The following is a 71126-nucleotide window of genomic DNA, read 5'->3' on the forward strand; positions in this document are numbered from 1 at the left end:
TAATACATATCAGTATATATTGATATACACATCAATATATAATGCAATATATATCACTGAAGAGAACACATTGATTAAAGAAATACAAAAATTTGGCATCATTTCCAAACTTAAATAGTAAAAATAAAAACTACAAAAAGGAGCTGCATACCCTAATGTATCATGTGAAACAACAAGCAGTATATTCAAAAATGTAAATTTACATCCAATTTTTCTGGTCTTGTCATGTCACATTAGACCCATTTACAATGGCAAAATCCAGAACATACCGCTGTGAAGACCGCAAATGTGCTCAAACCTGGGTTTGCGCAAATCTACGGCAGACCCAGTCACACCTTCCGTGAGAGATTCCAGCTTTGATGTGAAAACAACAGCAAAGCCATCTGCCAGGTTATAAACCAGGGTTACAAATTATATTGCTCACAATGACAGTAATTTTGGACCTCAAAGAACAGCGTGGCAGAAATTTTAAGACAAGCTCCCCCTCCATTCAAGTGAAACAGGATTATTGGAAAAATAGGCAGGTATGCAACTTGGAACAGAAGCTGCTTTTGACCGATGCACCAGGAGTGACAGAGCCAGTGAAGAACAGAACTACCAGGCACCGCGATGTCAGAGTGCCTGTCAGAGAACCCCCAAATCCCCCAAAAGAAGCAAGACTTGTGCATTATCTCGTGCCAATGTTCACTTCACCCTCTGCCTGCAAGACCATCTGAAAAACCCTTAACCATTTCTAGCAGGTTGAAATGCATTCTATATAGCAGGCATGACAAAAAGCTTTCTTGACTCTTGATGCAAGCAGAAGTTTTAACCCATTAAGGGCACATTAGAGTTCAGCATCAGATTTACAGGACACTTGTGAGCCAATACAACAGACTGCCTTAGTGCTGGGAGATGGATGTCCTCAGTGGGTTGTGCTAACATTCACCATATTAGTATCAAATGCTCCAAATGCACCAGTACTAAGGGTTTCAGTCAAGGACTCCTCTTACCAATTATTCCTGTAAAACACCTGCTTCCATTAAAGAACCATGGGTTCAAATTCACATAACCATGGAAACTTTACGCAGTCCTAAAGCAAAAAGAAACTTACTGAGGAACAAAACAAAGCAAAGTGTACCTTACTTCACTTAAATTGTATGTTTATTTTTGTCAAGACTGAAAAAAAAAAAATCCTGAAGGCTGCACTGCTCAAATCCAAATTAAGCCCAAGACTTCAGCAGCATTTCCATTGCAATCAATGAAGTGCATTTCCTAGTTTGTAAGAGCAGTGCTTCTGCAAATAGATTAAAGCATGTTTGGCTGGTAAGCCTCCCCAAACCATCTGAATTTGCAAGCCACACATTACAAGCTAGCACTCTAGGTAAGTGCCTTCTCATTCTTTTGAAGAGAATGAATGGCTCCAATTTCCTTACATTTCTTCTTCTGCAGTCTACGCTGAGAATGCCATGTAAATGGGTCACGTTGCTGCAAAATGCAGCAATTGATTTCTCCAATCAAAGTAAAAAGAAACAAACCAGTAGGATCTTACTTCTATTACTTTTTGAAGGAAGAGGTTTACAGCAGTTAATGTATCATGAAGGTTAAAAAAATCATTTTCATAAAATACAAGAGCAACCAATTTCACCATTGAGTAAAAGTAAAAACCGGGATTCATTTTAAATTAGTCCAAAGTGGCATATAGGAACTTAGTAGTTTGCTGCTGTACTGACACTATGACAAATCAAAGTGTAGGGTTTTGCTTTTTTAAATCCAATGCTTGTGGATCAAGTTCTGGAAATGTTCCAATTCTAAGGCAGGGATCTGTTGTGTTTTCCACCATGAGTTTGCTCCTTGGGTTGGATGCTGGAGGGGCGAGGCACGTTTTGCCGGACCCAGGTCGACTACCTAGTAGTCATCAAGGTCAAAAAATTCATCGTCTCCTCCTTGGTATTCCATTCCCTGGAAGTCCACTCGGTACCGCAAGATACCTGGTAAAAACAACACGCTTTAGCTTCTTCAAAATTCAAAGAGCTAGAAAGGCATTTTAAACAGTTTACTAAGCCCTGTCTACTGTAAGTCAAGAGTTTCTCAATTAAATCTTCAGAAACTGACTTAACACTTGTATTGCAAGTTAGGCTCAAACTGATGATCGACAGCAGACATGCAGCTAGAGTGAAAACACCACATCCATGTCACAAGCCTAATGTCATTTATTGCCAAAAAGAAGAAATACCTACCTGCCCAGCATAGGCCAGCTTTCTTCTGGAAAAGCTGAGCCTATTCTAGGAGGACTGTATCTCCGAAAAAAACACCAGTAACAGATCATTTGTCCTAATATAACTGCTCAGAAAAAGGCCTATCAGTTAAATGCAGAAGGCAGCTGGCACTGAAGTAACTTTTACAATGGAGTAAAAGCAGTAGGTAGTGGCTGTCTTCCTGGACTCTTCCCACCCCAAACACCAACTGGGGTTTCTGGGAAGCCTTTACCCAAGAAACATTTACTTAAGTGAAGGGTATTCAAGGAGTATTTCCTTTCAAGTCTACAGGGACTGGAGCATGGTAGCAAAGAGTATCCCTCCATGCAAAGAGGCTGGATCTGGGGGGACAGGAATGACTCCTGGAATTACAAACCCTGAAAGCTTAGAAACCTTTTGCTCCTTATGTAGCCAAACAATTCAAGCTTGCTTCTTTCTGATTGATGTTTTGTGGCCCCTAGAAATTCCCTTTTCAATACACTCATCTCTGTTTTACATCCATCAACCTAAACACAGCAAGTGGCAACAGCTGGCTTATCAGCAAATAAGCAAGAGCTTTGCCCTGGAATCCCTAATCTGCAGAGAATAAGGTGCACGGCAGGTGCTGTTGCTCTACTCTGCTAATGATTTTTGTCAGACTGAAGCACATAAGCTATCTGCACCTCTGCCAGACTTAGCTGAAAATGGTCAGTGAGCTCAAGGTAAGGACCGAAGGATTTCGGAAGCCTCATTTCTCCATGAGGTTGGGCTAAAAATAATTTTATTTTGAAAAGAAGCGGAAGACGGGGGAGCAAAGTACAGGGGATTTCCGGGACATGAATAACAGATACCCAACTGCTTCAGAAACCAGGGTGGTATTTGTCATACCCAACTTCTACACAGCAGGGCATGCTCTGCCACAAAACAACAACTGTGCAGAGACAGAGTGAAGCCATTCACAGCCCTTCTGAAGGACAAAGGGATCTGAGGAACACAGACAGAAAGTGACAGCTGCCTAACATGCAGCATCATCTTGCTGAATATGGAATGAATTCACCTGGAGATCCCTGATGAACATGGTAGGTTCTTGAACTGGTATTGTGACTAATAGGAGTAAGATTAATCCCACTTGTGTTGGCACCAGATTATCAAATCAACCGTTAAAAAATACAAACACATTAAACACATTTCTCTCTTGCAGTTTACCTCCAATTCCTCCAAATCCTTTCACAAATTGGGATCCTTCCTGTGATTTGTCTGTAACAATTTCCAATGTTGCTCCGAATTTCTTGTAGTTGTTTGCAAACCACTCCAGAAGGGGCATACTTTCTATCAGTTCATGTTCCTGGCCAGTCTACGTAAACATTTGAGGAGGGAAAAAAATAAAATAAAATAATAAAATAAAATGTTACAGTCACTGCATGTTAGGTTTTGAGAAAATTCATACCAAAAGTTATCTTTGGCTTAAACATCACCACTGTCTTTTCAGTCTTAAACACATAGACAACAACCTTCATGCTCCACAGGCTGGAGCAGCCCAACCACTTGCCAGGCTCCAGGTGGTAGTCATTCCTGACACATCTATATCAGACAACTGCTGGCACAAGCAGAAGGTTCTGGTGCTAAGAAATTAAATATTGACAGGCCTTGTTTCGGGTCTCCATACTACAGAAGTTATAGCAGAAGTTGGAGAGAAAATGCCTTGTTTATTCTACTGCTCAACTGTCACCTCATGCTACACCCTTGGTTTTCACTGTTTCTTTAGATTTGCTTTATACCCTGCAAACAGTCCATTGCCACTCATCTAACCAGGCACTGTTTACTCTAGGAAATACTGATCTATGCAAATACAGAGGCAAAAAGCATAGTTTTGTTAAGTAGAAGGTCAAGTGATTATTGGCACAGAAACACTACATTACTGCAGATAACACTGTAAACCTTCTGTGCACAGAAGGAATTAGCGGTTACCCCACCAGGAGGGAAAGCAGCTGGAAACAGCTACCCTGGTAGTCCTAATATGAGACAGATCACCACCCTTTTTGCACTTTTTTGCCCAGCTTACTCTGCAAAGTAATACAGATCCCCTCCCAGTCAGGGTTTTTTGACCTGCCCAGGCGAAAAACTCACAGACGGTGAGTGACAGATCCACATTTCAAATGTATCTAGAAGCAAACCCTCTCTTGCACTTACATCCATGTAATAGTTTCTAGCCTCACAGTTGCTTTGTATTGATCAAATCAGTACACAATAAGCAGGGAGTAATAATAGTTTGGGACCTTAGCCTGCAGGTTGTATGGTGGCTACCAAACTCTTCTAGCAGGTGGTTTGATGGTGGCCAAAGACCTTTTGCCTGTCACTTCAAATCATTTACATGACCTTGGAATTGGCAGTAAGAAAGACTGGAGAAAAGCAAGTCTAGAATCCAGGCGTTACTTTGCAGGTGAACAGGAGGAACCACAGGCTACTGTCTTGAAGTCTCATCTGAGTGCCAGAAAGATCATTGTGCTCACATGCTCGTGACAAACTAAGCTCAGATATTCAGAATGCTGCACCAGTACACTAAGAATAAATCTACAAGCCCCAAAGCTGAAATACCTCTTTATCTGTGAAGTGGGATTTGTCCTTCTCTTGCTCTGGTGTCAAATACAGGATCTTCTCCTCTGAGAAGGGAGGAAAAAAAAATTAGGTTGGATAAGACTATCGGATGCAGATTAAAGACAGAAAGAGACTGACAACAACCAGCAATTACAATGCAGAGGGTTTGGTCACTGACGCTGCCTTTCTTTCTAACCGAAGCTCTATGGGAAACCAAACAGGGCACACCAGTAGAGAATAACTGTAGTGCCAAATCCAAAAAAGGCAGAGATTGTGCTGTAGGCATATGGTTTGTCTCCAATCAGTAAGAATTGTGTTTCTGGCCACAAGGGCAACTCAGTCTCCCCTCTGTAATGCACTGGTATCACACAAACTTACACAACTGAAAGGCAGGTTTCATGCTAGCTCTGTGACAACTTGCCACCCCAGCACTGGAATTCTTTCTCCACAGTGGAAGCTTGCTAGTTTCTGACTTTCCCCCCAGAGTAGCTGGGAAGCTGCAAGTTAGTGACCTGCCTACACAACACCCCCTTGACTAAGTCCTTAAAAATCTGCTTAGGGAGTTTCTCCAGTGTAATCTTTCCAAGTGAGATGGCTTAGGTGTTAAACTCTCATGGACCTTTCAGTCTCACAGAAGCGCAACCTACCCTCCGTGCCTTGGCAGTGCAGAACGTATCTCATTATATCCAGGTTTTCATAGACTATCAGTATCTCTACTGCTCCCATTTCCAAAGCTTTTAGTGTATCTTCAACGCCAAAACAGTACTTTCCTGTGTCCTGGCTGATTTCGTCGAAGTATCGTCCTGCAGCCAGGATACAATGAAAAGAGATTGTCACGAACACTGATCATGCCACGTGGATTTTTAACAAGCCTGATTTGAATGCAAGATGCAAGAAGAAACTGGAAAAGGAGACTGCGATGCTGCTGAAGAAAGCAAGGGGTATGATAACAAGTCAAAGCATGTAATTTTCAACATTCATCGGCAGAAAGTTGGGAATTTAACCCCATTGAAAGGCTCACCTTAGCTATGAAACAATCAATTAGACTAACCCACCAGCAGGCAGCATTTAACTTCACTCTTTTCAGTGTATAAGGTAGCTACTGTTACTATTGCCCTCTTGTGCTTTCAGATTAGCAATGTGTGTCTGCTGACAGTCAAACAAAAGATCATTTCTACTGCCATCTTAAAACAAAATAAATCTTAACTCTCTTCTTGCTGAAGATGCAAACAATCTGAGGAGGCATTTTTTCCCCTCTCGCCCAAATGTTACCAGAATGCCTGAAACTAAGGTGATCTCTGATGAAAAGTTAAGCAGAGAAGATCCAAGAAGTCTGGGGGTGAGGAACCCACCACAAAAACCCCCACTCCTTAAAGTCTCATTGAAGTCCTGCAGCATTTGAGAAAGTGTCCAGGTAACAGAAAGAAGCACTACAAGTCATGTTCAGCTCAACTCAGAAAGCACTGCAGGGCTGAGGCAGCACACAAAGGCATTACCAGGAGGTCTTAAGCAAGATCAGCACATTCAGTCAAGCATACCTGGCTCAGGAAAAGGCTGAGCATGTAGTCACGTACCTATTAGTTTCTTCTCTTGAATGAATTTCACATTGGAGAGGACCTCAGTTGACAACTCAATTGCTTGATTGAATCCATTTTCTCCTCCATATGAAATGTCAACTAGTTTGAGCACTTTGGATTGCAACCGCTAAACAAGAAAAAAAAGAGACATGAAAAAGAGTCTGTTACACAGCACTGCCATAAGACTACTTCATAATGCCACAGGAATAAGTACCTGGCAAGAGTCATGGCATTAATCTATTTTGCTTCACTTGCAAGCAGAAGTTCTGAGTCAGAGGTACCTCTGAATGCTTAATATTGAAGCACAATTTTCAGTCAACAGTGCCACAGAGATTAGGTTTAGTGGAATTTAATTCCAATAAAGCTTCTACTTTAGATTTGGGAACACCGAGAACATGAACACCAGTTCCAAAATGGGGAGGACAGGTCTTATTAGCACTGTTACTAAGAAAAGGAGATCCTACCTCCTTGCAGGAGGTATTAGGAAAGGGAGACCTCTCTAGGATATATCAGTTTTTTAGTTTTGATCAAATCACTTAAGATGCCAAAGTTACATTCCTCCTGAGATGCATCTTAAACCAGAGCTACTACTAATATCACCATGTTACTACTGACAGCTTAAACATTTGGGCTTTGCTCAGAAAAGGCCACTCACCTGATCAAACATGTCAGATTGACTTAATTCAGTTTTGAAGTCAGCTGATCCAGCTAAAACGAGACCAGCCACGTTCACCTTGTCACCAGAAATGAACAGTTGCACAGCTGTCTCTGCTACCTTCCTTACATAGTTGTGTCGTTTCTCCATTCTCAAACGAGCAAAACGCAAGGCAGACTGACCTCCTCTACCTTTATGAAAGAACAGATGCGAGGTAGCAATTTAGAAGTCATTTCATTTCAGGAAGATTATTAGTATGTGGTCCCAACAGGGCCCTGAATAACTGAAGCCAAGGGCAGATGCAGCCTTCAGAATTAGTTTGCCACAAGCAGAGCCAGGGGCACTCATTGAAACAGCAAGTGAATAAAGAGAGTTCATTCACAGCAAGAGATTTTTCTCCATGTATCCCACAGAGGGCAATATGGGGGTTTCTGTTTGTTTTTTTGGGTTTTTTTCTTTTTATACAAACTTGCAACTATCTATAGAAATTTTGAACATCTGTACACATTTTTCTATGTCCTGTACCTTCATTAAAAGCCATTTCCTTTGTTACACTGCCTCATATACTTTTCTTGCCATTGCAATGCATTCCAGCAGTGTCTGCTGCAGAGACTTAACAGGGGAGACGCTTCTATTTCATTTTGTCCCATCCTAATCTACAGAGAGGGACGGTAACCCAGGAGTAGCTAACAGACAATTTGCTGAATTCATTGGTGGCTCACTACAATACAGCATCATGTAACAGAACTAGAATTTTGCTTGCTCCATTAGACTTCTGTGCTTCTTGCAAGGAACAGCTTCTTGCTTTTCGCTGTGGTTTGCATGCAACACCATCAGATGCAAACTTTAAAGATGCTACCAAGTAGTATTACTACTTGTGCTAGTAATATCTAGTTAAGACTGTCCCAAAACCAAGTAAACGGTCACATGTGCCAAAAAATAAGAAGAGCCACTTTAAGAAGATGAACTGCACATTACTGTGATTCATTAATTTTGACAGAAGGCTCAGACTAGAGGATTTGCTGTCAGATTTCAGAGGAGCAAAGAATTGACTAGAACTAAACATCTACAGACCAAGTTCCCTGCTTCTACCCTCGCATCCCATCCCATGATATTCTGCTGCAAACAGTCTAGAGATGGGCTGGTGCATTACCATGCTTCTTTGGAAGATCCACAGTGAATTTGTGCAGGACTTCTCTTGTGTTTCCTTGAAGAGTTCCAAAAAGTGCACCGCTACCATCTATTACAATAAAGCCAAACTTGCTGTCGTCGGAAAGTAGCGCTGTAAGAGCCTGGAACAGAAAATGATGCTGTCAGCAGTAAGCACCAGTTTATTAAGGACCCTGGTTCAGAAAGACTACCAGAAACAATATACCTCAATAAACTTTAGTTCCATAGGTGTCATTGCTATTTTTGCAAATACACTATAGGAAGAGCAGCAGATTCAAGAGTTGAGACTACCCCTGATTACTCTCTCACACAATGCTGCCAAGAGCACAAAGAAAACTAATGTTTAAGCTTGATAACTATTTTCACAGCATTACCAGTTCATCATATGACATCACAGGCAGGTCTAATAGTAAAACCCTCAAGATCTGCTCCAGAAAGTGTTAGTGAAACAGATCACACTTCTACAAGGCTGCATCACCTCTCTGGTCGGCAAAACTGGAAGAGTAATTTTCCCAGCATTCCAGCCAGGAAAGCAGAACTTGCTTAGTTCACCGGTCAGTCAGTTTTATACTACAAAGCCCCAATACAAACCAGCTTTCAACTTGCCAGCTACCACAAATACTGGTTTGCTCCACCTGCTTGCTGACTTCAAGTCCCAAAAGTAGAATGATGAACAGTGGCTATGACAAATTCAGCCTTACAAAGCAGAGTTAAGTAACAGCAGCCATAATTGTCCTGTGCATAACTGGCTATAGAGAAGACAGCAATAATATTTGCTGGATAATGAAGTTATCCTTCAATTTTCTTCCCTTTAGAAAGGGCAGCTAAATTCATCCTGTAAGGTCATTTAAGTTGACTAACAACTAAAGCAGTGCTTAGTATCAAGGTGTTTGAGTCATTTTTGTCCAATTTCCTGCCCAGTCCTGGTTCTGGTGGTGTGGGACACCCACAACTACCCAAACTCCACACTCCTTTTTCCAGAGAATGTGTCAGCTGCTGTTCCCTCAAGGGCAGCCTGAGCGGGTAGGCACATTCAGCACACACACACTTCACTTATACATGCCCAATAAACGTAATAGCAAGAATCCTCTTTCTGGCTGGCAAAAACACATCAGCAGGACGGAGAACTTGTCAAATTCCAGATTGTTTTAAGTCACCAGTTTAATACCAAAAGAATGATGGTGTTGGTTTACTGCACAGGACCTTTAACTCCCTGCACGCCTGCCAGCTTGATTATTGGGCTGAGTGGAAAGAATAAAAACCATCAGTCATCTTTATCCAAAATCCACACAACCAAGTCTACAGCTTTCAAGCTTAAAAGAAACTGACACTAAGGTTTAATGGAATCTACTGGCCAAAATAAATATTCTGTATTAATTCCTCAGCAGTGGGATGAATGAGAGGAGGAAGTGGCATATTACGTTGCAATCTATTTAACTGGGACAGAGCCAAGCAAATCGTGTGACTGGAATGAACGCTCCAGCCAAGGTATCAAAATAAGTCATTGTAAATCCTACCCTTCAGACACACATCAGGGTTCACATCCCTCTTGGGAAGTTACTTCAGTTTCACACAGGCAATAAAATATCTAGAGGAAATCTTATCAGATACTCTTGCCAGGCAGCAGATAACTACAGCTCTGATGTTCTTGGTTCCCTCTTATTTTAATAAAGTATCCAACGATCAGCGATTCCCTCAGTTTCCTCTTCATTCGTTTTATGTCAGCACTTCCACTGTTTGACCTACCAAGCACAAAAAAGGGACTACTGCTTTTATTCTGTTCCTTCAGCCTGGGCCGAGTTTCCTCTTTCCAGCTTCAGCCTAAAGGTGAAGACCACATCCTTTTTCTGCTCCTTGACACACCCTCACTTTCATAGGAAATCTGCTGATGTACTGAGCCAGATGCCCTAGCTGTTGAGTTCTAGTTGTATGTTGGGGGGAATCACTGGGTTAAAAGCACAGATCTACAACCAAATGAGACGGACAGATAAATCAAGACTTCAGTGCTAACATCATCTCGTTGCTCAACATAGTATACGGAAGGCTTTTACAGCTAGATTTGATTCTGCAGTGCAGACAATACCAAGTAAAATAATCACATACTCAAGAGACACAGGAGAGCAAACAGCCCATGGAGAAAGGTGCCGCTAGTAATCACATCATCATCAGCAGCAATTACCACAAATTCCTCTCAAGTTATTGCCACTCTCTTGCTGAGCAATGCTACACACCAGCAAGAGTGTATTTACAGCTGCCTCCTGGGAACAGCCCAGTGGGCAGCAGCTACTTTTTTTGTATTGAATCAGTGCCCTGAGGCAGTAGCTGCAGCCAAGACCAAATTAATCCCTTTCCTGATAGGGCAGAAGGCAACCCACCACCATCTACCCGTTGCCAACAACTGCGGGGACAAACATCTCCCTTGGCTTTGCACCTCTGGCTCTCTCCTGAATTCTCTTATTTACCTCTTGCTTTCAATTGCCTATGGAAGTGTGGGCTCAGCAGAACACAAGAGCTGTACCTGTGCGCAGTTTTGTTATTCCTGGTAGGTCAAAGATGTATTGGGATTTCATCCTTGATGGGGAGACAGAATAATAGGGATGTACCTCACCTGCACAACAAGCATACCCTTCCTTCCTGCACTACTCTTACCCTTTGAAACCCCATCATGGATCAGACCTCCAAAAACCCAAGCAAACAAGCAGAACTACATCACTGAAGGGCCTGTCAAGCCCATGTCACACAGATTTGATGACAGGCAATTAAGTCTCAGTCCACACATTTATCACGGTGAACGCCATAGACGTGAAAGGCAGCCAGTCATCTACTACAAATATTGAGACCTCTGCAAGGGCCAACAGAGCCAAAACAGACACAATAAACTGACTTCATGCAGTCGAGACTAGTGTAATCCACATTACTTTAAATATGCCTCAAACCATTCATTTAACTAAGATAGGTAGATGTTGGATAAAAATAATCCCACCTTACCCCAGACAGATTAGGCACATGCCAGTTCTCCATCACAGGTCTCAGTTAACACATCTGATATCAAGACTGGCAACACTAATATTATCTTGGCATTACTTTAAGGCCTGACTTGGAATAACATCTATGGGGCTCTAAGGTTAAGAAAAAAAACCTGCCTCCAGTTACAGAGAAAAGCTTATGTCTGTGGGTTACACAAACTCAGCAGTTACTAGCTGGGCCATAAAGTCAGCTGTAGGAGGAGCTGGACAATATCTCAACTCCTTTTAGGAAATATCACATATTTCTGAATACTAGCCAGTCACAAGCCATCCAGTGGCTTCACCAGCAGGATGTCTTAATTAAAGCCTGCTGTTCTACAAACTGTGGACCCAAGCACACCAAGGACTGTTCCAGTGAGTCTAGCAAAGCAGTCTGACTTTGACTACTGCAAGACCAGCAGGCAATAGGAGACTTCTTACCTCTGTGTGGAATTTGTTGTCACACAAATACAACGATGTATTGATTGGTTTGAAAGGTTCAAAGTCAATGTTGACTTTCTTCTCTTTTCCTTCTTCCGTCACAATTGTTCCACAGTAAACAACCAGACCATTTGGAGGTACTATAAAGGACACAATGCAATTTTAGATCACTAAGAAATATTGCAAGCTGTACCCATCAAAAGCTAACTACTAGGCCTTGAGATTTAAGGCAGAGTTGAAATTGAAGTTCCCAAATTTTTTACTTTCCATTTCCCCCACCTCATTCCCTCCCAGCTCTCTACAATGGAAAACAAACTAATTTAGCGCACCTATACTGAACGGCTTGGAGCAGGAAGCTAAAGGTAACACTGATGGAAAGACTTGCAAAAAAGCTGCAAGAACATGTACCTGTCTGTTAAACCCATGAGCTCACAAGCTCATAGAATCCAGAAAAAGGCTGAACATCCCCATGAAGCTTTCCTAGTTCTTATACAGCGATTTATAGACTGACCATCTCAACGAAGGCCACTTGCCAGTGTAAAGACAGTAATGACAAACTTTTCCAGTCCTCATTTTAGATGACCTGGGTGTATTTCCTATGGTAGCTGCACAGTGGCATGCATAAGGCATACTAAGTTTCTGCCTGATGGAAAATCACTAGTTTGATGCAGATGAACTATTGTGGAATAGCTCTTAAGGCTGGCCAAGTTTAGAAGAGTTAGCACTGCTAAGGACAGAATCATGAGCCCGCTTATTAAAGACAAGGACCATCTTATTATTCCAGTCCCAAGGTCTACCCCTGAAGTAGCCATCCATGGGTAACATACCTGGAATATCAGTGCAAAACAGCAGCACAGGCCAATAGATTTGATTAGCAGAAAACTGCATAATGCAGGAACTTAGGGCTGCTTCCAAGTAAGGGAAGTTTGCCAGCATCCATACAAGCTAGAAGTTACCTTTGTTATAGAGTTTCAGTCTTTGCTGTACAGATGTAATGGCTCCCAGTACTGAAAGGCGATTCACTCGAGACTTAATGTTGGAGGCGGTGCCAAACTCATCCGCTAACATTTTTGCCACTCGCGAAATCTGGTCTTTGGGGGGAATGATCAACGATATCATGCTGGTACCATTGCTGAGAAAGGAAAAAAGAGGGGTTGTGAGCAGCCACCAGCCAAAGCAACAAGTGTATTCATACCATATTCCATGCACACAGCTGTCTCTCCTCCCTCCCCCCCAAGGATGCTTCACTTCACTGTTATTGGTGTAATTCCCCTTCTGCTGGACAATAATGGGAGAGAAAAGAAAACAAAACATGCTCTTCAGAGGACTTGACTCCATAACCACACGTTCAGGTTAGCCACTACCAAGCAAGTCCTCCAAAAGCTAGCCATTTAACTCGGGATACTACTCTGGAAAGAGGAACATATATACAGGCTAAGGGCTGCAAGCTAATGGCATGTAAGCAGTCCCCAGCAGAGATTATTCAAAACAATGCAGCCACATACTTTAAGGACATTATTAAGCCCATTCCATTTGTTCTCAGACAGCTGGAACACTAGCCAGCACAAGTGCTGTTTTAACACTTTGTTCTCCTCAGATTAAGACAAAAAAGTCAACTGGAAGGATCCTTTTGTAGCAGCTAGTCTTTTCTACTTTCCCACTAGCACTCTGCTTTATAGAGAAGCTCACCAACTCTGCCAGCTGCTTTAAATAAAGCATGCTTAAGCACATGACTGCTAGTTCAGAAGCACCAAGCCCAGGCACAGAGTCAGGAGATAAGAACCCACAAATCACAGAACTGGCTTAAATTAAATGAAAAAAGTAAGTATGATATTCGTTTTTCCTATGGCTTTAGGGTGGGTCCTGCAGAGGTATTAATCCCCAAAGCAGCTTCATGGTTCAAATCCCTCCAAAGCCAAAACAAAAATCGGGGAAGTTCCTGTCTGCCTTCCAGCAGGTACCTCCCATTTGCCATTGAAGTATCCCAGATGTCTGAATTGCTGCTTCTGCATTGTCTCAAATTTAACCCAGACCTCATACTTCACATTAAAGTAATGGCATAAAAATCAAATACCTCATGGTGTCCTCTAGCCCTCTCAAGGGCAAACCAGCTAAGCTCTGAAAAAAACCTCTACTCCAGATTCTGAGTCAGAGAACCAAAGTGCTTTTCAGCCTTAAAAAAAAAAAAAAAAAAAAAAAAAAAGGTTTTTGCTCTTTCACATTTCTTATGGTAGGAGAAGCCTAACAGTACCTGCCTGCTGCTGTTTCAGATTGCCATGCACTAGTGTCCTGCCTGAAGTGTTTGGGCTACAGAGACAGCAGGGAAGCGCTTTAAAAAGCAGCACTTCATTAGCCTCTTTACAAGTTGTACAGCCCTCTTCCAAAGATCTTCAATTCAGGCCAAGTTGAAATGGATGCTGGTAGGTCAAATAAGTCCCTGACCTTAAAGACAACTAATTGGTTTTAATATCCAAGATCCCCATACACACTAATCAAGAAAGTCACAGAGACACTTGCACGCATTATTCCCAGAAGGAGCTTTGAGCCATGCTGACAGCTATCAGACTTCCAGGTCACACCAGCCAAGAATACTCCATATACCACTCAATTAAAGCCGTTAGCTACCCCAGTGAATGGCACAAGCCTTAGGGAAGATATAATGGCCTATCATTCCCAGCAGGCTCCTTTGAGTAAGAGGCTGATCAGAATGAAAGCAACTCTTCCCGAATTTTCTGAAAGTAGCACTCTTGAGGCAAGCTCACGCAGTTCATTTCTTCCTCTGAAAGAAGAGATTCTCAGACTTCCCAGAGATTAGAAAGCTCTGCACATCACAACTAAGTTGTTGCACAAACTAAGGGCATCCCGACATGGCAGGTGGGAGATGGGACCGTTATGCCCCTTGGGCACTCCATGGCTCTCCTGCTAGGAAGAGATTTCATGCAATTTTTCCTGTATTGAGGACAGAGGGGGAAGAGCAGACAGCAAGATAGGGGAGTGGGTGGAAATAGCAAAAAGGAAGACCAGATGTGCCCTCCCAAGACCAATTCTTCAGTAAAAAAAGCACTTCTAAAGCTACCTTCAGTTTTCAAATGCAAAACACCCCTCAAACCCCAGCCCCTGGCCTCATGTTATGTTCCACTGCCCCAGAAACACCGGCATTAGCAGAGCCGCTGGCCAGAGCGCAGCTCTGCGTACTGTGAGCTGGCTGCATCGTACCAAACCCACACCTTGAAGGGGCCACCGTAACTGGTGACTGTATTACACACAGCATCTTATCTATAAGGCAGTCACGTGTGTCAGTCAAATCACTGTTCCTTAGCAACACCCTGCCCAAAGCACCCTACCTGAGGTAATACAGTGGACTTCACAAGCCATCGTGATTTATTACTGCAAACAAATAAATGAAAAGGGTCTCTTCGATGATGTGTTCTCCCTCATTTACGTCTCAAACTAGTTTAACACAGCACAGTACTGTGCTTAGTCCAACCCTTCAGCAAATTCCACCCTGGATTTATATCCAAAAGCACCTTCCATCACCAACATCAAGTGCATTTCTTGGGTTTGACATGTTTCCGCCACTATTTACACAGCCAAAGCTATTTCAGGCACTAACCGACTCCTGCGGAATCCAGCAAAATAGGAGACACGCAGCTTGCCACGGGCAGCCAGAGCACCTCACGGCATCCCAGGCTGCTGGAGCCTGGAGCACACGAGTCAGCCGGCTTGTCACCCTGTGTCCCCGGGCACCCAGAACCCCAAGGGGGGGCAACCCCTGCCAGCATGCTGCTGCTGCCGCCTGCTGGGTACAGCTAATCCACCCAAGTAGTTCATTAGGCAGCCAGCTAATTGAAGGTAACAGCCAGCACCCCCTGCTCATCTCCCTCTTCCTTAAACAAGCACAGTTAGGGTCTCATCACTAAATTAGAGCATGCCCCAGAGAGGCTGAGACCAGCAAGACACCAGCTGAAGCAGATCTGCACACAAGTGACCAGGATGGCTGCAGAATTCCCTCACACACCACTAAGACCTTGTTATCCTACCACAGAAGAGCAGTTTTCCCCTCTCAAAGAAAGTTTGTACCTGTATGTGACCTTACCGCAGGATGGCAAGGTCTAAAAATACCTGTGGTTGCATCTGCTAAATTGACCACGATAAGACAAAATGTAGCTAAGAGTTTCTAAGAAAGCTGCTGTTCAAAAACACTCAGAAAAAAATAGGTTATTCTGCATAGTAATACAATTTCCAGGTTTCCTATGGGTCTTTGCAGCCACTGTGCCCAAACAGGACAACAGGTAGCTCTGCAAAATCGTACACCTCCTCCACCGCTGCTAGATGAACCGCGCACCAGATTCTTGAGTACATTTCCTCTGGGAAGGAGGTAGGGGAAATCATGCTGACTAGGACCTCCTGAAAGGGGCCTTTCCAAACAGCAGACCTCTAAAACCAACAGGCTCTGCTGCGCATGAAGCACATGGGACATTTGCTGCCTGGCAGGCTGCTGCCAACCACAAATCCCCTAGCGAGCACGCTGCCAGACAGAACTTCATTACAGAATTGTTACAGTGAACAATTAAGTAATCAATCTAGATTAAGGGCAGTGCTCACACTGGCTGCTCGGGATCGAACGTGCACTGAGCTGGTTCTTCCCTGTATTATCCCCAGAGCTCCTGCAGGAAGGATGGACCCGCAGCACTCCAGATTATATTCTGCTCAGCAGGATCCCGATGGCAAAATGCAGCATGGCTAAGAGGTTCCCCCCCCAGTTTTAGTGCACCCAAGACAAATTATACAAGATCAGCTGGAAGGTAATGCTTTCAGACTGAACTGAGCCAGGAAGTTTTAAGCAGCTAGACAGTTGCTGTCCCTATTCTGGGCTAAGGAGTGCCTGCACGGCAGCCAAATAGCTGCCATTGTAATGCAAGTATGTGAATCGAGACCCGAAATGCTTAGAGATGTTTGCTTTGTAAGAAACTGGCATTCCGGACCAGTGCCATCACACAAGGGACTGGAGAGGAGAAAACAATTAAGAGCATTAAGGGCACCTGTCTGCACACTACAAAGAAACAAGGGGGCAATTAAGTGCCAACCTCTGGAAAGGTAGAAACACTTCACTGTCTGGGTACTATGGTTACTACTCACACTACGCCAGCCCTGCCAGTAATTGGCAATTAGCTCAGATTTAGCATGGCCTGGAAGGTACCAGCATTAGGTATCTCTAGGATAGAAGATGATGATCAGGGCTCCAACTTTGCTCCTAAACCACTGCAGGTGGGCTCTGACCTTACTCCTACAACCTGCCAGAGCACTGTTTTGGGGAAAGAGGGAAGCAGAAACAAACACATTTTGCTCTCTCAAGACAGCAAGTTCTTTAGAAAACTGAGGCTTGTGGATAGGACAGCCTGTTCTATTATTAAAACTTCAGTGTTACTACAGTTTGAATTTCAGACAACTGTACCACAAAACAGCTTTCCCAGTCACAGAGGGGCCTAAAAGCAAATGTTAACAAGTTATCACAGCGAGTGGCAGTATGTGTGGTGCTGAATCATCGCTAACCTAGCCCCAAAAAGCTGAAGGGAAAAGTTTTGCCAATATTCCTGCAAGCAGGTACTACAGCATCCAAGCAGCTTGTTTTTCCTGCACTGCCTAAGAGGCATCATCCGACAGCATCTCACCGTGCCCGATGACAGCTGTGGTATTGCAGACCAGGAAGAGAACCGTTGAGTTCTTTCCAGAAGCAAGAGCAGGGATTTCACAGAAGACACTTAAACCAGCTGGATTGCTGTGCGAGTCCCAAGCCACGTTTGGCACCAGGAGCGGTGCCCACTGTGTACGCGTTTTATGGTTCAGCATGAGGAAGCCACCACAACAGAAGGCAAGTGCACAAAGCGAGCAGTGTATCACATTTGAAATAAGCTGCCAAGTATACCCCATGGACAGTTTTCATTACAGCTGGCAGTTGAGCCTCCTGTTCTGGGTGGCCATCTTCATCTACAGGGATTCGGTTTCTGCTCTTTCAAAGCCCATCAGAAGGACAGCCGAGCAGATCCTTAGACGTTCAGCTTTCAGCTGAAACTAGAAACTGGTCCAGTAGTTTTCTAAAAGACTCCTACCATCGTACACCACATTATGTCAGTAAAATGGCTACCTGCATGGCCACATACCACATGAAAACCAAACCAGCAAGCATTGACTGTAGCCACCCTTGACTTGGCAGACAAGAGCAATCCCAACCAGAAGTCTGAGGAGGAACAGTCACTCAACCTGTCTCCTGGAATTTGGGATATGCGCTGGCAAGAGAGAGCATTAATTTAACAGACTTGCTATATAAATAGCAGTTACTGGCCTATCCTGTGGTATCAGAGGAGACTTGACAAACAGCAGCTCAGCTGTAGTTGTTCCACAATGAAACATTTTACACTAATAGCACACTGTGTAATGTGGAGATACGGAGGCAAGGAAGGTCAGTCATTCTCTACGACTCAAAATGAGCTTATTCTTACAGGGCGCTATCTTCATGAGCACCTTGCTTTCCCCAGGAACCAAGGGCAGCAGGAGGCCTACGTGTGACTGCCAGAGACTGGCAGGACCGTGGAGCAAACAGCTTTCAGATAATCTGATCTTAACCACATACCACAGCTAGGAAGCTTTCTATGAAGTAACTGTTGCCACATACTGCTTCAAGCAATGTTACCTTCCCAGGGTAACATCTGTTGGTCTCCATCCAAGAGGACTGCGGAATACTGGGCATACATCACAGGTGCCGAGGAGCCCAAGCTGCCTGGACAACCAAGACTACTGAAGTTACGCTATGGGTAGACCAGCTCCATCACTGACACATCCACAGCCAGCTGCAAGATGGGTGCCAGCAATAACTACGTAATCCAAGGCAGAACTGCACCAGGCACATACCACAGGTCCAAGAGAAGAGAGCTACTTCTGAACAAATATCCACACAGCGCTGCAGGCGCAGGATACTTCAGCAAAGGACTAAGTTGAGAGCACAGTCCACACAAGCAGTGATGTAAGTAAAGAATATTTCAGGGTTTTTTTGATTCTGTATCTGAGCAGAGATGTTGAATGAAGTACTATAAAAAGTAAGTGTCCTTTGGTATAGGCAAGTACAAAATTGCTGGTTTGGGTTCTCTTGCAAAACACAGGCCATTAGACACTCCCTATTCATACAAGCCCTGCATGCAACAGTGTTGACCTTGCCGTGGGGAAGTTCTACGCGTTTGCTCTTACAACTTATGAATTATGGGTGTGAAGTACATAAACAGGTCATAGCTGTGCCCTTTAAAGAATTAATGTCTTTTAATAAGAGAAAGCCTCTATCAAATAGGAAGTGGCTCAAGTCCACTTGAGATGCCAAATCTAGAGAGACAACAGCAGATGCAAAAGCTTTTCCCGGAAATCCTGTCAGCCTGCTACAAAAGAGCAGAGACAAGAGTCTAGGATCCCTTCAGCGCTTTAGAGGTAAGGTCATCTGGAAGCTTACCCAAAGACTGCATAGCCTGTGAGAACATCGGTTGAACACTTTGCAACTGACACAGCCAACATGCCTCAATCTAATTGCTGCTTGAGAAGCAACAGCTTTTTGTGATGTCTCCATCAGAAATAGATGAAATCCCACTCCCTGTTCAGATGATGGGCTCAAAGCACAGCTGGAGCAGGAGGCAAATGCTGCATGGATACCTAAACAGAGCACACAACACTGGTCAGCTGACAATGGGACATACCATTAGCTCCTTTGAAGTTTAATATAAAGTTGAGCTGAAAGCCATGCTGTTGGCAGTACTTTTTACAGCATCATTTCAGCAAGAACCTCACAACCCCCACCTTGGAGGCATTCTGCATTTCGCCACAGCATACACCAGAACTCTGGATCATCTACTAAAAGGTGACATCAACACAAGTTGTTCCTCAAAGGTTTCCAGGTCATCCAAAGACAGGTACGAAGATATGGAAGAGACCAGTTCCCAAAGAAAAATAAGGCAGCAATGACCTCTCTGGGTCAAATGCCACCTCAGAAGCACAGAAAAAGCACAAGATGGGGGCAGGGTGGATACGAGGGGAGGATCGCAGAGCCAGGAGACAGAGTTACTCTTTCCTCAAGAGTACTTTTCAGATTATGCATTAACTGGAGAAAGCAAGCCCCCCTCCCCTGAGCTGAAGAAACACTCCAATAGCTAATTCCCCTGTCAGTCACTGAATTCCACCTCTACCCTGGACAAAGGAAAATCACTTAGCTGCACAGCATGAGACCATGCAGCTATTGCCACCGTGGCTCACACAATGCCAAGCTCTCAAGCTGTAGTTCTGTCCCAGAGCCCTAGACAGGAGTCTTGTATATCAGCTTCCTGTAATGCTGGCAGATGGGATAGAAAAATTACTGGTTACTTCGTGTAACGACAACCAGCTTGAACACGGGCATTAAGACTGTCCTGAAAAGGTATTCTGCCCTCTTACCCTAACCCACTGACCTTCTCAAAGAGGAAAAGCCCCCAGATTGCCAAGCAAGCTTACCAAGTGCAAGCTAGGGAGCTAAGCACTAAGCCAGAACCCACCCTGGAAAAAGAGAAGTGAGCCTGCTTTCCTCAGTGCCCCCCCCTGCTTCAGCAGCAAGGGATAGCTTCCCACAGGGAGGCAGCAAATGGCTGCTTCAGCAAAGCAGCAGAGGCAAGACTGGCTAGTGTCTCACCAAGGGTCAGGCAGGGTAGTGCTTTCCCCCCCTCAGCAGTCACTGGCCTGCTGCCAGGATCTGTCTCCTGAGCTCAGCATGCATCACTCCCCAGGGACAGAAAGGAGGTGAAAGAAGAATCAGGTCATAGACCTCTATTCCTCCACACAGCAGAGAATTTGGCCAGGTATCACGTGTCCAAAGGCTGCACAGGTAGCAGGTAACAGTCAGCCCTTGCCCATTGGTCCAGCATGTGCTACCTGCACAGAGGTCAACGTAAGCAGCTCCATCCTCCGAGCTTCCTCCCATCCCCAGCTGGAGCCAGGGAACCACCAGCACCCGGATCCCGAGTCAGTTCTGTAGCTCCAGGAGCAGGCTCTGACTTCATCCCATATTTCTGAAGAGCACTGAATCAGCACAAGTGGATACTGCACACCCCACAGGGAAGGTGAATCAATGCCACTCTGAAATCCTTGGATCAAAGGCAACGCATCACAAAACATAACTGCGTAGGCATGTTTTGAATAGGCCTTATTGGCTGCATCTGACCTCATGCAGAAAGCCCGGATGCCCAATTACTGGTAAGTGGAACAGACATTTCTGCACTTCAGACATTTGTGACTCACTGGGAGGCTCGGTTTTGCCACAGCTCCCCTACTCTCCCTCCTCCCTCTCCAATTATTAATGCTCCAAGTTTAAAAGACTTGTTGCATTACGCTAATGGGCCAGTTGGGTACAAGATGTACACCGAGGGACTGAAGCAACAAATCCAGATTTGCTTGTTAAGATGTTAATGCCTCAGAGCTACATGGGAATAGGGAGCTAACAGGGGGAAAAAGAAATCCAGTTGCCACAGAGCCAAAAAAGCCTGTCCTCTTTTGAGGTGCTCATTTCCATCTTTTACCACGTTGTTTGTCTCCAGCAGTCAGGGGCTCATTCATTAGCTCTATGTCAATGATGATCTGTGTATGAATCACACTGTTCACTAATGATTCACGCAGTTGTAAAAAAAGGGTATCAGGCTGCTGAACTACCAAGGGCTATAAAACACTGACTGGAGTTCTTGTCTGACACGTAACCGTTCTCCCAGATCAGGTCATTTTCTGCCACTTGCTAGCGCATACTCTCAAAACAGCACTTCCTAACTGTTGCTATAATTCAAAAGGAACAGGCAGAGCAGGCAAATGAGAAAGCCCAGGAAATGTTTTACAACAGTTAACACAGGCAACCAGCAGGACCCTTTGGACATTCTCCCCAGGTCCAGCTGCCTTCTCAGCTGCCCCGTCCCTGTGCCAGATTTCTCAGACCATCCACCCTCCACACCATCAAAACACAAGTTCTTAAGAGACACTGCCTTAGTCCCGAGAAGTCTGATCAGCCCTGCTCACATGAAATCCACATTCAGCTTCTAACGCCAGCACTTCTATGACCAGCAGCCTGAAGAGACTCAGTCAAAGCAGGAAAACAGCACGTAAGCAGCTGCAGTACGTCCTACGTGATTACCTGCCACAGAGCCCTCAGGTATCACTTCTGCCCTGGACTACTTCTATTCCAGCCTCTCTGCAAATGTCTCCTCCTCCTCACACTATCAGAAGCAAAAGGCAGTATTAATATTATAGCCTTTACCTCTGTAACAGAAACGTGACCTCCTTTAGAAACTACCCTTAAGACAAGCGGGCTGAGAAAGCACTACTTCGAGGAAGCAATTCAGCTTAGGTAAGAACTTGAATCATAACCTCTTCCCTAAATACGCCACACTTTAATGACAGATCATAAAGCCAAAGCAGAAAACTTCTTGTCAATGAAGATAAATTCCACGTGCCGCTCCCTACTCTTCCAGTCCTTGCCCCACTCATCTGTCTCACATTCTCCAGAAAGACAGCTGTTTACCCCAAGGCTGGCCCAGCCCTGATTCCAGCAGAAGCAAAAGACTTTTAGCAAAGGTAGGTCCACTGGAGACATCACCTTGCTGTGGAGAGATCCTCAAGGCTACGCCATGACTGGCACTAGCATGACATATCAGCACTGCAACGTAATTAACACAGCACAAGTTGGAAAGCTAAGTAGTACCTTGCCACAGCACTGCCCTTCACAGATCGACCAGCGCACCCAGGCCCAGTTCAAGGTCTCCATCATACTCCGCGTCCTAAGGTGAAAGCTTCAGCTCTGCAGAAACAGATCCTGTATCAACAGTTAAACTGTTTCCCAGAGCCCAGACCCAAGACACAGCCACGACAAACAGATCCCGATAAAAAAGGTAGGGAAGGAGATCTGCTGCCAGCCTGGGAGCAGAGGAGGGAGCCTCTGAACCAACACATCTCTGGCAGCACGGCCAGAAACTGGTCACAGTGATGAAAGACCACACCAAATCCCCCTCCTGATGTATGACATCACTTAAAGACAAGATAGTTATACTGGTACTTGCCTAGACATGGTGGTATTGTTGCAATCACATAAGATACAGTACACAGTGGTGTACTGTATCTTATATGCATATATGGTGCAGTAGAGAAATTCACACTGGAGTTAAGATTAAACTATTCTAGCACATTCAACTATTCAACAGTTATTCCAGCACAGTTGCAACTTTAGTGCAACGAAGCTGTACAGCACCTGCTATCAGCAGAACAAGCCATCTACAGTCAAGTGCTGCAGATGCTCCCAGGAGTGACTGAGCACTTGCACTGCCTAATTCCGAAGAGAAATACAGCTCACCGATGTGGCACAATATAACCCCAGCACCGCCAGTTTCCCAGCGCTTTATTCAAAAGAAATCAGGAACAAGGCAAACCCATACAGGACATCTACTTGCAACTGAGCCCAGTTATTCCCTAAATGCATCTCAGCAGCTAGCGCTGCTGCAGCATTCACAGCTGCAGTGTTAACTCACAAGAAAGCAGGCTTTTCTGTCACTTTTGGAAAGGCCCACCATGCTAAGAGGGGAACAGGTCAAGACTATCTTGCCCTCCAGAAGCACCAGGTTGTCCATACAGGTCTCAGCCTTGCCAGCTTCCCTGGTCACAAACGTAGCATCATCCCAGGACACACCAGAACAAGGCGCAGAGATGCACAGCCTACCACCCACCTTCTCCCAAGCAGCCTCCCGTCCCTGTCGCACAAAGCTGGGAAGCAGCAGCAGCTTGAGGCTAATTCCAAAGTTGGGCCCTTCCATCAGGACCAGCAAGGCTCCAGACGGACTGCAGGAGAACCCAGCTGCAAATGATGCTTTCTGCAACACAAGCTGGGCAAATAATTTATGTCTAAGCAACAGGTCAGCTTTTCCACCCTCAAGCCAAACTAGAATATGTTTAATTTTGCAGGAATTCCCACACATTTTCAGGTCTCTGCCCCTCCTGGTGACTTTTCATTTGTCTCACATTTGGTTTCTCCCATACAGCAGATGGAAGTCTCAACTCGACAGAATCCAGACCCCAGCAGGAAAGAGCATCACTTTGCTTTCCCATGGCTCTGGAGATACAAAGACTTCCCCTTCTCTGGCCATTTCTCCATTCTCCTACACTTCTTCCAGTTATAACCAGAATAAGTTGCTCGTTCAGACTTAGTTTCTGCATTTGCTCAGAAGCCTGCATATGCCTCCACCTTCCAAAATACTTAAGCTGGAGAAACGTTTTTCAACACAGTCTGTCAACCTTAGTTGTGCTTGCAGACAGAGCCTTCAGAGACACCATTCTCTTTGCCTCCTCTTTCTCTGTTTCAGTGAAATAACTCATAAGGGCTGCTGATCTGAACAGAAGTCTAGCCCTGCCTTTAAGTTCAAGGCAGGAGAGATGTCAAGGGAGCAGGTTCCTAAAGGTTTTACCATTATAATGCAGCTCCACACCCTGCTTCAGCACCTGCTGCACTTTCACTTGGGGTCAGAAAGTCCATCTGGGCAGCAGAGGTGTTAGTAAACTGTTTCTGAGCAGAGACGTTTGCAGGAAGGAAGCAAGCAAGCCCTCATTTCTAAGACTTTGAGAAGTTTTCCAAACATGATTCAGATGTGACATCTCAGGCCTAAGCCTGCAAGGAGACTGCTAGTTGTGGCTGATACTTGATTTTGCCAAGAATTTACAGCTTAGATTAGCAGAAAAAACCGACCATAGCCCTGCTAACTATTCAGAACTGCAAAGACCAAAGGAACAAAGAGTGATTGTCAGTTTAACACTGACACTGGAAAACTGCATCAAGCAACAGCAGAAAAGCCCCGAGAGAGAGTGCATAAAGGAAAAACATTGTGGCTAATACCGCTTCTACTTGAGCTGCTGCAACATCCACATGCAAAGACAGGGCTGCAACTTCTGGGGGGGGACACAGTCTTTCACCAAGACTCTGTTTTATAAAAACTAACTGTGGACTGAAAGAGATGCTTGATCAAAGTCTGAGCACTGCACGCTATCAGACATGAATGACAAGGCTAGACTTCTCACAAGGGCTTAACTTGCTTATCACCAGCCTTTTAGCCTCGTCTTCTTCTGGCTAGAAAGGTTAATTGCCTGTAGCGCAGAACTCGGGCCCCATGTGCTCTCACTCATACATACTCTGCAGATACCAGCTACTCCACCTTCCCTTCTCACCAAATCAGAAAAATCAACTCATTAACTTTGTACAGTATCAGACAGTTTGCAACTCAACTTCGGAAGAGCTAGGAGGAGATAACAGGCACTTCTGTTTTAGGAAGCAAGATACAGAGATAAAAGCTCCTTCTGCTCCCTGCCAGCAGAGATAGGGTTTGAGGGTTTTAAAAATTATTTTTCATTGTTCATTTGCCAGATTCTTGCTATCCAGAGATCAGCGAGAAAGCCAGCTTTCCTAAGCAGGACTGGAAAAATAACACAGGACATTCTTGCTAGGATGTTACCTTAAAGTTTGAGAAGCAGTCTTACTCCTCGCTGGCCTCCAGCTGATCAGCTTCTGGTACAGCTGAAGCTCTCATCTTCTCCCTTAGTTTTCTGACCAAATACTGCCACTTACCTCATCTATCCCAGACACGATAAAAACATTGCCTTGTTCTTATGCTCACTTAACATTTTGATAACATTCTTCAGATTTCACTGAGATTTCACCAAAATACCTGAATAACAGCAGAGGTGCCCCAACCGCCACATGCAAATTGAACATCTAGCTCCAGCTTCCTCCATTTCCCATCCCTTTGATCCACTGCAGGAACAACCAGCACATGAAACTGGGACACTGCTGCTGGGTCACTATTAGGAGCACATGAGTAAGGGAAGGTGGAGACGCCAAGGAGTCCCTGGCCCTCCACATCACCCTATTTAAAGGCTTTGCCCCCTAATCCACCCCAGAACAGGTCTTCCTACTTCGCAGGAAGAGGAAGCGACTCTCCCAAAGGCCGGAAAAGCCTGTTTCACTGCCTCACACCTCTTGTGCCGGGGAGCCTAATGCTTCTGGTGGCAAAAGTTGCAGCATCTCTTCCCCTTACTGGGCCCGAGCAGACTAGGATAATTTTAGCTAGGACTCCCTGGAAGCACGACACACATTTACACATAACCAGCATAACCTTGCTTATAGCAAGGATTGCTAGCATCAGCAGCCTTCGTCAGGTGGCGGTTTAGCAGCTAGCACACATATCAAATTAAGGAACAGCAGTATCATGACATCTAGGAGATATGCTGGATCCAGAGGACTCAGCTAAACCTCCTACACGCATTTTATTGCGCTTGCAGCATCTTTGCCACGAAGTAGAGATGTGCCAGGTATCACTGATGGGGAAGAGGGAAGATACCCGGGCTGTGGCCCCAAGAAGCTGACACCCCTAACAGCCCCTAACTGCTCCAAGGTAGCCCTTCAGCCTCGCCTCTCCCAGGAGACCTCCAATACCAGTTTTAATCTTGTTCTCTGCAACATTCCTCTATTCCAAACAACACGAGCGCTGCCGCTCAAGGTAGACGTGCTTATGCTACCACATTTTGAATCAGGGGGAGCAAAAATGCTAACTGTACATTTCCAAAACACAGCCCAGCCTCCCTCAGCGCTGTTACAGGGACCGATAGCTGTTTTTTCACAAGCTGCAACGGATGCCCGTAGCTCCCCAAGCCCTTTCAACTTCACGGCAGAAGTCATTTACACACTCCCGTGCTTGCTGGGACCTCCCCGCGAGTACAAGGCATGCTGTCAACACTGTGCGAAGACACAGCTGAATGATCAGCTTCAGCAGTCAAAGTTCACTCTGCTGCAGGGAGGGAAAACCCTGGTTCCCCACTCCCTTCTCCCACACCCCTATCCCTTGCACAGCTACATCACAAGTCGGATCATGAAAATCTAGGGAGACTGTGGCTTGGATTCTTCTCTCCCCTTTCCCCTCCTGCCTGGGTTAGTTTTCAGCCGAATGATTCTCCATGCCTACTCCACACGCCAGAACAAATGCCAGCACTAAGGAAAGAACAAAACAGCATCTTGGCTTACGCGAGCTGTCCAAAGGCAACCTGCCTTTTGGATGGCTGCAGTACGGTGCCAGCACTGCCCCAGCTAGATGAACACGGGTTCAGATGAGCCTATGGAAACCGGAGCCACAAGGCTGGCTAAGGAATCACCCTTCATTTTTATTTTATTGCGTCGCATACAGAGACACGCACTTTCTTTGCTATTTTACAGCTCTGGTACCTATAGTTCTTACAATTACTCAAGCCCAAGTGGCTTCCCGACCAATGCAAGAAGCCACTTCTGAGTTACCCATGGAAACAGGCGCCATGTCACCTTTGGCATGGGGCAAGCTATAAGAACATCCAGCCAATTTTACTTCTGGTGGGGAAAAAAGAAACTGAAGCACAAGAACGATTAAATTTAACACTACCCGAACTTTGGAAGAACGTGCTTTCAGGGAAATGGACCTAAGCACTTACACCAGAAGGTGAAAGGGGAAGAAAGACCCAATAAGCGTCAGTAAGAGAAGGAATAAAGTAACTGCTGCGCCCCTGCCCTTACCTTCCAGCCCTCCCCAAGCCGGCTGGTCCCCCGGGAGGAGCCCAGGCCTGCTCGGGGGGCAGAGGAGCCTTCTACTCCGGCTGGAATCCGCCCTTCCCCGCTGCCAGCTGGCATGGGGCGGCCGGGGGAGCACGGCCTCAGAGCTCGGCGGCCAGCACGGGCCCCGCGCGTCCCCTCTGCACCGCCGGGCGCAGCGGGGCCGGGACACCCACCTGTGACACCCCCGCAGGGAACTCGTCGGCTCGGGGCCGGGGAGGGCGGCGGAACAGCTGACGAGCCGCCACCAGGCCGAGGCCAGCGGGGAGCCCAGCGGCAGGCGCTGCCCTTTTCCCGTGCGGGAAATACGGTTACGCTTCCTTTCTGCCACTAAGCCTTCCCCGGTGTCCCCGGGGGGGGGCGCAGGCCCCCCCAGCCCCCCGCCTTCCCTCCCCGGCCCTATCTGCCGGACCCCAAGCAAATCTACTTTTCTCTCCAAGCCCGAGGCCCCGAGCGGTCGCAGGCACCCGGCCGCTTCACCACGCGGCGAGACAAAAGGGCACCGGGGGCCCGGGAAGGGGCCGCCGGGCCGGGGCCGCGCCTCGCCCTCCCCGCGGCGGCAGGGCCCGGGCCCCCTCGCTCCGCGGTTCCCGCTCCGGCCAGGACCGCCGCCCCCCGCCCCCACCCCCCGCCCCGGTAACGCTCCCGGGGCGGGCGACCCCCGCCGGCCACCGGCCCGCCCCGCGGCCGCCCTCCCGCCGCGGGCCGCCCCCCCCTCCCCGGGGCGGCGCAGGCCCCGCCGCTCACCCGCGGGCCGCCTCCAGGCTCTTGATGAGCTTCTTGATCTTCCAGATCTCCACGTTGCGGTCGGCAGCGCTGGGATCGTCCGCCATCTTCTCCCTCCTCCTCCTCCTCCTGCTGCGGCGGCGGCTGCGGCGGCCTGCGGCGGGCCGGCGGCACAGACACAGCGGTTAGACCCCGGCCCCGGCCCCGGCCCCGGCCCGGCCCGTCCCCGCCGCCCGCCGCGCCCTCACCTCAGGCCCGGTCCCCCCCGGCGGCGCGCGGCTGGCGGCGGCGCTGACGTCGGACACCGGCTGCTCGCGCTCCCCCTCTCCGCGCTGCATGTGTTGCAATCGGCTCACATGGGGCCTGTGACATCACTTCCGGGGGACCGGGGCGGGGGGCGACCGCCCGCCCCGCCCCGCGCGGGAGCGGGGCGCCACGCCATAGGCCGCCAGCCCTCCCGACCCCGCCCCTCCTCCCCCGCCCGCGGCGCTATTGGCCGTTGCTCCGCGCGGGGCCCTATGGGGCGCGTAGTCCGCGGCCCGCCCCGGCCCGGCCGCGGCGCTCGGAGGAGCCGGGGCGGGGCCCAACGGCGGCTCTCGCGAGAGCCGCGCGGCCGGCCGCCGGGCGCGCTTAAAGGGGCCGCGCCCGCCGGGCGGGAGGGGAGCGGAGCGGCGCGGCCGGGGGCAGGGTCCTGGCTGTGGCACCCCCGGGCCTGCCCCGCTGCCGCCCTGCCCGGGCCCTGCGCCTGGCTCCGGTGTCACCCACCCCCCGGGCGGCTTCACCCTCTGCTTTCCCCCCCCCCCGCCCCGGGCCATGTGCCTCCTGTTTTACACCCCCGGGACCCTCCGGGACCCCTTCCCCAGCCCGGCAGCCCACCCGGCCGGGGAGCAGAGCGTGTCCCCCTTCCCTGGGCCACCACCACCCGCCCCCCGCCCCCAGCAGCCGTTTTTGGGGGGCTGCGGCCACCCCCTCGCAACGGGTAAAACAAGTAAATGGCTCCAGTGCCGTTTCATCGCCGTGTTTCCAGCTGGTCCCGTTTCGGGCTGTCCCACAAGCAGAACCGGCGGGTCCTCCCTGGGCCGTGGCACTCGCAAACCCGCCGCCTGGCACCTTTGGGGCAAAAAAGGCAGGTTGTGGGTTTGCAAACCTGGACGCCGAGGCTGCGGATGGGGTTTTTCTCCCTCCCGCTGTGCCCTGTCCCTGCCCCACGGCACGGCCGAAGCCCGCAGCCCGGTCATCAACGTGTGGAGGAAGCCAAGCTAGGCAGGAGGCACGGGGAAAGGGGATGGGGGACGTGGAAGTGTTTTATGGAGCCACAGGCTTATCTCACATTTCTCCTTTCCCTGGAAATGTCACCTTTCCGCTGTCCTTATCGCTGCCGGGGACGGCTGAGGGCCGGGGCAACCGTGATGCCTGCAGAGTCTCGGCCGTGTGCTCAGGGTGCTGCTCTGAAGGTGACAACGAAACGGTCAATGTCCACAGAAGGGCAGCGAGACTGGCCAGAGGTTTAGGAGGGGCTGGGGAAATGGTGCCCCGAGAGCCCAGGGTGGGGGTGGCAGTGGCCAGCTGGGGGAACTGTGCCCCCGCAGCCCCATCCTGCACGGTGTCTGTCTGAGCACACGTCCAAGAGCCGCATCTAAACGCATCCACAGCCTCGGCGTCCAGGTTTGCAAACCCACAACCTGCCTTTTTTGCCCCAAAGGTGCCAGGCAGCGGGTTTGCGAGTGCCACGGCCCAGGGAGCACCTGCCGGTTCTGCTTCTGGGACAGCCTGAAAAGGGACCAGCTGGAAACACGGTGATGAAACGACACTGAAGCCATTTACTTGTTTCTTTTATTTGGTGGTAGCAGGGAGGCTGCTCCCCTGCTACCCACCCCCCCCCCCCCTCCAGAGGTCATGCTCTCCTGGTGAGGCTGAGCAGGCACCAACAGCTGGATGCTGGGGGGTTTGTGGCCATGGTGTCTCTCCAGCCCCCATGTGCCTCCCTGGGACATCCCAGCTCTGGTGTTTGCATCAGCCTGGTCACCACCCTTGCCCTGCCCGGGGGCAGCCTGGCCTCTGTGCTGTGCTGCACCATGCCGTGGGGGGATCGTGCTCTTAGGATGGCAAGCGCTGCCATAGCCCGAGCCCACTGCAGCCTCCTCTTCCTCCTGCACTGCTGCCTCTTGGCTCCTGGGCCCAGTGTGGCCCCCTGCCCAGTAAAGCAGCACCGAAGCCCTGCTGGAAGCTGGGCACAGCTGGGCAGCATGGTCACCTGAGCAGAGACTGGTCTGGGACTCAGCCTGAAGCTGGGTTTTTCTAGTGACAGGGTCATGCTGGGGAGATGCTGTGAATTTCTGAACTACCTGGTTGGATTTAAAGTCCTGTTTCTCTCGGGCTGAGCAAGTAACAATTTCAACCCTTACAGGTATTTTTTTCCATGTGCATCTGGTCCCACACAGCCCTTTATAATCCTCCTCAGAACAGTAAGACAGTGGATTATGCCTGGCTTTAGGAGATGATCTGCTGAAATGGAAGTTTCTGGGCTTGATATGACAGGGACAGTGCAAACACACGGGCAAGTGGACAACAACTTACCCCACGCTTTCCTGGCAATCCTGCCCTTCCAATTCAATCCAGGCACTCTACTCCAAAAAGTGCCCACTGAGCATCCCAGTTACCGCCTCCCAGCCCGATGCACCCACTCTGCTGTGGCAGGTTCTGCTCCAGCCTTCCCGATGCGACAGACGCTGCTGTCAGTTCCCCCCGCAGCTCTCCCGCCGGCTGGCTGACACAGATGCCGAGCAGCGCCTGTCTCCGACAGCCGGCATAGCTCTGCCGGAACGAGGAGGGAGCTGAGAGCAGTGACGGGGGCAGAGCCACTGAATTAGGGACAACTTTTTCGATACACTGCTGCGCTATTTAGAGAGGAGTTTTAAAAAGGAGCCGTGCCTTCACAGCGTGCTGCCAGACACTGTCTTGTGGAGAAGGGGGAGAGACTCCATTTCACTTTCCCCCTGTACAGTACTGCAATCCCCAGGGAAGTGGAGCATCTCCCGCCCGTACAGGCAACACAGCAGGTCCCTGTCCTCACCAGGCATGCTCCCCAAACATGGCACGCTGCGGCTGTCCTGAGCTGGGGAAAAATGCTTTTAAGAAAGGGAAAGAAGCCACTTCAGGCAAGCAGAGATACCCTGCACCTGACTGAAATCTCAGCCTTCCCTCCCCTATTAAAGTCAGGCAGGAGCTGTGACACCAGAATCTACTATCCCAGTCCTCTTTGTTACCGAATGTTATTATTTTAAGGCAGCCTGACTTACCAAGCCCAAGGAGGCCGTGCCTTGCACCGACCTGCTCCCACGCACAGACAACACCGCGAGAGGATGCACGCAGGCAGAGGAACACAGCACAAACATTGCTCGGTCACCTTTTTCCCCCAAAGAACACGTGCAAAACTTTTCTTAGTTACTGTCATACACAGACCAGTAATTTATTCCAGAGCTGCAGCACTGCTGGCGCTACAGGCTTCCTGAGTATCAGCCTACATGGAAAATGACAACAGGCAATGAAGCCCAAACACCCTTTCTCCCAGTGCTGACAGATACCTTCCCAGCAGCAGGACGGCAGCGGTTAACTCCTCAGGACATGAGTCACTCCTCTTCACAAGAGGTAACAGCCCAGTTGCTGCATCTCCTGCCTTCCTGGCAGTTTTTCACAGCAAGAAACTGTTCTCAGCACAACACACATCACCCTATTTCACTTTTCCCTCCCCAATTCAATAATTTAGCTTCTAAAGGAGGAGCTAAGAACAGCACATTAAAAAATAAAGAACATCTATGAAAGATGTATTTAAAATGTGACAGGGAAAATAATTCATTGAATAAGTAAAGGCCAACGCCAATCAGTGATTCAGGACCTTGGAGGCCATGCAATGATGATCCATCACCTTTGCCCTGATGGCCACTACAAGCCCAGAACAGAGGTAAGAGTGTGCGAGCAGCAGCCCCCGCAGGCAGCAAGCAGCCCTGTCCTGGGCTGCCCCCGGCTCTGCTGAAGGAACATCTGGCTGCAGTTTCAGGGAGGCAGCAGGAAAAGCTTCCACAGAGGATGGGTTTTAAACTATTTTACTTAAGGACATTTCCTTTCAGCATGTGAAATGCCCAACTTGCTTTGCTGGAGAATTCCTTCTCTTTTTCAGACTGTAGTTTTATACAGGGGATCACTTTCGACAGAAGAAGCAGCAGGGGGAAATTTCAGGACAGAAGTCACCTGTAATCAAGTTTTGTAAATGAGATTATTCTCAGGAGGTGCACAGCCAGGTGCTCCCCGCCATTACCAAACCCCACATACAGAACAGAAGCAGGGTTACACTGCAACAGAATGAAGCACGTCGCTTCACACCTAAGACACACACAGAGCTGCACGCCTAGGTGGCACAAACAGCTCTTGGGAGCAGCAGTTGCTGTGAACATGCACATCCTTAGCCACACATTCCTCAAAACTTCCAGGAAACCATGCTGGTCCCATGATCTAAGCACACCTCAGCCTGTCATTACCTGTCTGTGACAAATAAAGCCCTGGCAGTTAAAAAACAAACAAACAAAAAAACCAGGACCCAGACCCACATACAATCAATTTGTTTGTGTCACTCAACATCTGTGGAAGACCTCTATGTTCACAAAACCAGCCAGACAAAAGCCCCACAGGTTGGCATGCTGCACCATACTCTGCTATCCTCCCTGTAACAGTTAGGATCCCTAGACCCCACTAACTCCCCTGGTGAAAGCCAAGCACTGAATTTTGGTTTGGAACTCCTCCCTCCACCTGAAGTCAGGCAGCTTAACACTCCAAATTGCTGTTAAGACTCTCCTGCAGCCTGCCTCCCTCCCCATGGCACACCAAGCGTGCTGCAGGCTGGGCACCTAGGGCATTGCTGCTCATCTTCTCCTATGGCTGCACTAGGCCCCTTCCTCATCTTCTTGTACGCCCAGGCCCAAACAGTTCAAGCTCCCTCTCACTTTACAGTTAGGTCACTCCCTAGTTTTCCCCCCCTCCCTCTGTCCACTTCAATGGGCTAGGCTGATTTACTCAAAAGTGAAGCTGCTCACAGTCCTTGCTAGGACTGCTGGGGAGAGGTCAAGTGTCTGAAGCAGACAGTCTTGGTCCCTTCCAGTCCATAACTTAAAGTTCGCAGAATCAGGACTTGCAGCCTTCCCCAATAGCTTCTCTTACTGAGGAAACTGCCTAGAGTGCCAGAAAAAAGAATCCTCTCCTCCCTCCTAAATGTCTGAGCTGTCAGGACAACACAGCTGTAAACTTTGCATTTTCTTTCCAGTCGATTACACACACAGAGTAACAGAAGGGGAAAAAGGAGAAAGAGAAATATATTGCAGCAAGGAGATTGCACCTCCTTGGAAGAGCTGGTTGCTAGAAGCAACAGTGGGCAACTGCTGCTCCGAGTCTACAGTCTGTTTCATAAGGTTGAGCCCAAGCATGAAGTGCCTGGAGGTGAAGTCCCACTGCTACTGCAGGTCACAGCAGGACTTCCAGGCACCTCCTGCGAGTGCAGCAGCGATACTCTCCAAAAGGATGGACCCTAATCTGACACCAGATACCTTCTTTTTGCACATGAATGAAGCACAAATTCCAGAAAGCTGCTGCCGCTACATACAGCTGGCTGACTGTTCCCCCCCAGGAGCTCTCACAGGCAGTTAACATGCTCATGTTCTCCATCAAAGGCCAGGATACCAAGAACTCCATGTTGGATACTTTTCTGCTTTTATTTAAAAAAAATCCAGAATGGATCCAATAACAGTTTTATTATCAAGGAAATTGTTTTACCATAAGCAGAGAACAGACACAGGATGGAGCAGAAGGCTCAGACAAGCAAAGAATTTAACTTCCACATAGCCTCTTTCGTAAGAAATAATGTTACAGCTAAATTTGAAGTCACCCTTCTCCTTCAGAACAAGGGTACTAACCTAGCTGCAGATCCGAATGTTCTCTAGCAATGTAACCAGCCTTGTCACTGCTGCTCGCAGGCCTTATAACCTGCTCACAACTACTCACATCCACAAGGAGGGTCCATATAGATGTTACTCTCCTCCCAGTTCCAGCAGGACTTCCATCTCCACCCTTCAATTTAGTGACATGGTTTCCAAACTTTGATATCAGATTTAGTACACCATTGTGTCAAGTATCAGAGATAAATGATCAGCAAATCCCCAGGTGCCTCAGTTGAATACCACGGGGCCAAACACTTAGAACTTCATCTGGCATGAATTAACTTTCATCAAGTGACAATTTATCTAGCAGACACATCACTAAGTTTATACATTAAAGAATTTTATATATAGAATACTGCCAAAACACAGTAAGTCTGAATTCTGCCCATTGCTGCTCAGGAAGGTCCCTTCTCTCCCAAGCGCCAAGAAAATCGCCCTCCTCTTCATACTCTAGTCAAGGCAAGACAGAGACTTCTTATTGCTTCTCTTCCTTCTGATCCCCCGGACTTCCAGAACCCTCTCGTTCGGAGGCCATCTGTGAGAGAGTTGGCTTATTAGTTGTAGTAACCACAAAATGCTTCTCCTAGACATCTTTTTCCTAGCTAGCTGCTTAGGTTAGTTCTAGACTGAAGAAACACTTCCTTCAGTGAAAAGGGTAATTGTCCACTGGAGAATGGAAACAATATTCATCTCTGCATGACTGCTACTATGAGGGAAGAAATTATCTTCCCATTATTTACACTTGCCCAGTGGATGCAACAAGCTTGCATTGCAGCACTGAATGTTTTCAGTTTGACATTAGAAAAGCAGCTTTCCACAGTAAGGACAGCTTAGGCCCACCAAGGTCACCTGGGCAGAGTGTGCCACTTACATCCTGGTGAAGTACGCATCTGCCAGGGCTTGAACGGGTGGGCCTTTCACTGGGAAGGAGATTGAGAAGAAAATCCTGATGGCCTTACTACTGTAATTTTAGGCAGACTAAACAGGCAGCCTGTTTTACAATCATCCTTAAAATAAGTCCAGATGTTACTTTACTTCTTTAGGCACTCCACACACCTAGGGGAAAGCCCTGTCCATGCTCTTCTTGATGCTCCCTATTAGGAGCTTCCAGTACTTTTCCATACAACACTGTACAGAAATGTAACATTGCCTGGGAGGCAGGCTACCTACGGCAGGATGGCCAAGATTTCAGGCCTTCAACTCCTCCTGACTTTCTACAGCTGCCCCTTCAGCAAGTGTCACCTTACTGCAAGGGAGCTGCACTGAGACTCAGCATTAACTACAAGCACAGATCTCACTTAAATGTCTGGTGCCCCGACTCACCCCTCCCCATCTGACAGCTATAAAATGGAAGTGACCGTGAACCTACCTTCTTGTATGCCATTTCAAAGAGCTTCAGGGAAGCCTGCTGCAGGCTGGTTGCTGCCTGCCTGATGTTCTCTCCTGTTTCAGTATCTTTACGAGCCAGAAGTTCCCTCATTTTAGCAATTTCTTCCTTCAATTTGTTGCACTGCAATTAAGTCACAAACAAACATGATGAAATCCTGCACTTTGTTCACTAAGAATCTCATTCCTGTCCTTTAACCCACCTCCCGGCCACAGCAAAAGTACCGCTTTTTTTCCAGAAGGCATGAAGTTAAGTCTCAAACTGAGCCATAACGTCTGCAGGGACTAGGACTGTGCTCAGTTCCCAATGGGCACCTGTCCACTTCACTAAATGTGCCACAGTTGGCATTAATCGGTCCCCTTGTTTGCAGTCTCAGCAGAGGCGCCAAGGACAGAAAGCCCTGCAGAGACTGAACAGCCCGCCAAGGATGAGAGCTGCTCTCCCTGGCACACCTCACCAGTGAGTCAGTCACCCCAGGAGCCAGGGTAAAGGGAAGAGAAAGCTGGTTTTCATCTATATTTAAGGCACTGTCACAAAGCCAACATGTAAGGCTGTTCACCACCCTGTTTAATCCCTTTGTTGCACGTGGGAGAAGGAGCAGAGAGGCAAACCAAAGCAATATGGTCTCATCCCAGCCCCTGTAGCCATCTGTCAAACCCTCTACACAGTCTGGCATTTCTCTGTCAGACTGGCACGCTGCTGGAGAGGCAGGCCTGGAGAAGCGAGGTTACTGGGGGACAGCTGTGCAGGCAGTGCTTGCTCAGCAGTGTTCGCAGTCAAAACGTGGGCAGAGTTCTCATTCAGACCCGCAGGAAGGGGAAGGTGATCGATGCCTTCTATGTCAGGCCACCATCTCCACCCAGACAGCACAAGGCTTCTTCCAAGCACTACTACCCACTTTCCCTTGGTATTCCCCCCCAAAAATGTTACAGGGAACAGTCCCTGCAGGGAACAGGGATTGAGGTTCTGTGCTCCTGTGAGAGAAAACTCCAGTGATCATAAATTCAAACAGAGTCAGCCAATATCCATCCTAGAGAGAGGAGCTGGGCTCAAAAACAACATTTAAACTCATCAGAGGCTACCTACCAATAAACTATAACCTTGTTCTCTCAAACGCCTCACAGAGTCCCTAGGAGCCCTTTTATTCTGCTTCTGAGAGTTGTTAACTTGAAGATTGTGCAATCTGTTTTAAACTTGGCTTTTGAAATTCATAATGCAGAAATTAAACTGTCAAGAGTTTAAACTGTTAAGAGTGGTGTGAAAAGCACTCTTTTGATACTAAATATCCACTTCACTCCAAAGACAGAAGAAAAATTGGAGTTAAGTGGATACAGTAATTTTCATTGCCTCCAAGTTCTTGGGTGCTGGGACCACACAGCAGCTTTGCCTTTGTCCCTCTGCTAACACACTGGTAGGCACTGTTCATAATCTCTAGCTTTTGAGCAAAATTCTCCTCTCACACAGGCCACAGTACAGTTCTTATCAAATCACTGCAACACCAAGTCAAGGACAAACTCCTGCCGGAACCTTTCATTAACAGCTTCCTAGGCTCTCAGATCTTCAGTGACACTGAACTCTCACTTTGAAATAGGATATTTGCTATTATCCAAACCATGTTCTTCTAAGTATGTCCTTACATCCTCCTACCAGCCATGCTCACCCCACTCATCAAGTGCAAAAACCAGAAGTCGATGACTGTGCCATCTTTACACAGCATGGAAATATGCACAGAGTTGGTACCACTGGCCAAAGCCAGCTGTGAGTTAAGTGAGAATTTGAGCAAAGATTTAGTAAGGAATCTTACCTCCTTTACTGTTACGGGATCAGAAACTACCTACCTCATCTGCTGGCAGCTGATCCTTGAACTCCTCCATCTTAGACTCTGTATCATGGATGATGCCTTCGGCCATGTTTACAGCTTCCACACGTTCCTGGGTAAAAGAGCTTGTAAGGGCCTGCTGCATACGTCACTGGCGATACAAGTTGTGTACGTGTGATCTAGCAGGTGACATTTCTTTCCCCAAACTGTCAAATTCCATTCTAGTTCCCACACAGTGTCCTTCTTAATGGCAAAGGGGCAAGAAGAAATGCAAGCAAACCATTTCTAGATGCATTCTGGCACCAGAAAGCCCAAACAGGGAGTCTATGCAAGTCAGTTCTCACGCTTTCACACTCAAACTCACTTCCCTGGAAGCAGAAGCAACTAATGCACCATGACTGTTGGCATACTGAAAAAGCCAGCAACTGCAGAGACAGCACAGCTCTCTCTGCTCTGCTCCTCAGGAAAGCAACAGACCTTTTGGAAAATATTCTTGAGCTTCTTCAGCAACAAGGGCACTAGACACTACTAAAATGCTGAGTTGTTTTACTCATGTCTCCGTATTACAAATGCTTGTAACATTTCAACGGTGGAAAAAACCCCACTGTGCTAGGTAAGAAAGACCAGTTCCTAATGTTACTCTTGCAAAGACAACCAACAGGGCACAGGGTAGGCTCTAGTACAAAGAAGCAACAGTCTTGCTGAGACAAAATTCAGTCCCAGTGTTAATATCAACTATTCCACCAGCAACAGTCTCTGGGACACCCAGCCCTCTCCATCTGAAAGAAGAGTCTACCTGAACAAGGGTGAGATAATGTTCTCAGGAGACTAACCACTTACAGGGGAAAACAGATGAAATATAATTTTGTTCTACACTATGTCTTCAACTCTTTGTGGGATGTCAAAATTTACAGCAGGATGCTGAGTCCAGCACAGTGATAACTCTGTTTATGCATTCATGATACTTCCATGGCAGTAAAACCATGATCAGAAAGGTGTAACGAGGGATTTTTGACAATTACAGTTACGCCAGTCAAGTAAAGAGAAGCGTTAGTCAAGGAAATAACCTAATCACCTTCACCTGATAGGTCACTGGACAGAGATGAGTCTCACTTCAGGACTACAACAGGGAAGAACTTATTCAGCAGTTTAAGACACAAAGTTGAAGTAAGGCTACAGAAATGTTTTCAGCACAGCCTCTTCAAATGCTAGGCCACCACCTACACTTCATGGCAAACATGCAGTTATTTAAACAGTGGGACTTTCAGACCAAGGTCTTTAAGGGTTCTCCATCTAACCTACAAATACTAATGAGACAATGCTTTGTGGCTTTAGACATTCTGAGGCAAGGCAATGCTTTTCACATGAATTTATTCCATGCATTCTCCCCTTCAGTCCTCTTCTAATCCCTTCACTATGGAGGGTGAGATTTACAGCACTGCCTGAACACCTGAGACAGGTTTCTACTGACTAGGAGAACACAAAGTGGATCAATTCAGTGTGCCCCTTTCAACAATCGCTAAACACATGCCGGTGCCATATCCCAGAGTAGGCCTCCGTTGTGCCTGCTTAAAAATCAATGCTCTATATTTAGTAGTGTAATTTATTAGTACTACCCTCATTAAACCAATTAGTTCCAACCATTAATCCTATTTATATCACAGGTTCAGTCACTCAACCATGGCAAGTGTCCACCTTCTCTTGACAAAGTCAGTGAGGCTTTCAAACACCTCCTGATGTCTTCACCTGCTCTGAGGGCAAATACTGCACTCAGATGAATTTAGCATTCAAGATGCCACAGTGAGATTTTAAGCACTACGGAAAGCAACTTCCCACTTACAAAGGAGGAGGCTGAGGTGCAACTTTACTTGGCAGGTTCTGCAAGTTAAGCTTTAAAATAAACTCAGAGAAAGTAGCTTAAATATTCCCATACTGCCTCCATTTAAATGGAACATCACTGCAAGAACCCAGCTGTAGTAGGCTAGCTTCAAATACACAGCCAAGATAACAGGCAGGTGGACAGTAAAGGGCATTGATGACAAAAAGCATTACTAGAGTTGCAAAGCTGTTTGTCACAACAGGCAGGTGAGTTTGCTTACTGCTGCCTCCATGTACCAGGAATTCTTCAGGGAGGAATGAAAATGCTAGTCACACAGGGCAAGTTACCCAACCCAAACCCCAAATCCAAATGTCTCTGCATACACCTTCTTGCAACTCTGGAGTGTAAACTGAATATAAGGAAGCAAGCAGATATTCCGGTAACTGCAAACAGTTCAAGACTTATCAGACCAGAGCCTACATTTCCTTCAAAGGTGGGCACACTTAATAGCACAGGACGGCAATAACTGGCAGGTACACTACTGGCTGCAAGATACCATAATGATCACGTTACCTTTCTTCGCCTGTCTTCCTCTGCATACTTCTCTGCATTCTTCACCATGTTCTCAATTTCATCTTTGCTAAGGCCGCCAGAAGACTGGATAACAACTGCATTAGAGAATAAACATTAATAATGAATGTTCTCTCATCTTTGAGGAGAGAAGAGTATTATTTCCCAAACCCTCTCAACAGCAGCAGCCTTGCTCAGGGACTCTGCACCTGTGAGGACCCCGTGGGCAGTACAAAGGCAGCCCATCTTTGAAGAGGCAGTGATGCTGCTGGCAAAATAAAAGCCTGATATCTTAGATCTATGAGCTCCCCAGCTCTGCCAGACACTTCCTGACCACTGATCTGCAAGTCACTTTGACCGTTCTTCAGTTACTCCTCCTGGAAATGGAGGACACAAAGCCCCCAAACCAAAGGGGCGTTCCAGCAGGTTAAAAACACAAACTGAAAAACACAACAACAACAAAAATCAACCAAAAAACACCAGCAAAACAGAAGGAATCATTTTATCGGGGCAGAGATTCCTTTCACTGTTGGAAAGCAGCCCAGGTAGCAGGATAAGACAACATGACATGATTCTACAGGTGGGGTCCTAAAGGTCCCCTATTTTTCTCCATTTGTGCCAAAAAACGTAGCCTAGATGCAAGCCAAGTTCTGCAGTAAAGCAGAACTTCATTGGGAAAGAGAGGACCAAGATCCTGGATATTGCAAAGTTAAAAAAAAAAGATATACTAGGATCCTCATTAGAAGTAAGTTTTCTACACAGTATTTGTCCGTAGTATAATACAAAACTCTAAACAGACACACATGTCCTTTGAATGCAGGCATGGTATGAGTAGTTCAGCTTTATAATTAGGAACATATTTGCATACAGATAGGCAGCTGAAAAATTCTGGTTGCCTGTTATCAGGAGACATTTACTCAGAGCTAGAAGGCTGCCACACATGGAAAATCTACAAGGAAATCAAAGTAACAAGCAGTGTTTTTGGAAATAAATTTATGCTAAAAGCCAAGGAGTAAGGTGAAGACCAGCATATACCTCCAAGTTGCCAATACAGAGTTAACAATACTTTTCTTAAGTGGAGCATGCATTTGATTGCTCAAGTGGTTGCCTCCAAGAAACAACTGAAGGGCAGTATAGAGGCTTCCCAGTTAGAGGCACAAAAGAGATCTATTTTGTATCAGGGGAATCTACAAATGCTTCAAATTAATTTTCTGAGCCCACAACAGAGCTTTTGAAAATGTCAACCATGTCGTTAATTACCCCAGAACACTGGGCCTGACATTTCATTGCACTACGGAGCAAAATATACTGACAGCTTGAAGTCCCCAAGCCTCCTGCCATTTAGAGATGCTTCCAGCCTAAATGGATGAAAATATACAAGGTGGTTAGGCAAAATACCTGCTGCTTCAAAATACTTGAATTTCAAGACCTTTGTAATGGAGTAATTAGAAACAAAACAGGGCCTCAGGACAGGGCTGATCTGTTCAGCTGTATGTGACATGCCTTGGATTCAACAGAGATCTTCCTGATTTGATTTCTCCCTTAAAAGCTGGCACCTTCATGCAGGCAGCCTCAAACAGACAGCAATCTCTTCCTGTGTTAGCAGAGGGCATTCCCAAAGGAATGCCATGCCCTGGTGTGCAGCTCAAAACAACTCACACAGGGTGCTGGATTCCCACACCCCAATTTCTGTTCCTTCAGGGTAAAGTAGGGCAGAATGTCAACTACTCCTCAGGGACACAGGACACCCCTCTAAAGCATCAGGAGCAATGCTCCACAAACACCTGTGAGCCTCCAGTTAGCCAACCTGTATGTCCACCACCTCTCTGGAGACTGAGGCACAGCTGATACATGCAGGAAACCACAGGAAGCCGTGCATTGCTGAAACACTGCTATAGTGATCACAGCAGAGGGCAAGACCAAGAAAGGACCATCACACAGTGCAAAATGACTTGGAAGGTGGTAAAACCCTGCCAGTGAGGACTTCCTTGACCTTGGTATAGGCTGATGCTTCATCTCTGCCTAAAGTCCAGGCACAGAGCATCTATCGGTGGCAATCTCTGTCAGCAGGCTAACAGATTGGGCAACAGAGTGTTACGTGTTTACAGAAGCTTTACTTCTTTAAAATTAAACTACAGGTCAGTTGTCACTTCTCCCTTTCCCTACCTCATTTTGCCGTAACCCTTTGCCCTCCTTTCCAGAGGAGGCACTTAGGCTAAGATTATGTCAACTGCATCTATGCTGCCCTGGCAACAGATTGCTTGTGTCACCCTTACTCTTAATCAAGTAACATGCTGCACAGACCCCACCCCTGCCCATCATGGCAGCACTCCATTACCTCTGGAGTCACCTAGTGTTACCCTCAGTGCTCAGTGTGCTATGGCACCATTGCTGGTCCACACCTTTTCTCCTTGTCCCTAGGCAGCATCCCAAAGCACTTACTTTGCTGTTCACGTCCGGTGCCTTTATCCTTCGCTGACACATGAACAATACCATTAGCATCAATATCAAAAGTGACCTCAATCTGGGGTACTCCACGCGGCGCTGGAGGAATCCCAACCTGAGAACGAGAAGTACTTAGCCATTAGCTCCCACACAGACATGAGCTCAGGGTACAAGGCTCCAGCGTTGGGCACATTATCTTGGTGATCTGTCAGTTGAACCAACTATTAACTAACCCTCAGAGCAGAGTACTCTACATACCTGTTGGCAGCATGTGGTGAATTAGTAGTATCTTGACAGATTTAACACGATAGAGATTTCTACCCAGGACAAGCACTCAGAAACCATGAGAGGTAGTCCCAAGGTTTCAAGGTGACACAGGTTCTGCTTTATTGCTAAACAAGCCCCTTTTCCATGGACATGGACATGGCAGGATGCTCTGTTTCCTCAGTTCTGGACATAACTAGACTTCACTGACTACCTCTGAGGCTACCATTTTAAAAAAGCGACAGGCAGTACAGCTTCCTTCAAAAGTACAAAAAAAAGGCAAAGCCCTTCCTTTCTATAGGGCTCCTCCTAGCAACAGCAAGTTTGGACAAACAGTTGTAACACTGCCAAACTTTGCCAACACTGACCAAACCAATTCTGCATAGGGAGCTGGTCAGGCAGCCACATACCGTGCACGTGAAACCCTGGAGCACATCTGTTCTCCAGTAAGCAGGGCAGTTCCACAGGCATTCACAGAAAAGCAGTACTAGGCTAGAAATGGGTTATCGTAGGACTGCAGGTATCATGGAGCCTGTTCCAAGTCTTGTCTTTGCAACACCAGAGGAAAGGCCATGATTCAGGTTATCTGCTGCACAGGCCTAGTACTACAGAGCTCTTTTAGCTCTTTATGCCCAGAAGTAGAGAGCCCTTTTAGGTGACCAGGCCCTAAAGCTGCAGTAGCCCCTGAGCCACATAAGACTTCTTAGAAACTTTGAGTTCCATCTTAAATGATAGTTGCTCCCCTGCCACTGAAAAGCTGTCCCAGAATCAGGCTGTGCCTTTAGAGACTGCTTTTTTACTACAAATAGGGTCAACGTCTTCTGTAAGATGACCCCTCCACAGCACTGCCTTCAGGGGTCAACTGAAATGGAGAAGGCTTTGAACTTCTCAAAGAAAGTCAAGTCTAAGGTCATCAACACTGAGTAGCCAACATACCAATGTGAACTGGCCAAGCAGTTTATTGTCACTAGCCATCTCTCTCTCTCCCTGGCATACTTTTATCTCCACTTGAGTTTGCCCATCAGCAGCTGTAGAAAACACCTGTGGAAAAGGAACAAGAAATTACTGGATAGCTACTAAATTACAACACATGAATTGATGAAGTTACAAGCTGACTAGACAACAAGGAAAGGAATAACGAGAAGCTACTTCAAAGAGATAAAGAATCATTAAATGCTTGTTGTTCCCCTGTTCCTCTGACAAACACCAAGGCACCAAGACTAGCAATAACCAAGCACCCTGGCATCTTGTCCTAAATGCACTCGAGCACTTGAAAACTGGCAATGCTGTGCCAGCAGCAGGCTCCAGTGGCAGCCAGCCACATTACGGGAACATTTCCTCCTGAAGCAGCAGGGCTTCTGCCCCAACCCCACGCCCCAGACAGAACAAGCGTTATCAGTAAGAGCACACACTAGCAGACCGAGACAAGGCAAAATGAAAGAAAGGATCACACCCAAGTCTACTAGGGTCTTACAACACAGGAAAAAAATAATACCTTCTGAGGCATGCAGACCAAGGTGGTCTCAAATGTGTGTGTTGCTCAGTTACAGAAAGTGTCCACACAATTCTTCTTCAGAATGATGTGTTGACAGTTAACATCATGGCATACACACTGCAATTCTGACCAGGCCACAAACATCCTGGGGTATCTTGGCACACATTAACTCAACTTACCTCCCCTCTTGGGCACACTAATAATCAACAGAGATACTCAGTGGCTGACATTAAACCCCATTCTATGCTGCTGCTTCTTACCAGATGAGAGGAGACAAGACCATCTACTGCCATGCTTTGGGTAGCCTTCACTGGGTGTTTGAGACCACCACCAAAGACCCACCCATCTAGAGTCAATTTGTACCTGGCTCTTCTTAGTTGGTATGGTAGTATTCCTGTTGATGAGCTTTGTGAAGACACCTCCCAGTGTCTCAATCCCCAAGGAGAGGGGAGTTACATCCAGCAGCAGCACATCAGTAACGTCACCAGCTAACACGCCACCTTGAATAGCTGCACCAATAGCAACGGCTTCGTCAGGATTAACTGCTTTGCTAGGAGCACGGCCAAACAAATCCTGTACAGTCTGCTGCACCTGAATGAAGAGAAAGCACAGCTCATATGCAGAGTGAGCCATTACCGCCCAGTGCTGTGGCCACAAGAAGGTGCCAGCCTTGGCTAAAGGTTTGTATCCTTATGCTCCTGCTACCATGTAACCCTGTGGCATGACAAAAATACTACGCTTCAGGCTTGTGACTGCTCCCTAATTCCCCATCTTCCACACGCCCTATTAAATGCACTCCTTTCAGTCTAGACAACTCCTTCTCTGGAGACCTTCTTGCAATCAAGTTTGCCAGCTGCAAGTCAACCTACATCAGTCCTTTCATGTAGCCCAGCCATGTTCAGAAGGGATCACTCCATGCTTATCAAGCAGGAGTCAAGGACTGCTCCCTGGGAACTTGTACAAGCCAACACTGGGCAGAACACAGCTGTCAAGGATGGTACAGCTGTGGAGGCAGAGCACAGGGAAGGTAAAAAAAAAAACAGAGCAGAAGGACAGTTCATCTTGTGTGTAATAAAGGAAACAAAAAAAGGAAATTGTGTGAAGTACAGTATTTTCAAACTCTTTATTTAACAGGCTGTTTCAGCAGAGAAATAGATTTGCTATGTCAGCAGACAGCCTGAGCTGTGTTACTAGCTTTTCACTGCTCTGCCCTTTCAGAAGGACGTGCTCATGATTGCAACAGATTTACTGCTAAAGTATCCACACAGGAATGCAGCAAGGTGTCAGCACCAGAGCACAGCTCAGTAGTCCACTCCTCTACCTTACAAGAGAAGGGTGTAGGACTTGGTTCCTGCTTGCAGCTTGTTAGGCACGCATCGGCACAGGTGAGCGTGATGTGCCTGGAAAACTGTGCTGTAAGCAAATGTCCAACTCCTCTGCACTGAAGCCAAGAGACATCTGCCGGGAGTGTTCATTACAGAAGACGACACTTTATGTATGAGCATATAATTAAGTGCAAGTCTTCCCCCTCTGGAAGCATATTTTACAGTACAAAAGAAACATTATTTCTAACCACCCACTGTACGTTTCCTGGAGCACTGGCCACGTGAGTGCTCCAAAGAAGGCACATCCCCTCCTAGCAGGGTGAAGCAAACACAACAACGTACATGAGAGAAGGTTCTGTGTTGTGTGCAACATGCCGGCGCTGATCTCGGAGCCAGAGCTGTAGCTAGAGGCACTCAGGAAAGCATTATGTAAACTCAAAGCCACAGATGCTGGGGGTTATAAATAGGGGGTAAAAAAGTAAAAATGACAATAAAAAATTAAAATCAATATTTAAGTACTGTCTTCAACTCGCAAAGGATATATAATGTTTCAGGAAGGGATTCACTACTTCTAGAAGTGTTTTTCATCACTTTATACCTAGCTAACCACACAGTTTTTCCTTTATCCAGCTGGAACAGCAGGGACTTTGGGAAGGCATAGCACAGTTACTCCACTTGAGCTTTGGCCAGAGCAGCAGCTTCTGTTTATCTTGTTGCTCTGGTTCTCCTGCCTGGGTGACCTTCTGCACTCACTAATACCACCTCCAGCCACCAGGCTCATTTAACACAGGGAAGAAAAAAACCCACCACCAAACCCCAAATCAATCCCAAGCAGGACTGTGTACACACCTACTATCCTAGAAAGGACGTGCAAATCACAAATCTTAACAGCAAACAAATAGTCCAAGCCTGACTGATCCCTGTGGAATGAGATTTTGATGATCTCTGTAGAAAAGGACAAGCTGTACCCTTGAAGAGAGCAGTGTACATACATGTTCAGCTCTGACTTCAGGGGAGCTAAGCAGAAGTCTGCACGGCTATGAACAAGAACAGTAAATCACCAGCAGACAGCACCTTATCTGCAAGACTGTGCATGTCAGCAGAGCAAGTTTCTAAGTTACCTGTTGGTGCTTACCACCACAGAATACAAGAGCCAGGTATTAGGTAACAAGTGTTTGGAACAGCCAGTTAAATATGCTCAACAACACCCAGCCTCAAACAGGCAGCCAAATACATGCTACCAGCAGGCAACAGAGCCGTTCTGCTTGTGCAGTTTCTTCACAGCTAGCTGTAAGTGCTCTACATGGGGAAGATACCCACTGCAAGGCAAAGATGACTTGACAGATTGTCGTCGTTGAAATGTACCTTTTTCACATGCTGAAGTCCACAACAAGAGAAAACACCCTGTGTATCTGAACAATGCTGATTATGTTTGGCCCACATCAGAAGGCCAACTTGAATTTTCAAATTCTGATACCTGCCACTTGTCTTTGTAAAGTGCAACTCAGCTACAGCCCCCAGATCCAAGCTGAGTTAATTAAACGGGATGGGAGAGTCCCTTGCCACTGCTTTCCTGTGACTACTTAGCATGTCTGCTCTGCTCCTGGGGGCCTTCAGCTGCTGGAGCTCTGAAGTTATCAAGATTCCCAACTTTTCTGTTACAGATCACCCTTAACAGAAAGCACTGGGTAGCCGTGCCAGCTTTGCCTGTAACAGCGACTTATCTCATACCTTTGGCATTCTGGTCATGCCACCGACGAGGATGACTTCACCAATGTCACTCTTGCTGACTTCAGCATCCTGCATGGCTTTCTGGCATGGCGCTACCGTCCTTTTGATCAGATCAGCTACAATGCCCTCAAATTGTGAGCGACTCAGCTTCATGTTCAAGTGCTTTGGTCCAGAGGCATCCATAGTAAGGTATGGCAAGTTAATATCAGTCTGCAGCACAGAATCAGACATGAAGTGAAAAACAGCAACGGAAAATAAGGCAGCTACATACAGGTTTTATATCAAGTTACAGGTTCTATTCTGCCTGTACTGAAGCGTCAATGTGCCCGCTCACTCTGCAGCCCAGTCTTTAAGTGGCAAAAGGCATACCTATATGTTTGACATTTCAGACAACAGATAGAAAAATTACTTTGTTACACATCTCATGGTTACAACTGTTAAGTTCCAATTTTAATATTGTGTTATTCTGAGGTCTTTTATTGTTAAGAAAAACAATTTAATTTCTATCACAGCCAGGAGATAAGAGCTGAAACATTAGAAGTGACAACCTTAATCCTCTTCCTCTGGCACAACACAGAAGAAAGCCCATCTTCATAGTTCTGAAAGATTTTGCCAAATGACTAACATTTCACGTAAGGTAAGCTGCTTGAAGGAAGTGACTCATGACTGTTTTCTAAATGCAAACAACTCGTGTTTGACAGCCAGTCCATTCCCATTTCACACAAAATTCATCAGTGCCAGGGACCATAATCCCCCCTTTTCATGGCTATTTGTGAATCATCTTACAAACTCACATGCTGGATTTTTAAAGCAAACCTTATACTGAAACCATCTTGTTCAAGTGCTGAGTCATGCTGACATCAAAAGATACTACAAAGCAAAGCATTAAAAACATTAATGCTTTAAGCTCTAGAGATTAAGTTTACACAACAAGAATTAACCCCATGTTACTGACTAGAAGTGCGCATTCACTTTATAAATGGCATGGTCAAAAATATTAGGGGAAAGTAGAGCCAAAAGCAAGCTGTTTTCCCTTCACTGCTAAAGAGTTAAGGAATTCAGTTTTTCCTGGTATGAACAGACTGTATTTGCCAACTCTTGAGCTAGTAAAACAGAGCCTGCTATGTCTCTGGCAGAACTATGCATCCATTGTGACTGGCCTAAACTCCTTGCTATGAGCTCCCCACTGGCCAACAAAAAGACCACCATCAAAAAAAAATATGTTTATTCAGAACCTAGAAACTGGCAGTGTCCCCATTTCAATTACTATATAATTGACCTTAATTTCACTTAGGCAAGACTATTACACCCCCAACTTGCTGCTTCTCCAGCTCCTTATTCAGTAGTGAATAAAGGACATGCTTGAATGCATTAATATACAAAGCAGTGGAAAAAAGGGGTTATATGTTGCCCATTGTCTAGACAACACTTCTATAGGGAAATACGTAAAGGTTCCTTATGGAAATGATTTCTTGTTACTAGACAAATTAGCTGTTTCAGTGGAATGAGTAGCACCAAGATTTTGAAACTGCCTGCACAAAGTTGCAAGGGCTTCCAGTAACCCAGCAGTACTCGCTGCAGCTAAATTCCCTGACGCCCATCATACTTCTCAAATACATAGTAAGTTGGGAACAAGGTCACATTCCCTGCAAGATGAGAAAACATGGTGCCAGAAGAAAGGCAAAACCCAGCACCCGCTAACATTCTTGGCTTCCAACAACTAATTGTGCTCCTAAACAGTCTACCCTGCTAAAGGACTTTCTGTTAAAGTGATGCCATTTGTTTGCACAGAAGCTTGCTCTGCCACCACAAGAAAAAAGCAATTTCATAAAGCTTTGTAAACAAAAACGATGCAAAACTCAGTGTATCAAAATGTTTCACCAGACTGCTTTGAACCCAGCCACCTACCTGCACAGATGATGAAAGCTCACACTTTGCTTTCTCTGAGGCTTCTCTCACCCTTTGAAGGGCCATGTTGTCTTTCGTCAGGTCAACACCCATCTAAGCAACAAATGATACGGGTTAACAGACTCTCAGCTTTTGCACAGGAGTCATGGAGAAGTTTTCTTCATTGCAGTTCACCTTCCTATCACTCTTGACTGTGAAGATGTTTGCAGAAGTACAGCCCAATACGTGCACTTTTGCTGATCTCTCTCACTTCTGGCAAATATATTTACCATTTCAAAAATATCTGCTAGCCCACTCTGCTCTGATAGTGATTATACAGTAAGTAACCAATTAAAGCTTGGAAAAGCTGCTGCATCACAGAATATGAAGGCAAAACTGGATTGGCAAAGGAGTTGGAATTACATTGCAGTTTCCTGCAGCCAACCCTGTACTGTATGCATCCATGCTGACACATTCAATTGGACCACAGATTTTTATTATTAAAAGTAAGCAGAATATAGGATAGTGTATAGGATAGTCCTGCTACACTAGATAAAAAAAGGCAGAAGTCCTGCCATTCTATGTCTTTCAGGGGAGGAATATTCCACCTCAAGAAAACAAGTGTAAGAACTGGAAGCCAGGCTAACAGGCGTCTAATACTATTAAATTTCAACTGTGCCACAGATTACAAACCAAGTCCTAATAATTTAAAAATAATTCCTGTTCTTCTATAGAAGTTAATCAAGGTTGAAAAACAACGTAACACAACATTAAATTCTGATGGGATACCTTACCTCTCTCTTGAACTCTTTAACAATATACTGTAGCAAAGCCTGGTCAAAATCTTCTCCACCTAAGAAAGTGTCACCATTGGTGGACTTCACCTCAAAGACTCCCTTCTGGATTTCCAAAATGGAAATATCAAAAGTGCCACCACCCAAATCGTAGACTGCAATACTACAAGAACAGATGCAGAAAAACATTACTTTCTAGACAAAGCTGTGTGGCTCAAAAATCACTCTCCTTAGAAGATGAAGTATGCAGAATTCATGTTGCTTGTCGACAAAAGTTAAAAGCCTCTCTAAAGACAGCAGTAAACAAATTATACAGCATATGCATTCCTTGAGCACTCGAGTCCATGTGGAAGTCTTCTCTGAAAGATGTGCTACATTATGCTTAACCTCATCCATTATTTCAGAGAGGGCAGTTCCTCCATCTTCATAAAAAGACACACTAGCATCCAATGACAAGGGCAGGGACACCAGTACCATTATGAAATATGTTTTTCAAAATGTGAGGCTTTCGCAGCACTATAATCCACATCAGAAATACAAAATCTGTAACAAAAAACCTGCATTTATATAACCACCCTTAACAGTGACTGAATGCAGTCAGGGAAAATGATGCAAGTTGTGGATAGCAGGCACCAAACCTCAGCACATCTCTCATGCTACACTTTAGCACCAAAGGTGACAGCCTCTCACCCAGTTGTCCTTAGCCACACCTATCACTGCTACCAGTAGGTAACAATTATCAAAGCTGAGTGTCAATTAAATTAAGTTGTAGCTGCAAGTTATGAACTCGCTTCCTTTAACAAGTATGGTTGGCATAGAACAGAGGTGACATTACATAGCACTGACTCAAGGTTGTGAGTCTACTTTGGCAGAATCCCAACCAATGATTTTAAAAAACAGAAAGCAGAAGAGGCATTTACAAAGCAAATTACAGCATGCTTATTTAAGAGAGGGTAGGTGTTATGAACAGGCACTTACACTTTGTCTTCAGACTTGTCCAGACCATAGGCAAGTGCAGCTGCTGTTGGTTCATTAATCACCCTCAAAACATTCAAGCCAGCAATCTGCCCAGCATCTTTTGTAGCCTGAGGAAAAAAGAGGAAGAGTACTAAGTACTGAGAGAAACAATGCAATTTATAAGCCCGAAAATCTTACAGTTTGATGAATACCTGTCTCTGAGAATCATTGAAGTAAGCAGGGACTGTGATCACAGCATTCTTTGCTGAATGTCCCAGGTAATTTTCTGGAGGAAAAAGGAGACAAAACAGAAAGTTATATTTATATGATGAGTAACAATATTATTACCATGTAGTTTGAAATAATTTTCCTGAACTAAGAATGGAAGACAGGCTTGCTGCTCAAGAACCTGCTGCTTTCTGGGAAAATGTAGAGGGAGCTGTGCAGAAATCAAGTCCTTCCACATAACATGGAATAGTTTGTGGATTTCTGACGGAACAGCGAAGCACCTCTGCAATTCAATCAGTAACTGGAAGCCACTAGTGAGTCTGAGAATCCACCTGAGAGCTTGTCTTTCTAGTGTGTGAGTGTGAAGTTGTTTTCCATTTCTTTGGAGTGTTCAACATGTGACGCACTTAAAACTTACTTATTTTTGTCCTCTTCATAGAGTCTGCTGTAGGTAACCTTTATATGGTACAAATAATGTAAGTATACTAACTTTACAGGCGTTTGAGATAGCAAGTCAGGAAAAATATGTATTACACCCTAACTTAAGGCCACAAACTTCTCTCAAAAAAGAGAGAAGGATGTCATCAAACGCAGATTCAGACCTGCTGAAAAATAAGAATGTGCATGATGCAGTGAGAATCCAGACAGGATTTACGCCTATGCATTAGCCCCACACAGACCTTACATACTGCATTATTCTGTGTTGCTTGCAAAGCCAGATCATTCCATAGTTCAATTCATGTAGCATCCAGGCCAAAAGCCAACAAACCTACAGGAAGCAGACCCCTGCTTAAGGCAGAGGAACACCATCCTCAGGGTAAGCCAGATTCATCACATCTAGATGCTCACATACCACATACCCATATTTTACTCTTGGGTGGAGCTTTAGCAAGCATCCAGGACCTAATACTGAAAAAAATATCATCTTTGGATGAAGCTTCAGTAACAAACTTTCGTCCTGCCCTCCAAACACCTACCACTGTATGCATGTTTACCAATCGAGACTGCAGAAGGCAGCTAATGACTATTACTGCTGTGTATTTTACTCAATTTCCCCAGAAACTACATTAGGAATTGAAAACAAGAAAAAAAGAAAATCTCCAGGCCAACAGATATTCTCTGCTAGTGAAGATTCAAACTCACCATTGGCTAAGAAGCTATTAATTCAGCCCAATAATCGGGTCCCTTGAACACTCCCTTTCCTGCTACATAACTTGTAGTTGGATAAGAACAAAGCCACTCAGAACCCTGGCTGCCACAGCCCGTGCTCAGCTGCAGCCTGGGAGGCACAAGGACTGCAGTTTACAAGGAAAAGGAGCTCCCCCTTCTGAGTAAGTGTGCATTCAATTCAATTAAAATTGAGTATCGACTCAATTGGTATTAAATTTTGGTAAGAATATGTTTTAAGTAAAGCACAAACATCTTGCCAAAAATCCCAGACTGAGGTAGGCAGGGATCTTCCTTGAGGCTTTGTAACAGCCCATCACTGTACCCTTCCACGATCTGCCCCATATAAGAGCCTGCTATATAAGGATTCCCATGCCAAAAAAGTATCTGTATGGCTGCAGCCACTTCCCTTTACCATGGCCCAGTACCAAGGTCACACTTGTGTGCACAGATGGCAAAGACCAAACTGTACCAACCTGCAGTTTCCTTCATCTTCATCAATACGAAGGCACCGATCTGGCTTGGAGAATAGAGTTTCCCATGAGCCTCTACCCAGGCATCACCGTTGGAGGCACGGACAATTTTAAATGGAACGTTCTTACTAAAAAACAGAAGAATTCCACACTCGATTTCTGTATCAGCATGCAGCACAAACCCCCTACAATTAGTATCAGCAGATGAACATGTGCAAGTTCTAGACAAAGAATACCGAACTTGCCAAGAGTAGCCTCAGATCCAGGGAGTCCCAAAAGTACCAATATACTACTACTGCTTTTAATCAGCTACACCATTTAATCACAAGCCTTAGGTATGATCGTACAGCTTTAATTGTAAACGCCTCAAGAATGACAGAAGTCTCCTTTGGTAGATGCTGACCATTTTGCACAGCATCGGCAAGGCTGTGGGGGAAGAGAGACTAAATGGTGGACCTTTGACTTCTCTGAAAACCCTAAAAAGATCAGTAACTAACATAGCAAAATGCAGCTTGGCCCTCACAACATAAGCAATGAACCTTTAAGACATGAATGCATAACTATTTCACCCAAAAGCGGGTTATATTTTAAAACAGGTCGTGTTATACACCATTGTATTTTATGCATTTCTGCTGGAAATGGCATTGCTCTCCACCTTCACTTACATATCCTTCTTCACTTCAGAGTCATCAAAGCGCCGCCCGATGAGACGCTTGGTAGCATAGAAAGTGTTGTGTGGGTTAGTTACTGCCTGCCGCTTTGCTGGCATTCCAACCAAGCGTTCGCCATCGGCCGTAAATGCAACAACTGAAGGTGTTGTCCTGGCACCTTCGGAGTTTTCCAGCACCTATATAAAAAACGTAATAGGATGCCATCAAAAAACATTGCCTCTGAAAATGCTAATTTGGACATTCAACTTCTGATACTGTTACTGCAAGCTGGTGTTCATTTTTTACTTACTTTTGCTTGCTTTCCTTCCATAACTGCCACACAGGAGTTTGTTGTACCCAAATCAATTCCAATAACAGCACCTTTAATTGCTTCTGAGCTGTAAAGAATATTGTAGGAAAAATAAAATTACTACTAAAGGAAAATAACTAACTAGATAGCAAAAAAGCTTTCTATCCTGAAGACAGAACAATGTGATTTCTTCCACCAGATGTTGAAGAAAATACATGCTGTATTCTGACCTAAGCTGTTCTCTGCCCCATACAGGAATTTAACCTTGTGCCTCTGTATTCAATCAGAACACTTATAGCTAAATCCCTGCTTGTTTATTTAAACATATAAACCACTACTCTTCACCAGAATAATCTGTATAACATATACTCTCCACATCCCTTAAGATTTTGACATAACACAAAGCCATAACTAATTTCGCCCCTACACACATGAAGTTTCCCGGACTTGTTTTGGGTTACTTCTGATGTTAGAACATGCTGAAAACATCCACCTGGAGTCAAAAAGCTAATAATAAATATAATAAATTGTATTGGTTTATTTATCACCTCTTAGCATGAAGATAAGAATACACAAAGACAACAAATTACTAAACCCATACACAGGTTTCTCTGAGCCAGAGCCAAAGATAACCATCTTTTTGATCCTGAGGAGCAACAAACTAATTTAATTCTGAAAATGGGAGCGGTCCTTACACAAGACAAATCTGAATCTCCTCCTTCTTTCTAGGAAGTGTGTACCACCCCTTTCAAAGCTGGAGAGAACTCCTGAATCATAGTTTTGCCTTATAAACAAGGCCATGTCCTGGGATGAAGAAAGCATACTGAAGGCAGAGCAGGACCACGTTTATTACCAGGAGGATATCACCTTCTCGCTCCCCAAGATGCCAAGTCGCTCTTACTCCAGTTCAGGTAACATAAAGCAGCGATCTTGAAAATGTGCAACTGCTCGTTTTTTCTCTGTACTAACCAGAACTGGGCAGTTTTCCCAACACAAACACATTTCCCATTCTGTGTCCTGAATCAGCATCAGCCACAAAACATCTGACTAAGTTACACAACTAACTGCTACTCTTTTCCCATTACCTTGCAACAAGAAAAACAAGTGAATAAAATGCACAAGCTGTTTGAAACAAATTTTATCTGTAGTGAAATGGAGCCACTCATTACCCTCATTTCATGCCAGTCTAAAACAAGTTGTTCCACCACCGTTTGGGGTATTCTTGTTTGTTTGTTTGTTTTTGTGTTGTTTGTTTGGTTTTCTCTTAATCAAACAAATCTCAACAATCCACATTTTGTGGATGCTGCTGGTGGTGGGAAAAGGGAGGAAGAACAATTCTTAAAGTTCCCCTTGGAAAAAAACGAGAGATAAAGAAACAGCCTTAGAAAAACTGATATGCATAGGTTCTAGTTTTATCTTACTGGTTTTGCTCCATTACTCCATCTCTTGACTCCAATAATCAGTTCTGGTATCAGGAGAAGAGTAAATATAAATATCAAACAGCCAAACATGAAAAAACAAGGAAACACTTACGCATATTTTCTGCTGGATGCTGCTCTGAGAACGTTTTGACTGAGGCCATTCCAGAATGTCTATAAAATAAAGACGTTCTAATGAAAATTTAGTTTTAAACATTAAATAATCTTCAAGCCAAGACTTTCAAAGGTAGACAACTTCTGAAGTGACACAGTCCTACTACAACATTTTATTTTTAAAATTTAAGTGCAAATTAAGAAAAAATTTGAGAAATATTCAGGTTGCAATAAAAACCCCAATTACTACGCTTACTCACCTGGCATAACCCTGCTTTGTATTACCAGAACTGAGCTATTTCACTCATACAAAATAGCCTACAAATATGCTACCAAGCAAAAGACATTTCAGTAAACTAACTCTGAACCTTCAGCTTTCAATGAACAGCAGCAGATAAACATTAACCCCATTTCTCAAAGCTTTATGTGTGGTCAGCAACAAATGACCTACGACATCCCTTGAAGAATCTGCAGTCGAGATTTCGCAGCAACTCTTAAGTTTTCTTGCAGCGGCCACAACTTTCCACGTGCAAATCAATATTTTGGAGAACTCTGAAAGCACTATCCCTTTTTCTGTTTTGAGAATGAGTTTTTTAATCTTAACGCAAAAGGGACCACACCAAGACATAAATATTTTGCTAATTCTTCAAGACACTTGGCCTAGCCACACTCTGTGAGTGGGTAAGGGCACAAGGGCCCGGTCAGAGCAGGCAAGCACCATGTCCGAAAAAGAGACCTGCTCTGTCTCAGCCCAGGACAGAGCGGCAAGCACGTCCAGCGCAAGTAGCTGCAGGATTTGGTGTCGGTGCCCGTCCACAAATGGCCTTTGCCTGCCTTTCCCAGCCTAACTTCCGCTGTCAGCTTTCACACGGGGTGGGTGTGAGGAATCGAGCCCCATTACGATAAAACTCCTCGAAAACAGACCCAGCCGTGCGGAACACGCTATCCCCTTCTCACCCACCGCCTGCTGCTGCTGCTGCGCCCCGGTTAACACCCCGCTGCAATAAAATCCACCCAGAACTCGAGACAGCCCAGCGGGCCGGACCGCAGCCCGAGGCCGGACCGCGGCCCGGGGCCGGGGCCGGGCCCGCCGGGCCTCTCACACCGACAGCCCCCGCCGTGCCCCCCCCCAGCCGCTCCGGCCTCCCCCGTCCCGCTCAGCGCCGCCGACCCGTCCCCTCCGGGCCTCCCCCGTCCCTCCGTCCCCTCCGGGCCGCCGACCCGTCCCCTCCGTCCCGCCCGTCCCCTCAGCGCCGCCGACCCGCGCGCGCACCTGGGCGGGCCCGGGGGGCGCGGGGGCGCCGCGCGGCAGGAGCAGAGGGAGGCGCGCGGCGGCGCGGCTGGCGCTGAGCATGGCGGGGCGGTGGCGGACCGGGCCGGGCCGGCGCGGGGGAACGAAGGGACGTGCGGTGCCGCGGCTCTTCTGGAAACCTCCACCCACGTGGGGCGCGGAGGGGGGGGGGGGGGAAGATCGCGTCGCAGGACCCCCGGCGCGGGCTGTTCCGAGGATCGCCTGATCCTTCCGCGCACTCTCGGGGCTCTGCTCGGCCACCAGCACCCGGGGTACGGCTGCGCGCTGCCTTCCTGAGTGTGTGAGGGAGGTCGCTACCCCGGCCGGCGCCGACTGGGGCGAGACAAAGGCGCCGGAGGGGTCCGGTGTCCACCGGCACGGCCGGGACAGCCCGGGTCCTGCGGGCGGCCCGCGCACTCAAGGTCGGACAGGATAAAGCGCACGGCGATTGCAGCGCCTTGCGTCAGGGCGGCCGGCGCGCATGCGTTGCTGCCTCTGCCACGCCCCCTCCCCGGCGCATGCGCGGGGAGAGGGCGGGCGGTGCCATCCCACTGTGGCCGCGCCGAGGGCTGCGCGCATGCGCGGTAGTGCGCGCTGCGGGGAGGCTGAGGGAAGGGCCGGGGCAGGCCGCGGTCGGTCCCGGGGCTGGGAGCGGGCTGGGCCTGCTGCTTCGGCTGAAGCGTGCTCCGGGGCCCGGGAACCTGGGACAGGGCCTACCCTGAGGTCTTCTCCTGCTAGGCGGGAGTGAGCTCCGTTTCTCCGGGACTGCCGGTGCAGTGCCCGCCGGTGCAGAGCCCGGGCCTGCGCACAGCTCCCAGGAATGCTGGAGGCGCAACTGGAAGCAAGGCTGCATGGGTTTGGCACATAGCAGGCCTCTCACGCCGCGCTGCGTCCTCGTTTCTTCCCCAGTCATGCCGGTTTTATGCCCTTTTCTCAAAGGCACGTTCAGCTAAACACGTCTGAAGACCAAAAGCGTGCGACCCAGCGCTGGTGCTCCACCAACACGTGCTCAGACTCGCTCTCTGCTTTGCAAAAGGCTGCCTTCTAGTTTGCCAGGGACTCCTCGATTACACGTGGAAGCTCACCGTTTCACCCAGCACCAGCTCTCTGGAGGAGGCAGCGTAGGCCGTGGCTCCTTTTCCCCACCAGCACTGTGGGTGTGGGATCTGCCCGCAGGTTAGGCAGCGGGGAAAGGCAGGGCAGGCAGGGTATGGCTGTGTCTGCTTGTTGCTGCCTGAGCAGGTTAATTCTGTAGGGTCAGGAACCACCACTGAGGCCCAGTAAATACCAGCCAATATAACTGAGCCAGGATTAGCGTACACCCATGAGAACCCTTCAGTCAGATTGTTTCTGCATTGCTCACAAAAGCCTGACTTAACCTCTCAGGCATCTTTGCTTATGTAAACACGGAGTCCTGGGATGGGCCAGCTCTAATCTAGCAAGGTAGGAGGGTACGTACAAGTGTCACCCTCTCCCATCACCAGAAAGGGGCAGCAGCCAGCCGTACTAGCGCTGCTTTCAGGCTGTTCTGAATCATAAGCCTGGGAGAATGACAACTTAATTCACATCACTGACAACTCCCAAGTATCGGCAAGGCTGCAATTAAAACAGTAACGCACTTAGAAGCAGTTCTCCAGGAGCTCTGTCTGCGCTACTCCTCCCCGCTCTCCTTTCATCTCCAAGATAAGGAAGCCAGGCTGTCCCATCCCGCAGCAAACAAGCCCTTCACCCTGGGCCGTGACAGGAGCTGCTCAGCTACTGACAAAGCAACAGGCGAATCTGTTTCAGCAGTCTGCAGAGGTGGTAAAAACAAGAGAAAGGGGAAATGCTCCTGCTCTGAAGGTCACAAAATCCCCCCTCTGGCTGCTTGTAAGGAGACATATGACCTGCAGCAGCCTTGGGCACAGCACCCTGGGGTCTGGCTGACTTTAGGTGTCAGTGCCTGTGTGTCCACCTTCCAGGCACAGCAAATTCCAGGCAGCGAGGGCCCTCAGAACCCTCTGGGGAAAGGCCAGCAGGCAAGTTCAGTCTCCACTCCTGAAATGTGAGGTGCTCATCTTCTCTGCTCCCCAAGTCGTGCTGTGCAGCCAGTAGCACTGGCAAAATGCACAGCCATACCCCTTGGTGCTCAGGCAGTGGGTTGACATACTCAGCATCCCATTCAAGAGATCCAGAGCTTCCAGCTTGCTGCCTTCAAGTGACCCAGAGGATGCCCTGCATCAGGCAGGATCGGTCCTGGGCCTGCACTTCCCTGCCCTTGAGCCTTCCTAGGGAAAGAGGAAAAACTGCGAGGGGCTGACAGGGAGGGGACTGCAGGGCAGGGCGATAGGATTTTCTCGGACAATCTGCAGCAAGGACCAGGCACCAGCTGCCCGCAGCACAGAAACAGCGAAGGAGCTGCCCTGTGGGGACCCAATTAATTTCGTTCCTGTTAACTGTTGCCAGACGTGAGGCTGCCTTGAAGCACCGCAGAGGCTGGTCTCGCAGCGGGGCAGCCCTTTGGCAGCTGCAAACACAGGCCTCCATGTGGATGTCCTGTCCCTGCTCCCACAGAGATCAGCAGCAGAACATTTGCTTGACTCCCATAGGAGCAGAGCGGGGCCGTAACTCCTTTCCTACAAAGCCTCAAGCCACTTGGCTGCATTTGTCAGCTCTGTAGGCATCTGTCTCGGAAGGATGTCACTGTGAATGGCAAAAATGCAGGGAGGTTACATGCAGTTTTCAGTGGAAGAAGTATGTCGGAAGCATCTGCCAGTGCTGAGGCGGGCCAGGGCTGCTGGCAGTGTGACAAGGCCTATGGGGAGCTCTACATTAGCTTCTCCACCTTCATTATTTCCCATCGGCAGGGATTTGAGGGCAGCTCCTGCTCACTGACTGCTAGGTGCATTGGAGTTATCCTCAGTGATGATGGCAGGACTTTAGGTGAACCGGTGTGAAAAGGCTCGTTGAGGCAGCTACCAAAACAGCTGCACTTCAGGCACTTTCCTGCTTACCGAAATGGAGTCTAATAGAAAAAGCAGTGATGGATCAAACACTGCATGGCATCAGTCTGCACCCTATGTCAGGGTGAATCACAAACTGAGTCCCACCATGCTTGGTGCACAGGAGGAAAGTCATATTTTAATTCAGCGTTATCCCCAAATGCTTAGTGAAGGGATGGCTGGGGGAGAGGTGGGCTGCAGTGTACAGGAGCAATGAGAAGAGGGTGGCAGGGCAAAAATAAGCCCTCCCATTTGCAGAGGCGGATGGGGTGCAGGCGTTTCTCTTTGGCTTGGGTATTTAACAGTTTGTATGCACCAGTATTGTAATGAACTGCCAGCCAGATGCTTGGCTAGGTAATCATCTCAGGGGGATCGCAGCAGGGACATGAGGGTTTGGGGTGGGTATTCAGTGCAGAGCTGGTGAACCCCACAGCATCCTTCCAGGCTTCCCTGCTTTCACCCCCATGATTCCAGTGGGGCTGGCAACAAGCATCAGCCTGTAGAGCATCACAAAATAAATCAGAAACCAACATAGAAGCAACAAACCAGCAACAAGACAGTTGTGAAGGCTGCCTGTGAGTCTGCCAGCAGCTCACCAGACCTTATTCCTACAGTGCAAGTGGTAGCGACCTGTCACTCAGCTGAGGATGCGGGCGACCGGAGGGACCAGCAAACTGCATCTCACCCCTACATGATTGCAGCTGCCTTAATAAGGATCTGAGGTGCCTCCAGGAACCATAATAATGAGGGCAATTAGTGCATTACAAGTGAAAACTTCCAAATGCTGTACTCTGCAGATTTTTTTACCCTGATCTGAAGTGGCTGAGGTACAAAGAAAGAGTGGTTTTGGGAAGGATGCTGTGGCTCTGAAGGCTGGTCTCAGCCCTGCCGAGAGGACAGACTGGCTTGAAGGTCACCCATAGCCAAGCCATGTCACAGAGTGAAGGCTGATGGAGCTCAGCCAGCCGACCCTGCAGGCAGGGGAAGCCCCTGGGCACCCCTCCGTTAAGGGTTCAGGTTGCACATGCATTGGCACAAATCTCCCCTCTGCCCTTTGCTGAGCAGGGCTGGATTCATCCTCTTCCCCTGGCTCATGGTGAGGTTTTCCAGCATGTGCCAGTCTTCCGCTCTGGCCCAGCGTCTCAGAATAGGCCCATTAGCTCTCCCACATACCCTCCAGCATCCCAGCACAAGACCCAAACCTCTTTCCCCATTTCTGCTTCCCTAATTTCTCCCCCATTAAATGACTTTGGAAGGATCACTCCCCTGTGACATGCATGCCTCTGCTGGCATGAATCTCTCCCTCGCTGTTACCCTCCTGTCCTCCCTAGCCTCTCTGCTCTTTTTGCCCTCTCTGGTATTTGCAGAGTCACCAAATTTCCAGCGGTGAGAACCTAGAGTGCTCTGTACTTCCTCCTCCACGCCATCACGAGGGTGTGTTACCACACTATTTCCTCTGAGCAGTTCATCGCAGTGCCCATTGCTCGCTGTCCTTTTACCCGTGCTAATTTAACCTGCTCTCTGGATTTGTACCCACCAGCCAAGAAACATCGCTTTCCATTCCCAATGCAGCCTGGAGGATGCCAAACTCCCCAGCCAGCACATAAGTCCCGAGGCAGCGCCTTTGTCTTTTGAGAAAGAACACAGCTTTTTATTCTGAAAACAATATAAATCACTCCATTGATACATACTTGCTATTTCCTTTGTTATTTCCTAGATACATGTCCTTTCCTTTGTAAGCTACAATGCCGTGAACCTCGTGCAGCTCCTCTGTGCAAACACGCTTTGCTTTGTGCTGTCTGAACACAGAGCCAGGAGGGAAAGACTCGTCCCTGCCTGGCAGGGCCCGTGCCAGGAAGCTCCTGTTGGATCAGCTGCTGCCAACACACCCGGCCCAGGTAGAGCCTGCAATTTATTTAATACATACAGTTCCAACAATTTCATTTTGAAATCATCCTCATGAGACAGGCATGAAACAAAAGGGTAACATTTGGAGGAGAAAAATGCCTGATTTGTGCTTAGAAGAAATGCTCCTTCTCTGCTACCTTGGCAATAAGACAACGAGGGAGGAAAACATAAAATCATTCACATTGCTGGCTCCCTCCTTTCCAGTAGCACCAACATATATTTTGAAGCGCTTCAATGCAGGTTTTTACTGCAGAAAATAAACAATGAATTATGTACCCCCCAAGCAGGAGAACACATCTTGACTGTCTTCAGCCTCACCTTCTGCTGAGCCTTCCTGCTCAGCCAAGCCTCGTCATCATGCTAGGGTACAGACAAGTTTGGCACAAGCCAACCCCTTTGTTGCTGAAGGACACATCCAAGACCTCCACATCTTGATCTCTGGGAGCTCCCACTTACCTGGGGGCAGGGGGTGCTTGGCTGGCAGGTTGTGGGGACCTGAGTTGCAGGAGGGCTCTCTGCCCCTCCACCTTTTGCCAGGCTGGCTTTCCCCAGCTCACTTCCCTGCACAGACAACTGCAGTACAGGGTGTACACAAGCAGCCAGGCCAGGCACAGAGGTGGCTTAAATTGATTTAAGTAGTGCTGCAGCCAATTACAAACCCAAAGTCTTCGCACATGTTTTTCTCCTGCAAGAGAAGCCAAAACCCCTGGGTGTAATTAGCAACACGCTGCGTGGCTGAGGGGCCAGGTCAGATGAGAGTGCTCTAACTGCCCCTCACAGGTCACATCCCTGTGATGGTTCTGGTGAGGACGCAGGGAGGGTGCTGCCTGGCCAGGTCAGATACACCCATATGTGGCTGCCCTACTGCATAGCAGGAGGCACAGAGGGAGCCTTATCCCCCCATTGCACCCCGGTGTCCTGCCTGTGACCCACCAGCCAGATCCAGGAACAGCCTGAGGTTGGTGGGGCGAGTGGGCATCACACCTTGGTCCCCAGCAGCACTGTCCCTGCACTGCCATCCCTGCGGGGGTCCTAGCACTGCTGCAGCGACTGCTCCATAGGCACACATCCAGGAGCCTGGGAACAGTACAGACACCCCTGTCCAGTCTGTGGGAGCCCTGCCCAAGCTGGGGCAGTGAAGGAGGGGATGTCCGTGTCCTCCATGCCCTGGGCACGCAGAGGAAGCCCTGGACTGGGATTTCTCCTGCTCTCAGCAGTAACCAGCGAGCTCCAGGGCCCTCAGACAGCTCCCCAACAGCACTACCTATCAAACTGTACTGGCATCTGCTCTCTGGGCACATTTTTTTAAGCAAATGAGGAAATGAGACATACAAACCAAGATTCACTCAAACTCACATGGTAGATCAGGGGTAAATTCTGCCCTGGGGTGTTTTCTCTTTGGATCATGTCACTCGTTTTTCAGTCCATCAGCTCTGCCTGTTTTCAAGCCTCTTGAATGCTCTCCTGACCCAAAATGAGGGAAACCAGCTATACCCTTGGCTCATGTGCTTTCTGCTTCAGTCCCTTCTGGGGGACATGAGCTCCACACCTATCTGCATGCCACGTTTTGGTCTTTGAGACCAAAACTCTTCACTCCTTGAAGCTGGGAACCTGTGTCCTTGGGTGAGAAAGATCAGAAAAGGACAGGGTGGGGAGAAATACAAACAATGAGCTCAACACCAAGGATGTTATTTCCATGGGGGCATCTCAGATGCTTCCTATCCCTGTGGTTTTTGCAGGAGGGCATTGTTTAGTACATTGATTCCAATGACCCCCACCATTAATCTTTGCAAGGCTTCCCCCCCTCCCCTTTCCCCCCCAAGAAAGCAGGCAATTTTAGCCACAGCATCATTCTGGGGGGAGGGAGAGGGATGTGGACAGCTTTGAAGATACCCAACTCAAAGACCTAGTTATTCTCCCTATTTTTCCCTCACCAACTTCAGCAGCAAGAACACATAAATTGTGTGTCATAGCTGCCTTTTCATCTGTCCCAGGAGTTATAGACTGCACACATAAGACAATTCATGTTCCTCTGCATAATGAGGTGAGTTTTATAAATCATAAATCTTCACTTAATATGCAGGTGGTGTTTGCTGCCAGGTTTAGGAAAACTGATGCAGTTGCCAAGTTCATGAATGTCATAAATCATTCATGCTAAGGTAGTCTGCAATTGCTCAGTCCTTTGAGACAGACCAATTTCAAGGTGGTTGTTTAACACACAAACGCGATCTTCATTGATTGTTTATACAAATATATATTTTCATTAAGTTTTTCCCTCTCCATTTTTTTTCTCTAGGTGCCAAGAGTGATGCCCTGAAGAGTCCCTGCTAGTGGCTTCTTCCCAGTTTCAAAATTTCATCAGAAATCCATTACCAAATACATAAAAATCCATGGATTTGTAATAGAAAGAGCCTCCTAAAGCTCAGAAAACACAGCCTGGATGTCTCAATAAATCCCGGTGCGTGTGATTAAAAAAAAACAGAGCGAGAGAACGTGCCTCAATTCTTCACAGGGTCATTTTGGACATACAGTATTTTCTGCAAAATTGCCATTAATTAAAGGTGCGCTGATCCCAGCAGGGGGTTTTATCTCTGCTCGAATGGTAGCTGCTCTGTGTACAAGAGCAGGTAATGCCCCCCAGCCCCCATGGGGAATACCCTGTGTGCTTCTGGATTTAGCTTAGCCTACACATACTGGAGCTTGCTGGGTGCTCTGTAGCCCCCTGGGATGTACAAGATGCAGTGGGAAGTCTCATGGAAAAGCAGCTTTCCTGTGAGATCTGCAGTTTTTAGTGGGATGGAAAATTAGAGCTGTGTAAATGCTGCAAGTACCTGGGAAGAAGACGCCCCTGTCCAGTGTCAGTCTCGAGGGGCTGAGCATGAACAAATCTGCTCAGGACTGCAGGGAGGTTCAATTCACCAATCTCAACCCTGATGGGAGGTGGTCTTCCTGGCCTCACGTCTCCCAACCCTAAATGTACCCAGGAGCTCTCAGCTCATGGTCTTTGTGCCTCATCTTCCTCTCCCATCACCTGGGCTTTGCATTTTGCTTTCTAGTTTCATATGACTGCATTATTTCTAGGCTGATCTTATGAGGTGAAAGCTGTGTCCCATCTTGAAGTGTTTAGGGTCATCTGGGGAGGGCTGTCACCTTCCCCTGCAGAAGCAGGACCATGGATTATCAAAGCCTTTCACTTCCCACCTGATTTACATCTTGGAGAGATCCAAAAAAATAAGGCACAGTACTACTGGACAGAGTAGTAAATCAAAAAATGTTTAGGCTCAGAGTCACCCGGCACTTGAGAGGGTCTAATATTGAACACCACATTAATTTTGAATGGATCTAAGAAAACTGCGTAGGTGGAAAAAGGCAGAAAATTTTGACTGCTGTTCCTATCTTCCATCATCCTTTGCCGGTGTAATTAACTCATCACAAATAATTCAGGCAACAAGTTCTCTCTCTTCTTTTTCCCTGTGATCAGCCAACAAGTGCTGAAGTTTCTCAAGTTTATTCCTTGTTCCAAACTACTCACTGAATAATTTTTGCTAATAACTCCCCAGCTGCAGATTGTTCCTCAGCATCTCGTTGTAAGCGTGTGCCAGCCAGAATTTGAGAACTGAGCTGGACTGATTAGTTTTGGTCAGATGTGGAGGTCTCCTCCCTTGATTTAATGAGCATGAAACCTAGAAAAGGCTTTTAGGGAAAAGATGACTTAAAATTTGACCTGCCACAAATCCGGCATTGGATTTGGCTCCCAGCCTGCCCTGAGATTTCTGTGATTTCAGTGTTATTCTTCACAATCCTCCACTGATCTCGTGGTTCTCAGTACGGGATCAGATTGGTAAAGCATCCCAGTTTTATTAATGCTCCTGCCTACAAATCAGTTCTCTAGGATATTAGTGATAACTCAGCCCCGGGCATAGGTGCTGCCAAAAGAAGCACCCCTCTCCATTTCAGCAGCTCCGAGGTTTCCACCTCTTCGCTGTGACGTGCCCTTCAGAGAAGCATCTTTCTAATGAGAACGGCAGCTGATGCTTCCCACTAATTCAGAGCCGAGATAAAACCTAGGTGAATCTCAAGAGCTATAGGACCTTCACGGCCGTAACTCCCTCCCCTGGGAGTATTTATGTTCTTGAGACTGATTAAGCTGGGGTTGAGCCATACCTTGCGCTCCTCGAGGTGCTTTCCATCAGTGAGCCTGTGCTGGCTTTGTGCTCTCTGCATGAGCGAGTGAGCACAGGGACGGGGTAGTGCCAGTGTGCTCGTAATCAGAGAAATTCAACCCTGGTGACCATATCCTAAAAAAAAAAATAAAATGTTGATCTTCCTGGGAGCTCGGAGTTCGTGGGCAAAAGCCATTGCAACCCTGTCTGGTGGAAGGCAATGTCTCCTGGGAGCAGTAATCAGGGATCCGGGATGTCAGAGAGTGAACGCTGAGAGCCGACCAGGAATTATTAGTGGTGAACCCTTGGAAGCAAAAATCTGAGCTCACAAAATCCAGCAATGGCAAAGTACTGAATTATCTGAGTTATTCCCACCCCATTTGCAAAGGAAAGGAGCTTTGGAGGTTTCTCTAAGGATGTAGAGGGGGGATTCAAACCTTCCTTTAATTGTTCCTCCAGGTCATAAACTAGAGACATGGAAGACATTTCTGTGCAAAACGCTGCTGCTGGCTGTGCCTCCCCACTTGGGGCGAGTCCCCAGGGACAGGATGAGGGCAACAAAAAATTGCAGCTAGAATTATAAAAGAGAGGAAAGAGTGGAAAGAGGAGAAGAAAGAAAGTCAAATGAAAATAGGGAAGAGAAGAGCTGCAGGGCTGTAGCAGCAGTCCTGCTCCCTTGGGTCCCTGCTGCCAAGGTGGCATCTGGGCAGGCATGGCAAACTGGCTGGGGCTGCTGCGCCAAGACCACGTGATATGATTAACAGGAAACTGTATTTTTCCTTAACATTTTTTGTTAAATAGGGGAAATTTTTCCCTAGCCTGGGGAGTTGCAAACATTCAGTGGGGCAAACAGGGCTTCTCTGTGTGCCGGCTGAGCTGGGCGGCTCCGAGGAGCACCACTGCACCCCAGGGCCAGGGTGCTGGCCGGAGGGATGGAGATGCTGGGTCCCAGGGATGGGGCCATCCCTGCGAGGCAGGCTGCGACGGGGAGCCAGCAGCCAACTCGCAGCGGTGCTTTCTCCCCTCTCATTCCTCTTGTACGCGTCCTACTTCTTCAAAGCTCCTGACCACCCCAGCTAGCTTTTTTCCCCTCTCCTCTCTCCTAAAAGTGTGACATTATCATCATCTGTAAAACTGCCAAACAAGCGACTCGCCTTTGCATTTCCCTGCAGGGCTGCTCTTCAATTAAAAGCTTTTCTTGATGTTTTAGCTTTCACCTCTCTTAATTGAGGTTCCTTTTTCCAGCCTCCTCCCCCTTTTTAATGAGAGGCTAAAATGCCAGCTAACGGAGCTTTGCAACGGGCAGTGCCGGCAGCCGTGCGGTGTGAAACCCAGGAGCACATTTGGAGGGCAAAGGCTGCCAAAGCTGGGCTGCTCATGGCCCGGCCAAGTGCCATGGAGCCTGGGAGCAAAAGCCAGTGGAAAAATATAGGATCCAGGCCACGTATAAAATGATCCTGCCCTTGGTACATGCTCCCAGGCTCCATCAGTCAGCACTTCAGCAGCTAATGACACAGCGACGCTTCTCCTTTCCCTGTTATAAATGCAGGGCAGGGACCCAAGTGATGCAACGGAGGCAAGACAGGCACAGCCGTATTTGCTGCTTGGCCGGTCCCGGCCTCATGCCTGGCAGCCAAATCTCCCCTCCTGGAGCACCATTGCAGCCTACCACCCCCAAATATTTTAAAAGCCTGAGCTGGGTTAAACGTAGTGGGAAAAAAAATACTGTACATCCTCTTTAAATTGCCTGCTAATTTATGAACAGGTAAGCTTCTCCTCTGCCAAGCTTTTCTTCACAAAAAAAAAAGGGTTAGAAACACTTCATAAAAAATACTGAGTACTTCACAAATTTTGCAAGTCCTTGTGCAGGGACAGGGATAATTTTCTGTGACTTACTCATTTTTTAAAAATACAGTATGCGTGCAAGCAAAGCAACCACACACCTTTATTTATTTTACGTCCAACCTTGACTAAGTTCAGGAGGCTCTGATTATGTATACTCAGACATTTTTGAAAGCTGCTCATTTGTGAAAACCAATCTTCTTATAAAATAATGAATTGAAAGATTTCATGGGAATTAACTGCATGCTTCTGGGAGCCGGTACATGGAGAATAACAGAGATATCACAGAGGTTTGCAGATCATCTCCCTCCCCATGCCTCTCCCAGCCCAGCTGGGCTGGTTCTTGTGGGTGGCCCAGGGTTGCTGGAGAGGCAACAACCGCACACTTCAGACTGGGGTGAACAGGAGCTTTTGGGGCTCGTTGCAAAGGTTTTCCTTGCACCAGGGCTGATCCCTGCTGCTGACGTGTCCCCTCAGTGCGTTGTCTTGTTACAGAAGGTCTCCCAGCTCCTCCGCAGAGCTGCTGCACTCACTGAGCTCCTCCAGTCCAGGTGGTGCCAGATGTCCTTGAAATACTGCTAAAGAAGGGACAAATGTCTGCGAAATCACTCATCTCTTGCTGTCCCGAGCATTTTATTTCTTCCTTCGTACAGTGAGCCTCATAGCTTGTAAATGCTTAAACTGTCCCCACCAGCTCTCAAGCAGTTTTAAACCTGAAATGCTGCATTGATTTTATTTCTGGCCTTGGAACAGTTTAAGAATTTCTGATGTTATATGCTTGGTTGTCTTTAAAAATCGTTCATTTGCAGCATACAACTGCCTTACAAAGTCATGCCGTGGGATTTGGGAGGGGAAAGCAGAAGCTGGAGCAGAGGGGCCACTCGGAGCCCGGGAAGCCCTTCTCAAAGCCTCGCAGATGGGCAAGCAGGTGCCTCCACGAGGGAAAAGGGGTGCGAGCTTTTGGATGAAAGCGAATGAAGCGAGGACAGCAGGACTGGGGAGAGCGCAGGAGCAAAAGCCAGGAGCCAGATTTCCCAGCCCGGAGGGTGGGATGCTGCCTGCAAGGAGTCAGCACGCGGTGCTCGGCGCACAGGACCATGTATGTGCCAATGCAAAGCCATGGGCAAGCCGGACAGAGGAGACTTGCAGGCAGCACCTGGCTCATCTGCAGGCACAGGGATGTAAATACACAGCTAAAGCTTTGGGATAAATTCTGGGGGAGGTGCACGTGTATTTTTGTAGACAATAATTTTGATTAACAGACAGAAAATCAGTTTTATAGGGGCTTTTAGGAGGACGTTTGCCAGCATGAATAAACAATGAGCGCTCTCACCTGGCTCTGAGGACAGGCTGGGAATGGGGCTGCAAGCCTCAATGGTCTCGGTGTGTGCCCGGGACTGCGTGTCCGCCACCCCCTGCTCTGTGGTGGCTCAAAGCTTGGCCAGCACCAGAGCCACTGAAAAAAATGGTGTTTTACCCTTTACAGATCATTTAATGCTCTAATGAGATTCCTTAAAAATACAAACGAGCCACCTGATACGGCAGGATGAAAGCGTATCTCCATGGCAGTGATTTTCCTGAAGACGCTTTTCATCTTTGGCTGCTGGAAGCTTTGACGTAAAAATTTATCACACGCCCTCCCCTAATAAAATGCGATCGTTTTACTGTATTTTTTATATAAATGTACATTTAGTTTTGAATTATACCAAGAGGCAGGCGCTAGCTTTGGTCGAGTCTGCGACACGCAGCATAAATCACGGCTCCCTAGCAACTTCCCAGGACCACAGTCTTCTGCCTAAGGGTACAAGTAACTTCTATTGACTTCAATGAAAGTTTCTGGTATCCTGCAGTGAGAGAATAGGCCCCCAGAGACTCATTTGCTGTTGATTAAAAGCAAGAGACTAATAGCACGGGGCACTGTTGTGCAGCCGAGCGCTGTACCGCTTCCCACCTGCACCGCTGCCGGTGCATCGACTCGAAGCCCGGCCCTGCTGCTCCTGGGAGCCCCAAAGCTCTCTGAAATGTATCTTGTTTCTGATCCCCAAACTGCTTGTTTCACCTGTTACACCCCCAAACAGCACCCAGTGTCACCCCAGTGCTGCCAGCCACCCCACGCTGGGCTGGTCCCCATATGTCTGCCGCAGGCTGCCCATCCTCACCCAGCCCCTGCCTCCCCGGGGACATCTCACCCCCCAGCTGACTTCTGAAAAGGTCCTGGGGTTCCCCTGCAGCCGCAGCCTTGGTCCGCTCAGCAGCCGTGCAAGGCATGGAGGGATGGGGGCAAGGTTTACGGGGTCACTAGCTCTCATTGCTCACAGCAAGGAGCACCAGCCTGGCTCTTCATTTCTTGGCCAGTGTGTCCTGTCCAAGGCTGGGGGGTGCAGCAGAGCCCCCCGAGCACATGGCTGGTGCATCAGCCGATGGAGCGGCCGCCTTTGATCTGATTGAGCGTAACAAGCAGCGCGGGACCTCGGGAGATGGACCATTAGCACGATTAGCCACGTTCTCCGGGGAAAGGGCTACGCCAGGGAGATGGGAAGATGACTGGTTATGGAGGAGTAGCAGATGGTCTCTCTCAAGGAGAACACTGGGACAGTAATTACAAGAGACAAGAGGAGAGCTGCTGGCTCGCTCACAAGAATTTGTCCAAGCAATCATGGGAAGCACGAGCCTCTCTGGAGAGCGGGGAAAGGAGCGTGTGGGGGATGAAGGCTTTTGCCTGCAGGCTCCCAGTGCTGCAGCCAGAGCCCACCCACCTCTCCAAGGGGGCACGGACCCTCCCTCTGCTTTGCACCGTGCCTGCGACTCCCTCTTCACCAGGATAACCATGGGTTTATAGGCTTTAAGCTTGGCTTTGCTTTCTCCTGCTCTACATTCTCCAAAGGGCATCCCAACCACTGTGCTGCTTGTCACAGCCACTTCCCAACAGGTCTGAGATAAAGACGTGACTTTGGTTCGTGCTTCTTATGTGGGACAAGCTGTGCCAGGAAGGATGGGCTGGCTGTGACCTGGGAGCATCACTTCCCAGGGCTGCTCAGGGAAGAAAAAAATAGAGAGCAAAGCTCACAGCTTGCAAGTGTTTTCCATCCTCTTTTGCCTAGCTGTGATTTTACTCCTTGTTGCCCCTCTACCCCATGCCCTCATTTTTCTACTCTACCATGACTCTATTCCCCTTGGAGTAGCTCCCTGCCAGCCAAAGCACGGTGGAGGTTAGAGAAGAGTTTAATTAGTGCTCCTCTCCCTCGCTGCCTGCTCCCCTGCACCCGCTGGTGTCCCTGCGGCTGGGCTGGATGAGCAGGGGATGTGGAAACGGAGAGGTGAGGAGGGCTGTGCCATCCCAGGGTGCTTTTGCTGTGAGGGATCCCCTGCCCATATGTAGCCCTTGATATCTGAGCTCCGCAATGCAGCCTGAGCAGTAGCTGAGACCTGCAGGTGACAAGGAAATCGGGGCTAATTAGAACCACTAATTAGATCTCTGCTGAAACACTGCCTCTGCTCTATGCCTGTGGGCTGTGCTCTGAGATGGATCCCTCATGATCCAAGGGGTCCCTCTGCCTGTGCCACCCCATTGGCAGCACACGTGCTGCACACACATGAGCCAAAAAAAAAAAAAAAAAGAAAAAAAAAGAAAAAAAATCACTTTTGACAAGACCAAAGTATTTCACATCACGCTCCCGCTGACTTGGGCAGAGCCACAGCCCTGGCTCTGCCGAGGGCACTGAGCCAGGAACATCCAAGAGAGATCTATTGCGCTTCCCATTTATTCAGCTCAGCCTCCAGGGGTGAAGCTGCCCCTGCAGTTGGGATGGCTCTGCACGCCTCAGGGTGAGCCCAGGGATCCAATTCTCCAGCACCAGCCAAAGCGGGGCCAGCAGCTGTCAGGGGGACCCCGCTGCCGGAGCACCCTCACCTTGGGGCTTTGCAAGGAGCAGAGCTGGGATTTTATTCCTGCAGACTTTACCAAGGGACTCTGCAGCAGCTGACTCTGCCCAGCTCCGGCATCAAAACCCTTCCCGGAGAGCCCCGTCCTCCTCCGTGGCGGAGGAACAGCAGTGCACAGCACA

At 47.6% G+C, this 71126-nt stretch overlaps 2 protein-coding genes and 1 non-coding gene across 3 annotated transcripts; all 3 read right to left on the reverse strand.

The window, feature by feature from the left end:
- Positions 1–1829: 1829 nt before the first annotated feature.
- ETF1 (eukaryotic translation termination factor 1) lies at positions 1830–28402 on the reverse strand. The gene is made up of 11 exons (XM_075056436.1): positions 28289–28402; positions 28062–28194; positions 12616–12791; positions 11660–11799; positions 8197–8335; positions 7044–7234; positions 6386–6515; positions 5459–5614; positions 4812–4876; positions 3423–3570; positions 1830–1970 (listed from the first exon to the last, which is right to left on the reverse strand). The coding sequence occupies exons 2-11, from the start codon at positions 28145–28147 to the stop codon at positions 1888–1890; spliced, it is 1314 nt and encodes a 437-aa protein (XP_074912537.1). The 5' UTR covers positions 28148–28194; positions 28289–28402; the 3' UTR covers positions 1830–1887.
- A 5372-nt stretch (positions 28403–33774) lies between these two features.
- HSPA9 (heat shock protein family A (Hsp70) member 9) lies at positions 33775–56325 on the reverse strand. Its single transcript, XM_075057156.1, has 17 exons — positions 56151–56325; positions 54879–54937; positions 53346–53433; positions 53051–53232; positions 52389–52513; positions 50730–50803; positions 50539–50645; positions 49561–49723; positions 48788–48880; positions 46880–47089; positions 44187–44414; positions 43265–43369; positions 42062–42179; positions 39623–39717; positions 37250–37342; positions 35394–35534; positions 33775–34559 (listed from the first exon to the last, which is right to left on the reverse strand). Exons 1-17 carry the CDS (start codon positions 56229–56231, stop codon positions 34500–34502), a joined length of 2022 nt encoding a protein of 673 aa, XP_074913257.1. The 5' UTR covers positions 56232–56325; the 3' UTR covers positions 33775–34499.
- LOC142044584 (small nucleolar RNA SNORD63) lies at positions 43865–43935 on the reverse strand. The gene has a single exon (XR_012654370.1). It is a non-coding gene; the product is annotated as a small nucleolar RNA SNORD63 (small nucleolar RNA).
- Positions 56326–71126: the final 14801 nt, after the last annotated feature.

Source organism: Buteo buteo, chromosome 24 (genome assembly GCF_964188355.1).
Source record: "Buteo buteo chromosome 24, bButBut1.hap1.1, whole genome shotgun sequence".
Lineage (NCBI taxonomy): Eukaryota > Metazoa > Chordata > Aves > Accipitriformes > Accipitridae > Buteo > Buteo buteo.

What these genes read in the sequence shown, in the direction of transcription:
- ETF1 (XM_075056436.1), bottom strand. Translation starts at nt 28,147, where the DNA reads ATGGCGGACGATCCCAGCGCTGCCGACCGCAACGTGGAGATCTGGAAG. An exon ending in ACAACAAATTCCACACAGAG is followed by an intron (nt 8,336 to 11,659) that starts GTAAGAAGTCTC and finishes TTTCTGTTCCAG; the next exon opens with GCTCTTACAGCGCTACTTTC. An exon ending in AGGATTTGGAGGAATTGGAG is followed by an intron (nt 1,971 to 3,422) that starts GTAAACTGCAAG and finishes TGTTTTTACCAG; the next exon opens with GTATCTTGCGGTACCGAGTG.
- HSPA9 (XM_075057156.1), bottom strand. Translation starts at nt 56,231, where the DNA reads ATGCTCAGCGCCAGCCGCGCCGCCGCGCGCCTCCCTCTGCTCCTGCCG. An exon ending in GAAGATGAAGGAAACTGCAG is followed by an intron (nt 50,804 to 52,388) that starts GTTGGTACAGTT and finishes TTTTTCCTCCAG; the next exon opens with AAAATTACCTGGGACATTCA. An exon ending in TTAAAGAGTTCAAGAGAGAG is followed by an intron (nt 48,881 to 49,560) that starts GTAAGGTATCCC and finishes TTTGTTGCTTAG; the next exon opens with ATGGGTGTTGACCTGACGAA.